This window comes from the organism of the source record quoted next, unplaced genomic scaffold (assembly GCF_019419815.1).
Source record: "Pyrus x bretschneideri cultivar Hongxiangsu unplaced genomic scaffold, Pyrus_bretschneideri_v1 Contig35, whole genome shotgun sequence".
NCBI classification, from domain to species: domain Eukaryota; kingdom Viridiplantae; phylum Streptophyta; class Magnoliopsida; order Rosales; family Rosaceae; genus Pyrus; species Pyrus x bretschneideri.
In genome coordinates, this window is record NW_025999668.1 from 3,398,628 (window position 1) to 3,470,716 (window position 72,089).

The following is a 72,089-nucleotide window of genomic DNA, read 5'->3' on the forward strand; positions in this document are numbered from 1 at the left end:
AAATGCTCTATTGGTGATACTTGCAATCCAAAATAATGTGGCGGCTAATCATGGGCCATTTGGGCATTTGATGGATAATACACGAAGGATCCTACAATCTTTCCAACTATGGAAATCAAACTTTATGCAAAGAGATGCAATATAGTGGCCCATCAGTTAGCTAGACTTAGTTTAACTTGGGAGCATCCCATCTCTTGGTTTGAAGAACCTCGTCATGTAATTTCTGATCTTATTTTGGAGGATAATTTTACTTATTAAGTTTGTTGGTGCAGGACACTCTTTTTCCTTTCAATCAGGTTGATTCCCGGGAAGGTTTTTATTGAGGCCTATTGTTAGCACTCTTTCATCTGATTGTACGTTGTTCCCGTTATGAAACGAATATCGTACTTGAATTTCTAAAAAAGTATACCTCAAAATAAGAGCCTAATAACAAAAACATTAGTACATTACTACAGAATACCAAATGTTCAAGGATATGCAAAATGAAGGGAGTTGTGTTTCATGAGATTTGGAGGGTTTTAAAAATCTAAACGACCATGTAACCATCATCTAAGCATAAGGCATGTAATTATTAGCGTTTATAAATTATATGTGATTTCACATTTTTCAAATTTGTACATTAATGGTTATTCATGAGTGTTTGTATGGTTTTAAATTACTTGATATTTTTATTTTTAATGTGTTTTATAATTTTTTTAATCTCAATCTGTGCCTATAGTATATTATATAAATAAATAAATGAAACTTAAATTTTTTAAATTTATATAGAATAATAATACATATTTAACATACAATACACACACACACACACACACACACACACACACACACACACACACACACACTATGATTATTGTATTTTATAATATGTTATTTTAGTATTTTAAAAAATTAAAATATATTGTTGTACTAAAAAAAATTAAAATCATCAAAATAACTTATTTCTTAACGTGTTGAAACGGGTTATCCACATGTCACTCTCGTGGTAACCTGTTAAGGACTTGTTATTAACTGGTTCTTAATGTATGACCTGATAACGACCTGATCAGTTATTGTGTTGACCTGAAATCTGTTATTTTCGTGTCATTTACGTGTCCTATTAATGGGTCGTGTAACAAATTGCCAAGTCTAAAACTTACATGCAAATTTTGTCTTTCAAAGAAATCTTCCATACTTCCAATGTCTTAATTTAAAGGATTGGAATTTGGATAGTCAAATGATATTCTGGTCAACTAGTAGGTTTTAACTTGTGAATAATGAATTTGATACTAAATTATTAGAGTAAATTGTAGCAATGGTCCCTTAACTTTAATCAAATTGGAGCAATGGTCCATCAACTAAAAATCTATTACCATTGGTCCCTTAACTCATCAAATGTGTAGCTATAATTATTTTCATCAACTTCATTAGAATTTTGTCAAAATAAGTTATGTTGGAAGGACCATTGCTACAATCGGGGTCCCTCAACTCATCAAAATATGTAGCTATGGTCATTTTCATCAACTTCGTCAGAATTTTGTCAAAATAAGTTAAGTTGGAAGGATCATTGCTACAATTGGGTTAAAGTTGAGGGACCATTGATTCAATTGGGTTAAAGTTGAGGACCATTTCTCCAGTTGGATTAAAGTTGACGAACCAATGGTAATGGATTTTAGTTGAGTAGGGGTGCAACTTGGGTTAGGCCAATCTGAACCCGTCCATGTCCAACCTGACTTTAAACCAGAACAAGCGGGGTATTTTTAGTTATAACCTACCTGAACCCAATCCAATTTCAACCCATTCATTGATTGAGTTGAGTTAGATTAATCATTTGCCCATCCATCCCCAACCCAACCTAACCCGACTAACCAAACCCAATCTCACCAGATTGTAACCCATATCAATTAATGCTCATACTACACCCAAGTGTGCCAAGTCCAAAAACCAACGCCCTTACTAATAATTTTTCAATAAATTACCCTTTATAATTACTTAAGCTATTAGGGAATAAAAGGCTTTGATTAGTCAGCCCATATTCGTAGTCTCTAAATCCTAAAGCTTTATAGTAGATTGATTTATGAAATTAGAGTTAGCTAGCTTTGATGCTACTTGGCGAGTTTTGATGAGTTTAGGGACAAATGATGATGAATTTTTATTTGAGAGACCATTATTCTAATTGAGTTAAAATTAAAGGATCATTGCCACAATTTACTCAAATTATTACGACGACGTGACTTACCTCAAATTCTGAACCTACAGATATATATATATATATATATGTTGTAAAACTGACGGTGTGTGCAGTGGAATAAATAAACAAGACACAAAATTTACAAGGTTCCTCTACAGTCAGTGTGACTGGAGTATGTCCTCGTGGCAACAGTGGTGTTTTCATTATAATCTAGAATAATAAGATTACAAAGATAATTCTTTCTATTATCTCCTCTCTTTTTCCTTTCTTCTTTCTTCCTCTACTTGCCGTATGTCTATCTGTGTATATTTGCTCTCCTTCTTCTCATCCATTTTATAGACATGGCTTTAGACAAAGTTGTGGTGGGATGAACAGTGGATTGGTAGTGGATTAGGTGGCCATCCACAATGAATGGCCTGTGAATTACAACACTCCCCCTTAGATGGCCACAAGTCTTCAATTGACTTGTTAAAATCTTGATCTGTTTTGGATGCTCCCCCTGATGAGTATCTCCTCCTGATTTCAAATTATTTAGGTTGATCATTGATTCTTCTGCTTTAGTCTCTTAGCGGGGAGAGTTGCTGAATGAGGTGTTTTACTTGTTGTTAACTTTCCACAAGATTTTTCTTGAACTGGGCTGTAGGACTTTTTGTTAGACTTGCACCAAAGGTCTGAATTTACTCCTTTTATCTTGAGCGAAATTTGATTCAAGGGTGGTGGACACTTGATCTTGAATAAGACTTGTGTTTTCTTCAAGATCCTTGGGACTTGTCCTTGAATGAAATGGAACCACGAGCAGCTCCACATGACAAGTGATCTTCGACTCAGTCGGGGATGAATCAGTTCATGTTTTGTTGTGTTTGTCTTCATATGTTTCAATGTATCATTTTCGTTTACCTTATCTATTCCCTTGCAAAAGTGGTATTTTCCTTATGCAGGTTTGGCATCTTCTCTAGCAGTATTTGTCCTCTAATGCAGAAGTGGGATGCAAACCTTGCATTTGAAAAGTCCTTCAAAACATCACTTCTTAGCGACTAATCATGCTTGGCAGCTCCAATCATCATATCAGCAGTTTGAAAATGAGTACTCGAGAGCAATGCTAGGTAAGCAATCAGGAAAGTTTCTAGGCAGTCAGTTCCTGACTGGAAATTTGATTTCAAGTTCCGACTGATTGCTTTCTTTCTCCTTAGTCCTCCAAGTGAGAATAAGGACAAAGAAAAGGACATGAAGATTGCATGATATGAGATACTTTTGCTCTCGTCCCTGATGATATGAGATATTTTTGCTCTGGTGTGACTTATTTGAAGAGGTATTCTCAGAGAGGAAGAAAATTGAGTATTTCGAGATACTTTGTTGAAGATGCATTCTCGGAGAGGAAGAAGAGTTAGATATTTTTGTAGGTCTGCCTTGTTATGAAAGATAGAGGTTGACATATATAGGGATTTCCCAATAACAGACAGTAGTGTTGTGCCTTTACTCTTGTCAGCAACTGTTGTGTAATTAGAACAGTAAGATTCACGTGTTTTCAACTTTATCAGAGATCTTTGACAAAGTTACACGTGATATCCAAAAGCTGAGATTGCGTCTGAGAAATGTTGACGAACTTTATCCTGAAAATCTGGCTTTTGAAATTCGGAGAGCGGTGCCTCTTCGATTTTTGAACAAGTGGCCCTGTTGCTTCTTCTTTTATAAAAGCATCAATTGTGCTCAAAATGTATGCCCGAAAAACTACTGCATGTAGAATTTTCCCTTTTTTGCACTTTTGAGATTTTATCTGACCTCCTTTTTCCTTCATCATTTCTGAAAAATGGCTTGCCCATCTAACATTTGCTTAGATTCAAGTCTTAAGAGTGGTACAAATGAGCCGCGTCAGGATAATATATGGCACCCGTCATTTTTATCTTCTAATGGTCCTTTTACGGTTGTGGACTCTGTGATGAAGAATGACCTAACCACTACAGTGGTAGCTAGGAATCTTCTCACTCCCAAGGATAACAGAATCCTTTCAAACCGGTCTGATAAGTCGACCGTTCAAGACTCATTGTCTCTTAGTATTCATGGTGCGGGCTCTGTTTCCAATATGGGCCAACGTCTACTTGCTCAAACTCACCAAGTTGAATCATTGATGGCTGAGGTGGCAAGTCTAAAACAAGAGATTAGAGGGCTCAAGCACGAGAATAAAGTGTTACACATGCATGCAAAAAATTACTCGACGAGCATGAAAAAAAAGCTTGACCAGCTACTGGAATCCAAAGGTCGGACTCAAAATGACAATCAGGGGTTCAAGTCTTTATTCCAAAGACACCCATTGTCTCAGCCGTCTGGAGTTTCACCAAGTACTGAGGCTCCAAATGATCAATCTCTAGTGTCTTCCCGTTCTGGGGTACTTCCGAGTAATGAGGCTTCACATGAGCAACCTTTGTGAAGGTTCCCCCCTATTTGTTGTTTTAACTCATGTGTATGTAATTTCTTGGAGATATTAATAGATAAGCTTTATTTCATTCAATGTATTGTGACAAATACAATAAAGCATATACTTCACTAAGATGTGGTACTTCTGGACCAAATATCAATTTATCTTTACCTTCACAAAGATAAATGATCATTCTTAGTGTCTAAATAATTTGAGTTATCAACTCATAATCTTCAATCCATATGATTCTTTATAAACATCATGGATAAGATTCGTGTTGGCATATTGTTCGATTCTGCAATTTGAGACAATATCTCTCTCAACACTTTATAAACTTTCTAGACTCTTCAGGAGTCTAAATCTAATATTATCGACTCTTGCAAGAAATTTTAGTATGTTACAACAATATCATAATGATAGTACTTACTAAGGTAATTTATACCATTCATTAGTGTTTAAGTACATATTTTATGCTTTACCCTTCCAGGGTTTTCTTCCAATCTGAATCATTTAGGGATTTTCTACACTTCATGACACATTTTCCTTTGGAATTTATAGAGAGCAACTTGCTTCCATGTATATTTGAGGGATTTACTTATAGAGATATGATGTGGGCGACTCATAACCGTTCGTATATAATTCTCCATTCATATGAACTTGTTTATAAGAGCATAATTTCAGGTTTCAATTACTAATCTTGTGTCATATTATGTGAGTGTAATTCACTGTATTATAAATGTCCATATGTAACCTCATTTGGTTCAACATTTTTTGGCTATTTGTATTATATACACACATATATATAGGTCCATTTTCCCACGTTCTTACAAGATTGTAATGGAATTGCCTTTCTCCATTTTTGGCAAATAATCTTTCCTTTCGTCGACGAACAAAAGAACGTGACTCTATATCAATACAGCTCATTGATGAATTTAGTAGCTACATGTAAAAACCAAAATTACCATTGGTTGTCATCAATCATTGATCCCATATTCTCATGTGCATGCACATGCATAAAAGCTTTTCATTTCTTTGGATATCCAATGCCTCTTCAAGGGCATTACACTACTTCTTCCAGGATGGTCACAATTTAGAAAATGCAGATCATAACCTCCTCTAGAGTGTTATAGAGCTGGGATTTTAATCTCCACTTCCAGGAGTTGAATCATTGGAACCTATATGTCTATCATGCTTCATGCATGAGACATCAACATTTCCATGTCCGTGGATTGTCCTTTTTGGGACATGTATCCATACGGTGGCTGTCATGCTTCCAGCATGCAACATTTATGCTTTGGGAATGCAATAGTTCAGTAGTGTCATATTCTTCTTCTTTTGAAGTACTTAACCTTTTGAATCCAAGGGTCTGCCATGCTTCAAGCATGTAACAGATTTGTTACCACATTATTTTGTCCAACAGGAACATCAATTGACTTAAGCACATTTGCAACAAGTATATGTGATTTTAGTACTTTCGTTGCATCATTAAATGCATCTGGCATTTGATTTGCATATCGTTGCATTATTCAATTATTCTCACTTCGTTTTTATATTGATTGCTTCATGAATCAAAATAAGACAAATTCTCTTCATTCTTCTAGAACAGTCTTTTCTCATCATTCTTCTAGAATGATATTTTCTCATCATTCTTTTGGAAAGATGTTATTTTCTCCCCCTAACGGTAGGAAAACAGTCTTATCAAAATCTTAGTCTGCAAGTCGTGCAGTAAACATATCCCCAGTCAAGGATTCCAAATGTTGAATGATAGATGGTGAATCAAATTCAACATAAATTTCCAGTTTGTCTTCAGGCCTCATTTTTACTACATTGTAGCAGTGCAATAGGCATATAGATAACATAATCAAAAAACTCGTACATGTGTAATGTTTGGTTGGTGCCCAAACACGAGTTGTACAAAGAAATATTGATGGTTGGTAACTGGTCTCAACCAAACTTAATAGTGAATTAAGCATAATGGCATGTCCACATGTAGAAAAACTTGCAATCTTGTTTTCATGAGTAGAGCGTGGGTAATCAATTTCATCTGCTTAATAAATGCTTCTGCTAAATCATTTTTAAGTATGAACATGAGGAACACGGTGTTCAACATCAATGCCTAATGACATGCAATAATCATCAAAACTTCGAGATGTAAACTCTCTAGCAAAATGTATCATACATCAAGGAACTTCTGGTCCTTATTTAATAGCCTATGAATTGGGACTCTCATAGCCTTTATTACAATTAAGTTGTGGCACCTTAACTCTTCAAACTTAAGGTACTTATCAAGAAACTTCATGTCCGATCTTGAGTATCTAGGGACTTCATTCTTGATCTTTTTGCATGATGGAACTTTGGGTCTAATCATTTTATGTGATGAGGATCAAGAAACTTTAGGTTCTTATCTGATCAAGGAACTTTGGGTCCAGTATGTACTCATCGTAACCAAAAAAAAAAAAAAAAGTACAATAAATAAATTAAAGCAATCGGCGGTAATTCCAACCATGGTAAATAAATTGCTTTAAATAAGTAGAACTTGTGATAGGGCTTTAAACCAACACCATGCACATAAATATGCCAAAACAGAAAATGCAATGATTAAGTCCTTATCTTTTACTTTTTTCTTTTTCTTGGTCTGCCATTTTCTTTTATTTCATCCCTTTTACTTTTATTATTATTTCACAGTTCGAAGTCATTTTAGTTATCCAGGAAATAATAGTAACACTAATTTCCAATTGGTGTTCCTCCTCTGGTGAGTTTCGAAAAAATCGTAACGGTTCCCATAAGTTTTGGAGTCAAGAGTGTCTGTAACTTATGAGAAGATCAAACTATTATATTTAATTCAAATTTTAGTATGATATGGATAAGAGGATACCAAACAACTTTCGTGAAGAAACAATTTTGATTTGAGCTACCGAAATGGAGTTTTGGTACTCATAAGGTGCCTGCCCAATTTTTTACGGAAATTGGAAACTGGTTTGGTATTTCAGGCATCTATGATGATCACCGTTGGAATTTTCTGAAAATTTGATATGTTGTAGGTACTGGGCGGACGAACAACTTTGAAGAAGAAAGTATTTCAATCCGAGGTCTGCAAGTTGGAGTTCTGAGGCTGTTTACACGGCTGTCAGATTCTTTACGAACAATGGCGTAGCCACCTACAAGGCTAAGGTGGGTTGTAGCCCAGGGAGGTTTTTTTTGTAAGGGTAGTGCTATCCATACACTCATTTTTACTTCTTACACATCTCTCTTAATTGCTGGTTGTTCGGATCGAATGAATTGAAAATGATCACTAACAAAGTATTAATAAGGTTGTGTTGGAAGTAAAATGGGTTTGTGAATAGATCTATTCTTTTGTAAACTCATGCTTATAGCCTACTCAATTTCAATACAGATTATTATTTAATGAATATTTAGTAGGGGAGAAGTAAATAATACGTTTTCTGCTAAAAATTATAAATTAGTTCTATCTCCAGTCCCCCTTTATTCTATTTTTTAAAGAAAAAGATCATTTACCCTATGTAATTTAGCTTCTGTGTTTCTTACTCAAGAAAAGATTAATAAAGTTCTTTAAATACACAATTAAATCCCTATCTCCACAATTCTTGACTTTCCGTAGCAATTTTCCAATGAATGTCACCTTTGGTACGTTCTTAATCTCTTTATTTACTTATTCTTGATTTAATTAGTAGGTTAGTTATTTATATGGTCCTTGAATTTATCGTTTAGGAATATGATTTTGAGAATAGTTTATATTATATTATTGTTCTTTTATATTGATTATTATATAATTTTATATAAGCAAAAAAATAAACATATAATTTTATGGTACTATTTTCAGCTAGCCCACCCAAGAAAAAAAATCATGGTTCCGCCCTTGTTTACGAATTTTGAGTCTGTACTCTTTAGCTTCTGTAAAGGATGATATACAGTCATACAACAACATATATATATTTGCTTAAGGGAAATCAGTAGTACAAAGATTTTATGATGAAATGAAAAGATTTTCTTATCTGTTAGATTCCAGGCAACATAGGTGAACATGACTTGTGGCTTTGTGCTTTCCACTGACACAAAAACTTCTCATGCTGATAGCATGTTGTAAAACTGACGGTGTGTGCAGTGGAATAAATAAACAAGACACAAAATTTATGAGGTTCCTCTACAGTCAGTGTGACTAGAGTACGTCCTCAGGGCAGCAGTGGTGCTTTCATTATAATATAGAATAATAAGATTACAAAGATAACTCTTTCTATTATCTCCTCTCTTCTTTCTTCCTCTAATAGCCGTATGTAGACCTGGCAATTTCTTACACGACCCGTTAACATGACACGAAAATAATAGGTTTCGGGTCAACACAATAACTAATCTGGTCATTATCGGGTCACACGATAATAACCCGTTAATAACGGGTCCTTAACAGGTTTATACGAAAGTGACATGCAGGTAACTTGTTTTGACACGATAAGAAAAATGCTATTTTGATGATTTTAATTTTTTAAACTACTAAAAAAAACTTACTATAAAATGCAATAGATATAATGAATATGTATATATTGTTTATTAATTATTATTCTATTATTATTCTATATAAATTTTAAAATTTATATTTTATTTATTTATTTATTTTTATAGTATATTATAGGCCAAGATTGAGAATAAAAATCATAAAACACATTAAAAATAAAAATATCAAGTAATTTAAAAATACCAAACACATAAAAAAAATTATAATAATTAATTTCCCGCCTAATATTTCAAGAGTTTCATCCATTTCCCGCCTAATGTTTGGGAAATTTTGCAGCCTATATCCATCCATTTCCCACCTAATATTTAACCCAAAAAAATAACCAGCTTTTTTTTTTGTGTTATCTCTTATAACATTTTAACTTGAATAAAATACGTAATAAAAAACATAAATGTAATTTTATTATTAATATCATCACATACTAATTGAAACATAGTCTAATTAGCACTTAAAATATATAAAATAATTAATATATTTATTCCAAATCATCAAAACGATAAAATTCACTAACACTTAAAGTTTATTTATACTTTCATTAAGTATAACATAAGATTCACTAGTGTAAATATTTTAAATTGAAGATCGAATTCATTCATTGTATTCATATAGGGTCAAGGAGTGTAGCTGTAAAAAATCATCGAAATCAGAGTTAAAATAATCGTTAAATCGTGATTTTTCGTTTATAACCGTTGAAAAGTTTTGTCCCATTACTTGATCTCTGAACTTTTTTTTTTTTTTTTTTTTTTGCAATTTTTGGCGTATGAGATCTCGAAGTATATACAAATATGTTTGAGAGTTGGATCATTGAAACTAGTTTTGTAGAATGTGTATCCCATCAAAACAATAGATTCACTAACACTTATGAGTTTATTCATACTTTCATTAAGTATAACATAAGATTTTTGTGGTATCCACTAGTGTAAATATTTTAAATTGAAGATCGAGCTCATTCATAGTATTCATATAAGGTCAAGGAGTGTAGCTATAAAAAAATCATAAAAAACGGAGTTAAAACAACCGTTAAATTGTGATTTTTCGTTTATAACTGTTAAAAAGTTTTGTCCCATTACTTGATCTCTGAATTTTTGTTTTTTGCAATTTTTGGCGTATGTGATCTCGAAGCATATACAAACAAGTTTGACGGTTGGATCGTTGAAATTAGTTCGTAGAATTCGCATCCCATCAAGTTCAATGGTGTGTGTGTGTGTGTATACACGCCAAACTTGTTTTGATGGGATACACATTCTACAAAACTAATTTCAATGATCCAATCGTCAAACTTGTTTATATATACTTCAAGATTGCATACGCCCAAAATCGCAAAAAACAAACATTGAGAGATCAAGTAACGAGACAAAACTTTTCTACAGTTATAAACAAAAAAGTACGATTTAACGGTTATTTTAACTCCGATTTTGATGATTTTTTACAGCTACACTCCTTAACCCTATATGAATACAATGAATGAATTTGATCTTCAATTTAAAATGTTTACACTAGTGGATACCACAAAATCTTATGTTATACTTGATGAAAGTATAAATAAACTCTTAAGTGTTAGTGAATTTATCGTTTTGATGGGATACGCATCCTACGAAACTAATTTCAACGATCCAACCGTCAAACTTGTTTATATATGCTTCGAGATCGCATATGCCAAAAATTGCAAAAAACAAACATTCATAGATCAAGTAATGAGACAAAACTTTTCGACGGTTATAAACGAAAATCCCAATTTAACGGTTATTTTAACTCCGATTTTGATGATTTTTTACAACTACACTCCTTGACCTTATATGAATACAATGAATGAATTCGATCTTCAATTTAAAATATTTACACTAATGGATACCACAAAATATTATGTTATACTTAATGAAAGTATAAATAAATTCTAAGTGTTAGTTAATGTATCATTTTGATGGGATACGCATCCTATGAAACTAATTTCAATGATCCAACCGTCAAACCTGTTTATATATGCTTCGAGATCGCATACACCAAAAATTGCAAAAAACAAACATTCAGAGATCAAGTAACGAGACAAAACTTTTCGACGGTTATAAACGAAAAATCACGATTTAACGGTTATTTTAACTCGAATTTTGATGATTTTTTTATAGCTACACTCCTTGATCCTATATGAATACAATGAACTAATTTGATCGTCAATTTAAAATATTTACAGAAGTGGATACCACAAAATCTTATGTCATGATGATCTATGAAAATTGAGGATTTTGTAAAAGGAATAACATGTAAGCTATGAGTTCCATTGGCAAGGTTTAAACTTTTGAGAAAGGCTTCACAACCTTGATAAAAAAAAAATAAAAAAAATAAAAAAAAAACTCTTTCATTTTGCATATCTTTGCACATTTAACATTTTGTAATATAGTAGTAGTGTATGTAGGCCTGGCAAACGGGTCGTGTCTATCGTGTTCGTGTCGTTTTCGTGTAACACCTGTTATCTTAACGGGTCGTGTCGTGTCACACCCGTTATCTTAACGGGTCCTTAACAGGTCGTGTCACTTTACCCAACGGGTAAAGTGACCCGACCCGTTATGACCCGTTAAGAAAAAAAAATATTTTTTTAAAATTTGCACATACCACACATTGCCACATAAATATTACTTCAAAACATTAAAACATTTCTCGTTCAAGTACTATATCTACACTCGAAAATAAAAGCCTAATAAAAAAAATAATACATACACTACTAATCTATTACAAATATTAAATGTGCAAGGATAAAGAGTTTTTGTTTTTAAGATTGTAAGTCTTTCTCAAAAGTTTACACCTCCATTTACAAAATCTTCAATTTACATCGATCATCATGAAATTGTATTGGAACTTTGGCTTGATCTATTGCCTTCAAGAGTTATGTTGAAGATGTTTTCAGTAAGCTTTTCCACGTCAGAACTCTCTTCCGCATAAACTAAGTATAGAAAAAGCAAACATTAAAAATCATTCAATTATGAAAAGTTAAACAAAATAATTATGAAAATAAATAAAATAATAATACTATACCATATAAAAATATATTACCTCCTTTTCCAAATAGCCAATCTCGTGTGCATAACAAAGCTATTTTTAAATTTAATCTCAGCCGATCCAATGGTCATCAATTTTTAATCTCAGCCGATACAATGGTCATCAATTTTTAAATTTAATTTAATATATATAATTATTATAGTTTTTACTTTTTAGGGATATAAAATTATTAAATTAATGTATATAATTATTAATATTATAGTTGATTCATACTTTTATTAAGTATATAAATTATAACATAAGATTTTGTGATATCCACATCCACTAGTGTACATATTTTAAATTGAAGATCAAATTCATTCTTTGTATTCATATAGGGTCAAGGAGTGTAGCTGTAAAAATTCATCAAAATCAGAGTTAAAATAACCGTTAAATCTTGATTTTTCATTTATAACCGTCGAAAAGTTTTGTCCCGTTACTTGATCTCTGAATGTTTTTTTTTGGTGATTTTTTGCTGATGTGATCTCCAAGCATATACAAACAATTTTGACGGTTTGGATCGTTGAAATTAGTTTTGGAGAATTCGTATCCCATCAAAACGATAGATTGACTAACACTTAGAGTTTATTTATACTTTCATTAAGTATAACATAAGATTTTGTGGTATCCACTTGTGTAAATATTTTAAATTAAAGATCGAATTCATTCATTGTATTCATATAGGATCAAGGAGTGTAGTTATAAAAAATCATCAAAATCGGAGTTAAAATAACCGTTAAATCGTGATTTTTTGTTTATAACCGTTGAAAAGCTTTGTCCCGTTACTTGATCTCTAAATGTCTTTTTTTTGTGATTTTTTGCTGATGTGATCTCCAAGCATATACAAACAATTTTGACGGTTTGGATCGTTGAAATTAGTTTTGGGATTCGTATCCCATCAAAACGATAGATTGACTAACACTTAGAGTTTATTTATACTTTCATTAAGTATAACATAAGATTTTGTGGTATCCACCTGTGTAAATATTTTAAATTGAAGATCGAATTCATTCATTGCATTCATATAGGGTCAAGGAGTGTAGTTATAAAAAATCATCAAAATCGGAGTTAAAATAACCGTTAAATCGTGATTTTTCGTTTATAACCGTTGAAAAGCTTTGTCCCGTTACTTGATCTCTGAATGGTTTTTTTTTGTGATTTTTTGCTGATATGATCTCCAAGCATATACAAACAATTTTGACAGTTTGGATCATTGAAATTAGTTTTGGAGAATTCATATCCCATCAAAACGATAGATTGACTAACACTTAGAGTTTATTTATACTTTCATTAAGTATAACATAAGATTTTGTAGTATCCACTTGTGTAAATATTTTAAATTGAAGATCGAATTCATTCATTGTATTCATATAGGGTCAAGGAGTGTAGTTATAAAAATCATCAAAATCGGAGTTAAAATAACAGTTAAATCGTGATTTTTCGTTTATAACTGTTGAAAAGCTTTGTCCCGTTACTTGATCTCTGAATGTTTTTTTTTTTTGTGATTTTTTGCTGATGTGATCTCTAAGCATATACAAACAATTTTGACGGTTTGGATCGTTGAAATTAGTTTTGGAGAATTCGTATCCCATCAAAACGATAGATTGACTAACACTTAGAGTTTATTTATACTTTCATTAAGTATAACATAAAATTTTGTGGTATCCACTTGTGTAAATATTTTAAATTGAAGATCGAATTCATTCATTGTATTCATATAGGGTCAAGGAGTGTAGTTATAAAAAATCATCAAAATCGGAGTTAAAATAACCGTTAAATCGTGATTTTTCGTTTATAACCGTTGAAAAGCTTTGTCCCGTTACTTGATCTCTGAATGTTTTTTTTTTGTGATTTTTTGCTGATGTGATCTCCAAGCATATACAAACAATTTTGACGGTTTGGATCATTGAAATTAGTTTTGGAGAATTCGTATCCCATCAAAACGATAGATTGACTAACACTTAGAGTTTATTTATACTTTCATTAAGTATAACATAAGATTTTGTGGTATCCACTTGTGTAAATATTTTAAATTGAAGATCGAATTCATTCATTGTATTCATATAGGGTCAAGGAGTGTAGTTATAAAAAATCATCAAAATCGGAGTTAAAATAACCGTTAAATCGTGATTTTTCGTTTATAACCGTTGAAAAACTTTGTCCCGTTACTTGATCTCTGAATGTTTGTTTTTTGTGATTTTTTGGTGATGTGATCTCAAAGCATATACAAACAAGTTTGACGGTTTGGATCGTTGAAATTAGTTTAAGAGAATTCGTATCCCATAAAAACAATAGATTAACTAACACTTCTTAAAGTTGATTTATACTTTCATCAAGTATAACATAAGATTTTGTGGTATCCACTTGTGTAAATATTTTAAATTGAAGATCGAATTCATTCATTGTATTCATATAGGGTCAAGGAGTGTAGATATAAAAAATCATCAAAATCAAAGTTAAAATAACCGTTAAGTTGTGATTTTTCGTTTATAACCGTTGAAAAGCTTTGTCACGTTACTTGATCTCTGAATGTTTATTTTTTATGATTTTTTGTTGATGTGATCTCAAAGCATATACAAACAAGTTTGATGGTTGGGATCGTTGAAATTAGTTTTGGAGAATTCGTATGCCATCAATCAAGTTCCGTGTGTGTGTGTGTATATATATATATATTTATTAAGTAGATTTAAATCTATTTATTTTGTACGTATAAATTATAATTGACTGGTATACGGAATAGTACATACATCACGTGTCACGTGTGTCATTAAAAAAATAGTGAGATATATCATGACAGTCATGTGTGTGATAAAAAGTTAATAACTTAAAAAAAAAATATTTCTCACCACTTCTATTAATTTTCATTTTTCCCTCTCTTTTTTGTTTCCTTTTCAACTTTTTCTTATCATTTTCACTTTTCCCTCCAACATCTTTCCCTAATTCCCTCACTTTTTTGTTTCATTTTCAACTTTTCTTAACATTTTCATTTTCCCTCCATTTTTTTTTTCAAAAAGGGCGGCAAGTTGGCAACGGCAAGAAATTGATTATTGAATGGAAAGAAATCACATCAATGGATGCAAAATCATGCATATTAAATTATTAATTAATAATTATTATAGTTTTTATAAAATTTAATATATATATATATATAATTATTATAGATAGACTTAATATTTTGGGGGTATAATTATTATAGTATATATAATTATTATAATTATTATAAATTTTATAGTTAATTTAATATATATATATATATATATTTATTATAATTTTTAGGGGTATAAAATTGTAAAATTAATGTATATAATTATTACAGTATTTTTTTAGGGTTATAAAATTATGAAAATAATATTCTGCTTATCGTGTATCGTGTTACCCACGTGTATACCCGAACCAACCCGTTATCTTAACAGGTGCTTATCGGGTTACCCGATAACGACCCGATTCGTTATCGTGTCGACCCAAACACCTGTTAATTTCGTGTCGTGTCGTGTCAGGTTATCGGGTCGTGTCAGAAATTGCCAGGCCTAAGTGTATGGATAGTTAGACGATGGTTACATGATCGTTTAGATTTTTAAAACCCTCCAAATCTCATGAAGAATGTTATTTATTTGAGTGAAAAATTAATAAAATTAATAATAATTATTATAGAAATGTGAAAAATGTAATCACTTGTAATGAAAAGCTTTACAACTTTCATGAAGGGGTCAACTCCGAAATTTAGTATGTATATACTAATTTAGTATTATATTTTACATTTTTTTGGGTCAAATTATGTTTTTCGTTTTCATTTTTATTGATTTAAAATATATTTTTCTTAACGGGTAATAGTTCGGGTCATATTATCTAATAATATTAACAGGTTGATTTCAGATCGGGTCATATTACCCGTTTACTTTAGCGGGTATGATTGTAATTTCTCAAACAGGAAGTAACCCCAAACCTTGTATTTTGTAGTTAGCTTTAAAATAAAATGCACTATTTTGTAGGTTTCTCCTCCAAGCCAGAAGGTTTTGAAGGATATATATGTAATACATATATTGTATATATTTGGAGTGTTGTTATTAGCACGCCAAAAATCTCATTGTGTACCACAAATACACTTATGAGGAGTTTACATTGAGATTTCGCAAACAGTTCTATTGCGGTGATGTATTGGTTCAAGTTTCTTTAATTTTTGTTAAATCTTGATATGATCGCAAAGTTAATGTCTAATTTCTGTTCTTTTTTAACTTGTCTTCTGATATGGCGAGCGTATAATTTTGGGGTATAATGTTGCTTGCAATATTGGGAAAGATTGGTTCTTGAAAAATGTGAGAGTAGATTTCTGCTTTTGGGTGTTTAATTTTTGATTGCTAGTTAATATCTCTCTCATTTCTCGATTGTTTTCTCTCTGCGTTGATATGGAGATGCATCTGTGTTGCTGTTTATACCATACTTGACCAATCCTGAAACTACTAAGCACCGGTCAATAGCATACCATCAAGGACCCACAAGACTTTTCCTCCAACCAGGAGGCCAATCACAACACGACACATGTCGGTATCAGAAGCCAATCGCAGCGCGACACGTGTCGATATCAGAGGCCAATCACAAAACGACATGTGTCAATGTTAGAACAAAGCTAGAAACTCTCTTCTATAAAAGGGGATCATTCTCCCACAATAATCCCTAATGTCATTTGTACTAAACTATTCACTAGAACTCACTAAAAGAGAGCTTGAACCTATGTATTTGTGTAAACCCTTCACAACTAATGAGAGTTCCTCGACTCCGTGGATGTAGCCAATCTGGGTGAACCACGTACATCTTGTGTTATATGCTTCCGTATCTCTATTCATTTACATACTTATCCACACTAATGATCAGAGCAATCTAGCGAAGGTCACAAACTTGACACTTTCTGTTGTACCAAAGTCCTCGCCGATTTTGTGCATCAACATTTGGCGCCGTCTGTGGGAATCGCACTAATTCCTACTCTCTCCAGCTTTGTCAAGCTGGTTTCCACCATTCGCACACTTTCCTTTGACCAGGCACCCCTCTCCAACATGGGGAGTGAAGGGAGCCACAACACGCAGAACGACACTCCCCTCGCACTTAGTGCAAAGCAGCGAAAGAAGGAATGAAAGAGGTTTGCTTTTCAGGCTAAAGTCGATGAGCTAGAGGCTCAGAACAACAAGATAGCGATAAAGAATGAGATCCTCCAGGAGCAGTATGAGAAGCTCTTCGGAATGCTTCATGAAGCTAGGCATACTCAAACACACGAACTCATTGCCCCCGGGGAAGTCAACCACCACCTGGTTGCCCCCCAACACGGGGGATTACCTGCCTTCAACATGCATATCCTTAATGGGGAGCGAGTTACTCATCAAGGTGTTGATCAACATGAGACCTCTCTCGACCCAGCTGCTTCAACTCGAAGCAGGAGAAGTGGAGGAAGACACATTTTTGCAAAAGGAGTGGAAGGATCAAAAGCCGTTTATCGCGACTGTCGGGACTTCCTGAGGCAACGTCGAGAGAACCCCATCCATATAAGCTTGAAAGTCAATGATCCAAAGGTTTCTGAAAGGTTCGGTCCTCTCCCATGCCTCAAGCCAATTGCCAATATAGGGAATGAACGACATGTCCTAGAGGAATATGAAAGTACGGGGGACTTGGGGGCGTTTCGACAGGCTCGCCCTGGAAGTCAGTACGGTAAATCTAAAGAAAAATCTCATACCTTTGACCAAGTTTTCCTATTTCCAAGAGGAGATGGAGACTTAAGGAAGAAGGATCCAGCAGTATGTGACTTCACTCAGGACCCCCTTGTCCTACAACTCTTTGAGAAAGTAAACAAGTTGAAGGCCGAACGTCAGGCCGAAATACCTGACTGGAACCAACCTAGGCCTGGCCCTCTTACAAGGAGGATCCTCGACACCCCCCTCCAAGCAAAGACAAAGCAGAAGCTTGGCTTACAACTTTACACTAGAAGGGAGGACCCGATTGAACACCTTAACCTCTTTGAGTCCACCATGGCATACCGAATGCACACTGATGAAGAACGATGTCTTTTCTTCCCCTCTACCCTCTCTGGCGAAGCTCTGCATTGGTATTGTCGTCTTCCACCTGACACAGTAGACTCATTTGAGGAACTGAGGAAACTATTTGTCTCTCAACACATCTTCCAGACAGATCGCTTACATTCCATAGATAACTTGTACACTATTCGCCAGAAGCCAGATGAGTCATTACGAAAGTTTGCCGGCCGCTTCAACCATGAGTATTCTCGCTACGCTGAGGCAGATGACAAGACCGCCCTTAAAGCCTTCATGGCAGGCCTACGCGACTGTTTCTTCAAGTACATGATTAATGCTAACACTTGGAAGACTTACTCTGAGGTAATGGCACAAGCTTATAACCATGCCTCCGCTGAGGCAAGGACATATCAAGGAAAACCCCCTACAGCCATCCCTTATCAGCAAATGGGGAGTGGAAGCTAAATCCAACCGAATGAGAAGACCTCAACCTTCCAAACAGCAGCGACATTTCCCTCTGCCTTACCTAATACCTCGCCAAGTCAACAGGCGTATCATTCTCAAGGCAAGAGGAAAGACTTCCATCCTCACTAGTCTCATTTTAATAAAAAGAGTAAGGGGCACTATCGCGATAACCAAAGGTATCACCACGATAATACCCGCCCCCAGGCGGTCAATGCAGTGGGTCAAACATGTGTCAAGAATGGTCCTACCCTGAGGTATGAGACATACACACCTTTGAACGCCACATGCACGGCCATTTACCCCAGTATAGCTCACTTAATACCAAAGCCAAGGCCAAGGGAGCCAGATTTCAAGTCCACGAAGAACACATGCATGTTTTGTGGTTACCACGAGTATAATGGCCATAACGGCGAGAAATGTATCACCCTCCGTGATCATATTGAAGCTTTAGAACGTGAAGGAAAAATTGACCAGCTCCTTCTTCACCCTCCAAGGGATAACCGCAACCAACGCCAAGTGAATGTGATATATTCCATAAGCGGTGGCACACCCATATCTGAATCTTCCAAGAGGGCCGTGAAAAATAATGAACGAACGTTGAAGCCTGGCCACCAAGTGTTTCACGCAGAAGACATCAAGGGAGGCAAGTATCAAAAGCCTAACTGGGATCCAATATGTTTCTACCTTGAGGAAGAAAGAGGTATCATCTATCCTCATAACGACCCACTGATTGTGGAGGCTCACATAGCCAACTTTGATGTACGACGAATCCTGGTAGACACAGGGGCGTCGGTCAATATCATGTTTGCTGAAGCTTTCAAAACACTTAATGTAGCTGAACACTTGCTCGATCACTCGATTTTTCCTTTGATAAGCTTCTCTGGTGATGTCGTACAACCTTTAGGGAGTGTACATTTACCCTTTACCATCGGTACAGGCCCGTACACAACCACCATCACCACTAACTTCTTGGTGGTTGATTGCCCAACGGCATACAATGTCATCTTTGGGCGCACAGGCATTAATGATCTCAAGGCCATGGTATCCACACATATGTTGTTGATGAAATTTCCAACCCCCTATGGCAATGGTTACATCAGAGGAGATCAACTTAGTGCACGGTCATGTTACAACACTTCAATTAAGCAACAACACTTGCATGTACCCAAAGAAACACTTTCTATACATGACCAAGTTATCAAGACCAGCTCGGACAAAGCCAACTTGAATATTCACGATGGTAAGAATCAACCTGACGATCCTCGAGATGACTCTTTCACCTAGCAAGCACAACCTGCTGAAGAGTTGGAGAAGATCTCTATCTCAAAAGATTATCCAGATCGCATAGTGAAGATTAGCACCACTTTGTCACCACCCATTCGGTTGGCATTGATCTCTTTTTTGCAAGAGAACACTTAAGTCTTCGCCTGGTCATACGAGGACATGCATGGCATCTCTCCCGATATCATCTGTCATCGCTTGAGTATTGATCCTAAGACCAAGTTGGTGAGACAGAAGTGAAGATCTTATGATGCTGAACGATATGAAGCAATGAAGGTAGAAGTTGAAAAACTCAAAAGCATAGGCTTCATCTATGAAGTCATTTATCCAACGTGGGTAGTAAATGTGGTCCTTATTAAGAAAAATCCGACCAAGGAAAGTCTCTTGCTTCAAAAGATCTTGTGGAGAATGTGTGTCGACTACACCGACTTAAACAAAGGATGCCCGAAGGATAGCTTTCCCCTTCTTCTCATTGATAGATTTGTAGACTCTACAACAGGGTGTGAACTTTTGAGCTTCATGGATGCTTACTCAGGGTACAATCAAATCCTCATGAACCCTTCACCACTGATAGAGGACTATATTGCTATAAAGTCATGCCATTCGACCTAAAGAATGCAGGGGCGACTTATCAAAGATTAGTTAATTCAATGTTCGCTGAACAGATTGGGAAAAACATGGAAGTTTATGTTGATGATATGTTAGTCAAAAGCAAACATGCTGACCAACACATTGCTAACTTGTCTGAAACCTTCTCCATCCTGAAGAAGTATCGAATGAGGTTGAACCCCAACAAATGCGCTTTTGGTGTGGGCTTTGGAAAATTCTTGGGCTTCATGATTAGCCAACGAGGCATTGAAGCTAACCCCGAGAAGATCAAAGCAATCATGGACATGAAAGAACCAGTAACCTCAAAAGATATCCAGAGCCTTACTGGCAAGGTGGCAGCCTTGACTAGGTTCATCTCTAAGGCCACAGACAAATGCGCTTCTTTTTTCAAAGCACTTAAAAGAAGTAAGAAGTACATTACGTGGACCGATGAATGTGCCAAAGCATTTAAGAACCTTAAAGAGTACATGAGTAAAGCCCTTCTGCTTTCTAAACCTGAAGTTGGGGACACCCTAATTGTCTATCTATCTGTCTCAGCTTCAACAGTCAGTTCCATCCTCATTCGTAGGGATGGTAGTATCGAACGACATGTCTACTATGCTAGAAATACTCTACAAAATACGGAGACACGATACTCCAACATTGAAAAATTAGCTCTAGCATTAGTCATGTCTGCTCGGAAACTTCGCCCCTACTTCCAAGCACACTCCATCATCGTGCTTACCAATCACCCCCTCCGACAAATACTTCAGAGTCCTGACACTTCGGGGCGAATGATCAAATGGGCCATAGCACTGGGAGAGTTTGACATCTCCTACCACCCAAAGCTAGCTGAAAAGGGCCAAGTAGTTGCAGATTTCATTGCCGAATTCACTTATCCCGTTGACATTTCTCCTACACCTGAGGCAGCGGCTTCATCACCCCTGGAAACCCGGAAGGTAGAACCAACACTTCTAGTATGGACTCTATATATTGATGGCTCATCCAACCAACATGATTGTGGAGCAAGACTAGTCCTGACTACCCCCGACAAAGTGGCAATGGAGTATGTTCTCCGCTTCAAATTCAAGGCATCAAACAATGAAGCCGAGTATGAGACCCTTTTAGCAGGCTTACGTTTGGCCAAACACCTTGGAGTTAAACAAATTAATATCTTCAGTGACTCCCAATTCGTGGTTAACCAGGTCACGAACAACTTTGACGCTAAGGATAACTCCATGGCAGCGTATCTTGCGCAAACGCAGCTTTTGCTCAAGCACTTCCACTACCAAATCACCCAAGTCCCTCGAGCGGCAAACAGTCATGCAGACACTTTGGCTCGCCTCGCCTCAGCAGTGGAAGACAAGATTGGGAAAAAAATTCATGTGGAATTGTTGGCAACACCAAGCACCATGGTCACAGAAGTGTGCAACTTGCAACAGGGGGATAGCTGGATCACCACAATTTATAAATTCCTTGTTCATGGCACTCTCCCAAATGATAAAGTCCAAGCTAAACAGATTTAATACAAGTCTACCCGCTACCTGATCATTAATGACTAACTCTACAAGTGATGTTTTAACCTACCATACTTACGCTGCCTCACACCTGCAGAAGCGGAAATTGACTTTCGAGAAATACATGAAAGAGTCTGCGGAGATCATGCGGGATCTCGATCCCTAGCACACAAGGCTTTTTGCCAAGGATATTACTGGCCAACACTCCACCAAGATGCCATCAGAATATCCCGCTCATGTGATAAATGTCAACGCTATGCAACTATTCACCACTCCCCTCCCAAACCTTTTACTCCTATGATCAGCCCTTGGCCCTTCGCCCGATGGGGACTTGATTTGATCGGCCCAATGCTTGTAGGAAAGGGCAAGGTCCGCTATGCAATCGTTGCAGTTGACTACTTCACAAAGTGGGCTGAAGTAGAACCCTTGGCAACCATTACTGAGGCAAAAATAGAAGACTTCGTATGGAAGAACATCCTTTGCAGATTTGGCATTCCTAATGCGATAGTCACGGACAATGGGCAACAGTTCGACAACAAGAAGTTCAAGATGTTTTGTTCTAAGTTTAACATCAACTTATGTTTTGCCTCCCCAGCTCATCCTCAGTCTAACGGACAAGTTGAGGCTATCAACAAAATAATCAAGCGCACTTTGAAAACCAGCTTGGACAAGGCTAAAGGTTGTTGGCCAAAATTTGTACCCCAAGTTCTTTGGTCATACCGCACTTCATATCGGACTTCAACAGGAGAAACTCCATTCTCACTTACCTTTGGTACAGAGGTTGTTGTCCCAGTTGAGATTGAGCAAGCAACGTTTCGAGTCCAGAACTACATGCAAAGTGAAAATGACAAATAACTCACCCTCAACTTGGATCTATTCGAGGAACACAGAAACCAGGCTCACTTGAGGAGTGTCGCCTACAAGCAGCGCATCTCCAACTACTATGACTCAAAAGTAAAACCTCGCTCTTTCAAAGTGGGGGACTGGTATTGAAGAAAAGACTACTCTACGACAAAGTCCCGAGTGAATGCACGCTTAGCCCAAATTGGGATGGACTGTTTGAAGTTATTGGCATTAGTCGCCCTGATTCTTACAAGCTCAGGAGCTCCGATGGCAAGACCCTTGGCCACCCATGGAACGCTGATCACTTGAAGTACTATTACAAGTAGACTCACATTGTACAAGTGTTGAGCTACGGCCATTTGGCATCCTATGTGATGAAGGCCATTTGGCATCAATTCAATAAAAAGGTGATTTAGACAACTTGGTCCTAACTCCCTTACATCCCTATCACTGAAACGCTCAGGTTCAAAGCTTCAACACGAATGCTTACAACATAAAATAAAGTCTAAGTATATGTCAACATGACTTATATCCAAACAAGGGATCCCTTCATGCATAGCAAAACATTTGCAAGCATCATTCATGTCAATCAACATAAACATCATACATTCCAACACATTCATACATAAACATCATCAATTCCAACACATCCATACATAAGCCAACTGTGCTTCGAAAGGGTTCAACACACTTTGTGTCATTCGACACTTGCTACAATGTGCCTCGACACCTTGCCCGTATTCTCACCAACCAAGTGATGAAATGTGAAGAAAGAACTCATCTTCATGCCACCAACGAGGTGATGAAATGTACAACCTGTACTCTTCTTCATGCCACCAACCAGGTGATAAAATATACAACCTGTACTCTAATATCATTTGGCAACTTACCACTCATGCCAAAAACCAAGTGAAGAAGGAACTCATCTTCGTGCCACCAACCAGGTGATGAAATGTGATGAAAGGTGATAAAGGAACTCACATTCGTACCACTAACCAAATGATGAAAGCAACTCACCATTCATTACACCAACCAGAAGACGAGTGGTACAAAATGTACATGTGAACTCCTAGTATTCACAAATAATCAAAAACCCTCAAGCTTTACAACTCAACTAGGGGAGCACTTATGCCTAACAAGAGTTATAGTCACCAACAAAGTCTTATTGCAAGCCAACAAAGGCTTCAATGCATGGTATACGAAGATCAAGCTCTTCAGCCCTCTTACATCAGCTTCAAACATTTCTCCTCTGTAACAATGCAAATACTACAACTCGTAGAAAGCTTCACACACTCTTGATCAAGATGGTTCGAAGCAAATTCAATTTATATAATTCATCCAAACCTTCGACTACTACAAGGTGCGGCTTGCATCACAATCTCTTACTCAACAATGTGGAAGCAAAATTGGTATATGTTGTCTCTCCCACATTTTCAAATTTCTAATTTTCCAAAAAAAAAAAAAAAAAAAAAAAGAAGAAGAAGAAAAGAAATTGGGAAATTCTACTTCAACAAATGTCAAAAGCTTCACACACTCTTGATCAAGATAGTGTGAAGCAAAATCAATTTATAGTGCCCAACAAAGCTTCAACATAAAAGCTTCACCTACAAAGTTTCAACATCAAACAAAGATTCATCAATGGAGAGCAACTACAATTCTCAAAAGCTTCACACACTCTTGATCAAGATAGTGTGAAGCAAAATCAATTTATGGTGCCCAACAAAGCTTCAACACAAAAGCTTCACCTACAAAGTTTCAACATCAAACAAAGCTTCATCAATGGAGAGCAACTACAATTCTCAAAAGCTTCACACACTCTTGATCAAGATAGTGTGAATCAAAATCAGTTTATGGTGCCCAACAAAGCTTCAACACAAAAGCTTCACCTACAAAGTTTCAACATCAAACAAAGCTTCATCAATGGAGAGCAACTACAATTCTCAAAAGTTTCACACACTCTTGATCAAGATAGTGTGAAGCAAAATCAATTTATGGTGCCCAACAAAGCTTCAACACAAAAGCTTCACCTACAAAGCTTCAACAAAAAAGCTTCACCTACACAGCTTCAACACAAAAGCTTCAACACCAAAGTTTCACTTACAAAGGTTCAACTTTCAACTACAAAGCTTCAACACAAAAGCTTCAACACCAAAAACTTCACCTACAAAGGTTCAACTCTCAACTACAAAGCTTCAACACCAAAACACCACCTACAAAACTTCAACATCAAAGCTTCACCCAAAAAAAAACAAAAAAAAAAAAGAAAAAGAGCCTAGGCCTCCCCTTCTTTGGGCCTAACAACTTTCATACCAAATATATATGAATGAGGAGTTTTAGGCAACCACTTAGAAAGGAAAATGGTGAAGTTTTGTTTGGAAAATTGCCTACTAGCAAGACACCTCCCTCGTCAACTCCCTCAACCGGAGACTTGGGGGACTCCTACAATATACCACTACACCTTGGTACTCAGAAATTTCATGACTACTCAGTGCCTTGGATTTCTCAAGTCCCCAACCGAGAAGTTTTCCTCACTCAAGAAATTAAGGGAGCACTACTTCAACCTACAGGGTCCACCCACGAAGTTTCAACATGCAAACTTCAACAAAATAAAAAATTCAAAGAACTTAGTGAAGGATACCTTAGTGTATTTAACACAACACATTGAATGAAGTAAAGCTTATTTATTGATATCTTCGATAAATTACAAATACGTGCATACACATGAATCAAAACAAACAAACAGGAGCGCGCCTTCACAAAGGCTGCTCAGGAGAAGTCTCAACACTCGGCAAAGTCCCAAACATAGGAGGCACTGGAGGGTAATTATTTGGAGCCTCAGTATTAGGCAGAACCCCAGAAAGAGGAGGCACCAGAGGTTGATCATTTGAAGCTTCAGTATGTGGTACAGCCCCAGAGGACGAAGGCAACAAATGCCTTTCGAACAAACTCACAAACCTCTGATGATTATTTAAAATATGACCATCGGATTCCTGTAACTAGTCAAGCTTTCTCTTTATGGTTGTAGCATAGCTATATGCGAGCATGTGTAACTGTCTATTCTCGTGCTTAAGCCCTCTGATCTCCTGTTTGAGACTTATCACTTCAGCCGCCAACGATTCAACATTGGCGAGTTCGAGCAAATAGACGTTGGGCCATATTAGACACAGAACATGCACATTGAACACTGAAAGCCAGAGAATCCTTAACAGCCAACTCATCGGATCATTTGGAAAGTAGTCTGTTGTCTTTGGGAGTAAGAAGATTCTTGGCCACCACCGCAACGGTTATATCATTCTTCATCACCGAGTCCCCAATAGTAAAGGGACCAGTAGGAGATAAGAAGGATGGGCGCCATATGTTATCTTGAGGAGACATGGCTACCTCTTCTACAGCATTCAAGTCCAAACGACGGTCGACGAGCCAGACATTCTCAGAAAGGATGAAGAAAAAAAAATGAAGTACAGTAAGTCTCAGAAGTACGAAAATAAGGGAAAAATTCCTATAAGCAATAACTTTCAGAATGGACTCCTTGAACTTAATTGGTGCTCCTATAAAAGAAAGAGTCAGATCTTCAATAGGGCTGCTTGTTCAAAAATCGAAGAGGCACCACTCTCCAAATTTTGAGAAGCAGATTTCCTGGGTTAAAATTTATTAGCAATCTTCACACGCGACATCAGTTCCTCAGATACCAAGGACAACTTTGCCAAAGAACTCTGACAAAGTTAAGACAGGTAAATGTTGAAGGCCCAGTTACCCTACTATTACCCACAAGGATAAAGGAACAGCATCACTGCTTGATTATTGGAAAATCCTTATGTGTGTCAACCTCTATACTCCGTGGCAAAGCAGACTTGCAAAAATGCCCAACCTTTCTTCACATCTGAGAAAACACTCCCAACAAGATTGCTTGCCCAAAAATCGAAGAGGCACCGCTCTCCGAATCTCGAGAACCATATCCCCAACAAGATTGCCCGCTTAGAAATCGAAGAGGCACCGCTCCCCTGAACTTCGAGAAGTCGGATTTCATTGGATAAAATTTGTTCACAATCCTCACACGCAATATTAGCTTTCTAGATACCACAGACCATTTTTTCAAAGTGCTCTGACAAAGTTAAAACACGTGAACCTTGCAGCGACCACTACATTGCTTTGACCGAGAAGGGTAAAGGAACAGCATTACCACTCGCTGTTGGGACAATTCCTATATATGTCAACCTTCATCCTCCACAACCAGGCAAACCTGCCAAATAAAAAAAAAATATGCTCAACCCTTCCTCACATCCAAAATGGCACTCCCAATCTAGCCTCTCGAAATACTCCGTTTTCTTCTCCTTTGATAATACCCATGCCAACCAGCCATATCAGAGCAAGAATATCTCATATCATCAGGGTTGAAAGCAAAAGTATCCCATATCATGTTTTTTCCCTGTCTTTTCCTTTGCCCTTGCTCTTACCTGCAAGACAAGGAGAAGGAATGCAATCAGTCGGAACCTGAAATCAAATTTCAGATCTAGAACTGATTGCCCGGAACCTTTGCCTGGTCGCTTGCCTAGCATTGCTCTCGAGTACTCATCCTCAACTGTTGTCAAGGTCATGAATTCATTCGGAAAATACCTCAGAACAGTTGGTACGATATTGGCTCTTTACACTGAAGCTGCCAAGCATGGATGAGTCACTGAGAAGTAATGCTCTGAAGGACCATTTAAATGCAAAGGTTGCGCACCATTTCTACTATACAAAAGATTGAAGCAGAAGGTTCAATGGCGAGCTAGAACAGATCACTACAGCACAACGCCCTTCTTGTGGAACTGCACAATCCAAACGGAAGAGTCTAAGTCAAATCCAAGCTCGGCATCAATGCTCTAATTAAAGAAATCGAGAAGCCTCAACAGCCTTTTGCTAGCACCGTCGTCGAAGAACAAAGCTTCACCATACCACATCTACTACTTTGTCAAACAGTAAAAGTATCCCATATCATCAGGATCGAACATACTCCAGGTCTGACGGACTTGTTTTGACCCTCAAATTCTAGAGTCGGCTCGCTCCTTTGGAGGAAACCAGAAAACCCTCCAGCTTAGTTCAAGAATACACATGTGGAAAGTCAAGTACAACAAAGCACGTGTCGATTCGTCTGTCTTCTCCAAAAACAAGAGTACCTCATATCATCTCTTTTCCCTGTTTCTTCTCATTATCCTTATTGCTGAATGAGAGACAGGGAGAATGAGTACAATCAGCCGGAATCCAAGATCAACCTACCGATCTGAGACTGATTGCTTGGAACCTTGATTGCTTACCTTGTCTGTCACCTCCTTCGGCAGATCTCTTCGCTTAGAGACTTGGGGGACTCCTACTATATAGTTTGTATCGCACTTGACCAAATTAAAACTACAAGTAAGCTTCAAATGAAAATGATACATTACCTTGTGCGTCAACGCCAACCAAAAATACCACTCCTGGATGAAGAAAAAGTACTTCCAAGAGAAGATGCCACACCTACTTACAGGACAAAGAAGGCAAATGAAGGCGACACTACACTTCGGTACTTGGAAGTTTCATGATTACTCAATGGCTTGGATCTTGCAAGTCCCCAACCGAGGAGCTTCCCTCACTCGGGAACTTAGGGAAGCACTATTTGTACCATACTTGACCAATCCCGAAACTACTAAGCACCGGTCAACAGTATACCATCAAGGACACACAAGACTTTTCCTCCAACCAGGAGGCCAATCACAACACGACACATGTCGGTATCAAAAGCCAATCACAGCGCGACACGTGTCGATATCAAAGGCCAATCACAACACGACACGTGTCAATGTCAGAACAAAGCTAGAAACTCTCTTCTATAAAAGGGGATCATTCTCCCACAATAATCCCTAATGTCATTTGGACTAAACTATTCACTAGAACTCACTAAAAGAGAGTTTGAACCTATGTATTTGTGTAAACCCTTCACAACTAATGAGAACTCCTCTACTCCGTGGACATAGCCAATCTGGGTGAACCACGTACATCTTATGTTATTTGCTTCCCTATCTTTATTCATTTAAATACTTATCCACACTAATGACCAGAGCAATCTAGTGAAGGTCACAAACTTGACACTTTCTGTTGTACCAAAGTCCTCGCGGATTTTGTGCATCAACATTAATATTTTGTAATGTTATATTATATGTATTTCTGCTCCCTGCAGCTCCTATTTTGTTAGTGTTATTATGATTGAGTTTACTCTTCAGCTCTCTCTGATATGCATAAATGGTAGGAGGTGGATTGTCTGCCCTGCCATTTCCAGTTAAGCTACTGTCAACATTTTATATTAATTTTTTATAGAAATAATACAACATAAAGTAATAGAAATATAAAATGTTGACGTGGTTTAACCGTAATCACACAAATAGAAGGGCATGGGAGAGTATGGAAATGAGAGGGCAAACAATCCACCTCACAAATGGTATGTGATCTAACTAGCGAATCAATATGTGGTGGCTGCGTCTTCTGATACTGGTACGGTACCAGTAGACCAAGAAGAAAAGATTTCGAGGATTGACTGTTTATTGAGTAAATCTCGAAATAAATCCCCTTGTCATCATGGTTTCTTGGAATTGGAAGGGTTTGAGCCGTCACTATAGTATCCCATTATGCACGATGATGATGATGTCTCGTTTTCGAGGCACAATCTCTAAAGATTAGTGTTTCAGCGTCTACGCACTTCGGGCGTGGAACGCATGAGACCGGCGAAGACGGACAAACGCCGTCGAAACTCGACGCGTGGTGTTTTGTGGTAGTCGAGTCCATTAAATGGTCAAGTTCATGGGTCTTGACTAACTCAGAATGATTGGCTAGGTGTCCTTGGCCGAATGGTGTTTCACTTCTTCAAAACCTCTTAGCCGAAGGTTCTTGGCCTAAGGTTTTAGAAGCGAGTGGACAATGTATGAACCCAAAATAATGGATTTGAGCTGAGTAAGATAATGGGCTTAGCCTAAAGTTAAATAGGAGTTCCAATTTGTTTAAATAGAAGCCTATCCCAAAATGGTTTGGCCGAGTTTGAATTAATGATGGACTTCTTGAGAATATCGGCTAAATCTTAATTTAGTCAAGAGTCTTTAAAGATCAAGATGGCATAGTAAGATTCGTAATATTCTAAGGATGTGATTAGAACAAGAAGTGAATTGATTACCAAGGAAAGACTAGGTTCAGAATCACAAGTCTAGTAGGAGTGACCGAATTTGATCCAGATGGGAAGATGATTTGTTATTGGACCAAGATATAACGAGGAAATGCAATCCAAGTAGGATTGTACTTCAGCACCAGGAGACCTTCAATGCAACACACAAATCTGTCTTGCGCAAACTCTTGCTCTACGTAAAAACCTCTCATCTTTGAGAAAACACTGACCTTCATAACTTCGTCAAGCATACCTTGCAATTTGTAGAAATAGCTCTGGAGCTGTGGAATCAAGTGATCGAGGAGTACCTTGCAATTTGTAGGAATAGCTCTACTCCAAGTTCGGTTGACTATCCATCCAAGTTTCCATCAGCAAAAAGCCTTTGAGTCCCTACTGGAAGGTGTCAACACATTAGCTTCTCGGCGAAGTGAGATGTTACCAAGTTGCCCCGTTCAGCACAATGAAAGCCAAACTTTTATTGAACTTCATAGAAACTACCAACAACTTCATAGAAACTACCAACCTTGTCTTCAAGCTCGAGAACCCAAAGGCCGAGACAAGTTCCTTCCTCGGCTGCAATTGCAAGATAAGAAGTCAGCAGTGCGTCCAACACCGCCACCGCATTCATTTACTCACCGATCGAGCTCGGTCGTTGAGTTGGCACGCCCTGCATTCATCTAAAGGACGCAGTTAGTTCATTAGCTATTGGCCTACGCGCCACGTAGGCTATGTAATTTTTAGGGTCAACACAATCCTAATAAAGTTTGCCAATTCCTCGGCATTCATTTTGTTGGTTTGAAGCAGACCGTGGTTTTATGTAACCTTTAGATGTTGAGGTTAACTATATTTAGTAATTCCATATGTCATTAGTAGCTAGATTTCTTCTACTAAGTTATCACTCATCAAACTAAATATATTATGTGATAAACCTAAAAATCAAACAAAAAATTTTCTCGTTGAAAGTTAATCCAATCCGAAATAGAACTGTTTGCGAAATCAGCATTCAGTGTTGCAAATTTGCTGTCATGAATTCTGAATTTAGGGCTTATACTGTGGGTTGGTAGAGCTGAATGATGATAGATTTCTTTAGGCACCTGTGGAAAATGTGGGTGAGATTCAAATAGTGACAGAAAACATAAAACAAACCAAAAGTAACATTTGATTTGAATGCTAACGTAACCCCAAAATCCAGAATCTACATAGGATGAAATTTCATCTCTCCATAAACATTTTTTAATTATTATCGGTTTACAACCTGTAAAATTTTGGATATTGCAGCAGAATTTTCTTGTTCGTACATCAAATTAAACCAATAAAATATGCCGCATTTTATAGTTTAAAAGAAAAAAAAATTGTGTTGATAATTACTCTGATACTTAAGTTTCTCTTTATTGTTTGCAGAAATTAAAAATATAAATAATTGTCTGGCATGTTCAAAGCATATAAGCTCCCAAGCAAGAAGAAATCAAAGCCAGATTTACAAATTTGGCAGCACATGTTGAAGCACGCCTCACATTGGTCATATAAGATTTTTGAGAGACGGGTAAACCTGTTAACACTAATCTTAACGCCGATACTGATATTGTCTCATAATATGCATCGTACCATATGTAAAAGTATGGAAAGGTGGTTCAAAAGTGGACCTCAAGTGCAAAAGCAAATGCTCTTAACCAACTGAGTTAGAATCCACTTATAATAAGTTGAGGTTTATTCGAAGGCCTTGATCAAATTATCAGTAGACCTATTCAATACGAGAGGAAGTTTAACTTCATAAAATTTCCGATGTGATACGTGACCCCATACTATTTAAATTTCTCTATGAGTCCTAGGCGCATAGTATATTCTATATCGGCCGGCTGCTGCATGTTTTATAGACTCAAAATATAGTTTATCAGGCCATGAAGATATCGTTTTTCTTCGTTAAATTCATGGAAACCTCTTCGGAATCTCCTTCATAAAAAACGAAAACGGAAACTCCAATTCTCGCAATCATCATATTGTCATCCGATACGAAACAATTGAAGTTGCAGAGGCAGCTCTGCCGCACAATGCCAAGCCCGTCAATCATCTCCCGCTCTTCGTCCTTCCCACGGCTCAAAAAAGCATGGCCTTCGCAGTACACTCTCCCGGAAAACCTCCCTCCTGCGAACCACTCTGCATGCACAGCTCCTGCGTCGAAGATCACTTCTGCCAAGCTTTCCTGGAGAAGGAAGTTCAGAAAACTTATCAGGAAGAGACAGAATTCGAACTTCACAGAACAAAGCCTCGAGGCTCACAATAACGCGCACATTGTGAAAGATGTGAACAAGCTTCACAAGAGAGTAGAGCAAGTTAGTCTTCAAGACTATTGTAACTTTGAGATTGATGAGGAAAGAAGCTCAAAATATAGTCCCTATTACATTAGGGGACTCACGTATCCGAACTTCGTTGTCCCTAAGCATCCAATTAGTACTCCCGAGCGTGAAAGCCATACCTCTCATGGTTCTTGGAACTCAATCTCCACCTTCTTTTCGGGTTTCAAAATGCGAGAGTGGAGCTCTTGCATTGGTTCAAAAAGCAAGAGCAACAAGCTTAGGCCGGAAATGTACACCGCAATGAAACCCCCCAAACCACCTGTAGTTAACTCCTCATCATCGACAATTACAGAGCTTTCTTTGGTGGAGAAGGAGAGCAGAGAGAGGAAGAAGGTCAGGACAAGTAGCAATGAATCTAACAAAGAGAAGCCATTGAGGGAAAGAGTGCGATCAGGAGGAGCAGCAGCAGCTGATGTTGATGCGCCGAGAAATGATCAAATTAAGGTGATGAGTGAAGCCGAGAAGGAGTATGCATGGGCAGACAGGTACCAGCCTCTGTGCTTAGAAGATTTCATATGCAATAGAGACAAAGCAACTCAGCTGCAGGCTTGGTATGCATGTACATCAGCAACTCTTCTTTTTTTATTTTATGCACTTCTTTTATCTTATCAACTACTCAAATTAATTTGTGCATTGAAATTAAAAATACAGGCCAAAGAAGGAGGATGTGGACATTTCATATTTGAAGGACCGCCAGGAGTGGGGAAGAGAACGATGATCTGGGCTATGCTTCGAGAGGTTTTTGGACGCGACACAATACATGTATGTAGATATGATTCACTATGTTTCACGTTGATTTATTTGCAGCTTTTATTCATGTCAATCTTTTAATTTTTTTTCTTTGAAATATATTATCAGGCCAGAGAAGAGTTCAAGGCGTTCAACCTCAAGGTAATTTACTTTATCCTCAATATTTACTTGATCAATTAATTTCACCAACACTTATATTAGTACATATAACATTCTTGTGTGGATTTAGGGGTTCATAATCACAAATGACAATTAGTCTGTAGTTAATCGCTCTGTGCTGCATGATATAACAAAACATCAACCTTTTACTCGATTTTTCTTCTTTGTATCTTTCTTCTCATAGGGTGAAATGGTAGGTAGTATAGAAGTACATGTAAAGCAATCTCCTCAACATGTAGAAGTGAATCTCTCTGAACTGAAGGGCTACGAAAAGCATGTGATTGTCGAACTCATGAAGGAAACACGGGACAATATGCTGAACAAATCTATGCCGAACAAATCTATGCCGTGCAGCCTTGACAACTGCCGAGGTATATATATATTTAGATTAAAATCAGTACAAATTGATTTACTCTGAAACTAAGCTGAGTAAATAAGTGCAGGAATAAAGCCTTTGCCTATTTTTATACATATATACATGTTTGCGCAGCAATAATATTATACGAGGCAGACAAGCTATCAACCGATGCCCTGCTGTATATAAAGTGGCTTTTAGAAAGGTATAAAGGGTGTAATAAGATCTTCTTCTGCTGCTCTGATGCCTCAAAGCTTCAGGCAATCAAATCGCTTTGCACAGTCTTCGAGCTTTCACCTCCTTCGAAGAATGAGGTGGGAAACTAGTAAATCGTAACAAGGGGTACATAATTATGTGTTTCCTGAATTTAATATGTTTCGGTTTGCTGTTTTCCAAAGAGTTTGATCATGTAGTTTACTTTCTGCATTTTCAGATTGTTGAAGTTCTAAAATTCATATCTAAAAACGAAGGCATAGATTTGCCACATGAATTGGCTGAAAGGTTAGCCCAAAATTCTAAGAATAATATCCGTCTAGCCATTCGTTCATTCGAGGCTACTTGGAAGAAAAGGTAATCAATAAGGAAAAAAAATAGTTTCCGTCAACTGTTTTTGCCACTCATATTAATTTACGTGTTCTTGGTGTGCTCTGAAACGGTGTACATGCAGCTATCCTTTTAAAGAAGATCAAGTAATTTTGACAGGTTGGGAAGATAATATTGCAGATATTGCCAAAAATATGATTGAAGAGCAAAGCCCAAAACAGTACGCTCCCTTGAATTGTTGGCTATATATTTTGTTCTTAGTACAAGTTATTGTGTAGTAAGAGTACACTATACAATATGTGCCTCGGAAAACTCAGTTTGCCTTGTTCTCAAATTTCCGAGACATATATTATTGTATGAGCCGGTTATATACAAGTTTATAACCTCCCCCTCACGATATTTAGTGAATCTCACTTCCTGTGTTGTGAGATGGCGGTACAAAAGTTCTTTGGTGCGAATGGAGCTTAGCCCAGTTTAATTGGAGAATAGATTAGAATTAAGATAAACTTTGCAACTTCTGCAAATGAAATGATCTGCATCTTTTGGCAGGCTATATATAATCCGCGGAGAGCTTCAGAATCTTATAGTTCATGGCGTATCTCCTGAATTCATTTTCAAAGTAAGCACATTGTCGCCCTTATATTAGATGTCCGTAATTTAAGTAATAATACTATGAAGCAAATTTGTTCTAATTCTTATGCAGTCCCTAGTAGCAGAGCTGAAGAAGTATGTGGACGGCTGCCTGCAGGATCGAGTTGACAGCATGTACGACGAATACAATGTACGAAACTTACAAACCTTACAGGCCAAATTGTTTTGATAGGTGTTAAATAATGAACTACTAATGTCACCAAAATATGGTTTTCTCTTGAATCATGCAGAGGAACGACGAATATATGTTTGAGAGTGACAAAGCACTGGCACTCAGTCGGCACGATCACGGGGAAACGGGTAAAAGGCCCGCCGAACAATCTGTAAGGCACGTTCAGCAGTTCTTGAGAATTGAAGGTAAAACAACTGTTGGAAAGTTAATATAATCTCATGAGCTGGTTTGATTTGTGTTATATATGTAGATTGACGGAAATGTTATATTGTCATACTGCGTGGCAACAAAAGATGCTTATATTACTAGATTATGAATCTGGATCATTGTTTGGGTTGATTCAGATTTGAATGTGTAGTTCAGATTCACATTCTGACAACATAAGTCTGGCAAGAGAACGTTGCCCTCTAAGCGCATTATGTGTATATAACACAAGCATTGCAATGTCCATCACTATTGCAATCTAAAGATTTGCCACTTCTTATACATAAGTTTGTTTTCATTCTCTCCCAGAGTTTATAGCTAAGTTCCTGAGCAGCTACAAGGGTTGCTTAGATTCCAAATCTTACCCAGTCAAGATCCAACATAAGGAGACTTCTTATCGTCAGCCAAACAACTCGCGAAGGAATTATGTACCCTAAAATTTCCGTTGGGGGAGCTTCCTTTTTTTTTTTCTTTTTTTTTTTTTTTTTTTACTTGTTACATATGATCTTAGTGCTGCTGCAGCTGGAAACCATTGGTTTTCTTGTAAACTTGAGATCATGGCTTAAACTATTATGGAGTAGTGTGGAAATCAATAAGGTGTTCGATTCATTTTCATTGTAACACGAAAATAACATTAAATTTTGCTTTGGCCATGCATCAAGGATGATAAGGGTCACTCAATGTCAAAATTTGTACAACACTTAAAATCGTTACATAATTGGCAATGCCATACACAACACTTGGCCAAACCAACGTGACGTAGAAATTCCGGCTCAACGTTATTGATCAGTTCCATAACAAATACCGGCACACCACTTTGTCGCGGCAGGCATGGATCTGAGAAAAAGAGGAGCTGTTCGTAGAGGGAATTGAATTCCCGATGCGTTCGGAGAAACCGTTGATAATTGGTTTTACAACAAGGTATTGCATTTGATCAAATACATATGAATTATCATGAGAATAGAAGCATAACAAGCTTCCGTATATTATAGAGCCCAAACCAAATCAAAATTTAAATTAATTCGTATGCCTTACTGTACAAGCAATTGAGAAAACAAATGCTACAAAACTGCAGGATACCTTCTTGTGTATCATTGAACTGCTAATCTCTGGAGATGATCCAAGAAGACCTCAAAACTGACATCGTCGGTAAAGATCACATCCCCTCCGGAAGTGGAGCTTCGTTGTTATAAGTCGCAGAAGGATTCAACTTTGCCAAAAGAAAACGGGCCTGTGTAATTACATAAAGGAAGGGGGATCAGTGACGCCAAATGAGTATCTAGTGAAAAACAGGTTCGTTCTTATTTTCCTATTGACTCGTGCCAAAACAAGGAATGATGACAACGGATTCAAACCAAGAATACCCTGGAATAACGTATCAAAATATCAATGCCAGAAATATAGTTCCTCTCTATAAATCATCAAAGAAAAAGAGGCATGGTCCGTAAAAAAATAACACAATGACAATACCTGGGCCAACTCATACGTAAGACGATTGTAATGCCAAGGCATTTTTACCACAGAAATACAGGTTTTTTTGTTTAACGTCCATACTACAAGATAGCATCAGAATTACCTGAGAACCATGCTGATCGCAAATCACCAGGCGGGGTACTGGAAATCTTTCCTTGATAATTTGATCTCCATCATCACGAGGAGCTTGTAACAATTGAGCAAATGCCTGGAAGCATAGATCTGCTTTAGTGGACGTAATATTTTGAAGAAGTTTTCTAGCATTGAACCTTCAACTTATATCAGAATTAAAAGCAACAGTTTCCTTCAAGGATCTTTATTTGTTTGAACTTTGGAGGAAAAGAAACAGAACAAAATAAAAACTGAATCCAGTCGCAACTCGTCATTTTATCGATTAAAACGAATAAGGGCCATATACAAGGACAATGGATAACAATGGATAAGCCATTGAGCCAAAGGCAAATTTTGAATCCGATATAGGATTGGCCTATGCAAATATGAGTTACTTATGAGACTCAGTGAGGCAGATGAGTAGGTCTGATTGTCCATGATAAGCACCATGATAAGCACCAAAACTTGATAGTTGATCATGGAGTTTTCGCTTTTACCGCAGAAAGACGTAACAAATTATAGTATTACTTTGCACAATTAAGTAGTCATAAGTCAAAGGCAGTTAAAAAAATTGTTCCAAAGCAAAACAGATGGAAAATTCCACATTATGCCATAAATAATCAAGAGCTTTTAGTGCTAATACTTACACATATACAGATCAGTCTGCTATCTCAAGGCAGGGTCATCTCTAACCCAAGGGAGTGGCTTTAGTAACAAGTTGCAATGTTTTACTCTGTTTTCATCCAGTATAGTTCTTTATATAAAATTAATCAGGAATCATGCAAAGAGGACAATGCATCTAATGTTTGATCTGCTGGATGTCTAGATGCAGCCGTCATTATATTTTATATCACGATAAAGGTGAACTTAGTCGTGAAGGAAATGATCTTTAGATTCACTTTTTTAGACTTGAAACATAGATGCAAGGCAAAGACAAGCTGTTCAGATCAACTTTAACTAGAAGACAGGCAAAACATTACCTGATGTTCTGGGAGATCCTGATATCCAGCTTTCCGCCATTGAGCAATGGTTGAACCATGAAAAATAACAACAGTAAAGTAGGCGTCTAAAAGCAGAATCCTATCTGCTGCAATGGCAGCGACGTCAAGAAGTGCTGGTTCTGGGCCTGAATGAAATGAATATGAAATCAACGAAGGCTGAAGCATCACAACTGAGTTGGTAACATTTTCTCGGTTGAGGATCATTCTGAAGTATGCTGTTTCATCTGGGCTGTTGTTAAAAACCTGCAACACAAGTTCAATTGACGTTAATCACAATATCTATACAATAGATAACAACGATAAGAACAATGCTGAAATTAGAAGTAATGTGACATACACAGAGGTATATACCTGCACAAATTGAGAACGTCGTAAATGAAACATAAATTGAGGGAAGATTGAAAACCGTGGAGATAAACTGAAAGAAGAGGGACTGTCCTTTTGGTAATCTCCAAACCGAGAACACATGTGTATCAATGATTTATCCAACCATCTTATAGGGTCAAACTCTGCCTGGATATTTCATGAAATGACAAAAGATTAGTGAAGCAATCAGTCATATTTTACAAAATAATACACACACATGTTATAAAACATCAAGAGTGCTGAAAATCACTTCTCACGAAAGCAACCCAAAACATATTGATTAAAAGGATACGACTCTTTTGCGATTTTACCACATCAAAAATGCAAAACAAATAAAGTACTATATAGCATGGTTGTATTGGGAACTGATGTATGTCTCTGTTCATTTCCATTGCCAGTTACCTTGTCACACTAGAGTTTGGATAGAGTTTGGAGAACAACTATTCAAAAGCTCAAATGGAAAAGATTACATTAAGGAAAATTATCATGTGATGTATGTTTTCTTTTGGTTTTCTTATATAGAGTATTCTTTATATGAGAATGATTCTTCTGGATAATAGACGTATAGCAATTGTCTATGTTAACTTCACACAGAAATTTGACATCGCCACAAGTCATCAGCACAATAATCCATTACAATTAGGACTACGAGGTGATGAGCTAAAAATTCCATTATTTGTTGCATCTTCCACCGTATGTTTTTGGTCTTTACATTGACACAACATTTTACCATTCAGCTACAGCCATTGGATTTAAAAATAAAAATGATACTGAAACTAAGAGTGAAAATGTCTATGGTTCATTGTTGTTTTTTTTTTCTGCTGAGAGTCAGCATCCCAATCTCTAAATCTAGACCTTGTCAGCATGAGTGATCGCTGTTTCATTTCCTTTGCATGTCATGCACATGTACACGCAGCATATCATATAGGCTTTAATAAATTACGCTTTTTGAAACTTCAATATCTATTGATTAATAAATAACAGAGATAAATGAAAGCTTCATTTAAATGTCCTGTGATGAATTATCTTAAAACTAAAGAAACTCCTTCAAAGAAGAATAAAGTGATGAATTGATGTATTCTTTATGGGATTGGAACTCCATCTGTAGTTTCAACCTTCCCAGGATGACGGCAGACTTGAAAAACAACCTATAGGAACTTTAACCCAAAAGGAAATAAATTTTCTTGCATAAACATTTCTCAGCCCTGTATAAGTTCAAAGAAATATGCCTAGGAGACTTTCAGGTTTCAGAGCGAGAACAGACAAGAATTTTGTTCTTCAACATTCAAATAAGCTCCATTACCCATGAATCATGTTCAAATTTTCTTCTTTCTCTAACTTTAGTACTTGCGCATATTCGGTTTTACCCTTGTTTTGTTTGTTGGAGTGTCTGTCAGTGAGCCATATATATATGAGAGAAACAGATAAAGGGGAGATGGAAAAATGGAAGCGGCAATTCAAATTTTTTTGGGGGTCAATATCATCATTTCCAATTAGAAAATTTACAAAAGACAATCTAATAAGATTTGTTATCAACAAATTTGGGTTTCAACACCTGAGACAAGTGTATAGAACCATGTAATAATAAAGATTACCTCAGTTTCCATTTTGAAGAAACTAGGCGTGCCATGACTACAGCAGCTGCTTCTTGGTCAAATCCAGCAATCAACTCCTATTGTATAAACCAGTAGCTTCATATTACAATTTAAAAGAAAAGAAAATGATACTTGAGGAAGTAAAATCAAATTCATGAAGCTGCAATAACTAGTATGTAATCCCCCATGGCATCAAAACTATTCCAAATCTATAACAAACTATTATCTTCCCCTCATAATCAATGAAAAGTCAAAAACTAAAGTCATGAAACTAAAAGGAGCGAGAGAGAGAGAGAGTTGCATATATTGTTTTTGAAGCAGTTTAACAATGAAAGAAGAATTTCCTCTAAATTATGAGAAGGAGCAAAACACCCGTACGTCCAACCCCATAGTCTCTTTTGAATCAAAGGTTTTACTTATCAAAGAAATATGGACATCAAATTCAAATAGAATATACTTAAACATTGCAATTTGAAAGCGGTTGTGAAGGTTCAGTAAAAGCAAAGTTTTCCATGATGAAATACCTTCATTATATCAGACACATTATTTAATATTTTTCATTGCAAAAGATAATGCATCATATATTGAGGACAGGGAGTACAGAAAACTTGCCTGAAGGCTTCCAGGTCCAGCAACCCATCTTCTCGATAGGGTCGTAACACGGAGTCTCATTTGACCACTACTATGCTGATAACTGTAGCAAAATATCTACAATCAGTAAACATATTTCCTTCTATACTAGGCACAAACAAAAATAATAGCTCAAAGTCTGTAAGCAAGGAGTTCATACTAAGTAAGAAACTGGAAGTAAAACTGATTGCTAGTCGGGTTGAACAGTAGCATCTGGCATTTCCTTCTTAACAATTTCAAATATTAGACATAAAGATGTCGCTTTGTCAAGGCCACACATCTTCCATGCACTAGTGCTCCCCTGACCAACAACCAGTGTCCGAGCACAAAGGACCTTTCTGCACAAGGTCACCAGTATAAGGTTTAAGAACATGACCAGCTAAAAAGAGAGATCAACAAAATACTGTTGATTATACCTTCTCAAGAGATGCACAAGGACCAATAATGCCCTGAACTTTGACATCTTTTGAGCAGTTTATCTCAAATATACCACTGCATCAAAGATAAAAAATAAGAATGCCAGTAGAGATTTGTCACAAATTTAAACATCTACATAACATAGAAACAACGAAAATTATTTTCAGTGTTATGTCCACCGCACCTTGGCACAATATAAGCCACTCTTTTAAGGAGCAAATTATATGAAAAATTACTGGAGTTAATGCCACGTTATCAACAAATTTGTTATAACTAAAACTAATTCATTTTCTTTTCAGAACAATAAAAACATCTAACCTTGTCACAAATAAAAGAAAAAACTAAACTGCAAAAGCAAATCTTATATTCCTAAATTATTGATCATGAAACTATGCTCAACAACAAAGTCACCACACTAGACTAGAAAGTACCTGACAAAATAGTATCTGTACCATTCCACTGATATATAAGCAAATTATTAATAGTAAAACAAACAGGTGAAGATACATTTAGCAGCTGTGCAAGATGTACAGAAAAAGAAGACATCATGTTGCAAGTCATATACACAGCATCATATATTACATTCTAAGAAAGCATAGGTACAAAGAAACCACAAAAAACTTCAATAAGAAAAAATTATCATGGATAAGTTTGCTTCGCAACTGCAAAAAATGTTTTGGGAATACAAAGGCCCCAATTGGGGTTGTGAAAGTTCTAATACACCTTTAGTATCACAGTGACCTTTGAACTACACCTCTGGTTTTGTTCTTTTGTTAAAAACTCCTTTTTTTTTCCAGGTGAATGAAACTTACTTCCTAAAAGACTTACAAAAAAGAAGAGTATGTTTTCAATTTTCACAAATAAATAACATAACATATACATGTCAAGAAAGCCAAAGCAGAACATAAACACAAACGACATTCCAAAAGTTTACAAGCAAGAAGCGCAAGTTTTCTAAATCTACTGGGAAATGTTCATAATGAAATTTGAAAATAAACAGCAGCAATTTCCCATTTTGAGATTGACCAAGGAAACCATACTTTGATGATAAACCAAGCTCATAATCACCCGACTTAAAAACACGTCTGAGTGAGTCCTTAAACACCGAATGGCCAAAACTTTCAGCAAGTACAACTAGTCCTCCAGTTCTTTCAACTGCAATTTTAAGTTCTGCGATCCCCACCTGAAAGGGGAAACAGCATGCAAAAGAAACAAGAAATAATTTTAAATGAACATAAAACACCAACAAATAAGACAGCTTCAATTTAATCTGTGGAATCCAAGTGTACAAGCTCAAGAAGCTTAATAAATTGTTTAACAGCAATTCTTTTGGGATTAGGATTCCCCTACATATCAATTAACAACAACATATTACCTACCCCATCCGAAAAGAAAAAGTAACATAAATAGATGTCCTATGCATGTTAAACATTTTCTGTTACATATTATTGTATTGCAATAAAGATTTATAACAGGCAAATTAAATGTCCGAACACCAAAGATTACTATAGTTGGCAAAGATTAAAAAGAAAAACATTTAGTAACATTGGAGGTTCTATCTTGTTCCTGAGATAGGGTAGTTGGAGGATAGACAACTTGGATAAATGAAATGTTGCCATCTTTCGTAAGTTATAGTGGAGATTCCTATTAAAAGAATTCTCTTGGGGATAGTTTTCTTAAAAGAAAATATCTACTTAGTGGAACTCTAATATTATGGTTAAAGGGTCTAGTCAAGGACATTGGAAACATATTTCAAAGGGTACCTTTCCCCTCACCATTATCTTCGTGCAATGATGGGGAGTGTAGAAGATTAGTGAGACTGGTGGTAGGAGAGCCTCTTTTCTATGCATCCTATCCGCATCTTTACGGGCTGTCTAACTCTCATAACATATCAATGGAAAATGTATGCTTCTTCTCTTATCCAATAAGTTTGAAATTTCATTTTGTAGGATTTGAAAGACTTTGAGGTTAGCGAGCTTTAATCTTTACTCTTCTTTTATTAAAGTAGTTCATTACAAGTTGTTAAACCATATAGAATATGTTGGAAACTTGAATCCTTGGGGCTTTTCGTGCAATTCTTCTTTTTTAGAATTGGTATGAATACATAAAAATACAGAAATGTATGGACAGATTCAAGATGAAGGAAAAGAAACAAAGTACTTGGATAATCATCGCTACAAAAAAAGTAGAGACAAACTTGAAAATCACCTGGTCAAGGGCACTAGCAAAAAGATCAAGAACATGTCCTTGGTTTACAAGCTGCCTTGATAGTCCCTCATAGAACTTCACTGCTTTATGGAAGTGTGTGGCAGAATCTTTATCTAGGTCCTTGTGAGAACGAATGGGTTCAGATAGGTTTTTTGACACAATCTACAAAAGATCGCAAGCAGAAAAATCAGTGTAACAATTAGTAATTAAAAAGGTAAAGTATAATTGCCATCATGCTATGGCAAAAGAAACATCACGCACTACATGGTTAAACTACCTAATAATTACCATCTCAACCATTTAAATTAAAACTTGGAGGAAAATAATTAAAAATCAAGAAACTTTGAAAACAAAGCATATAGAAGAGGCATCCCATATATGAATAAATTGTCAACAGTTATGGTCGTGGCATACTGGCCATAGGTTTAAAAACTATCACATGGTACTTTTAGACCATATCCATGAAAGAAAGGGGAGGGCAAGGGTGAGCGGTTGGAAAACGCAAGTCAAGGTAGTTCCACTTGAAGTCAAGCAAAGAACGTTCACAGGACTAAATGTGAAAAAGATAAGGACACCCTTAACCCCACTTTCATTGGCCGTGTATGTTGAGCAAAACAGCCAATTACATAAGCCAAAATGCGATATTACACACATATTACTGAAAAAGCTTTACAATTTTCCATCCAACCCTAAGCACTTGAACGTACATAGAGAAAAACAACCATTTGCATAAGCCAAAATGTCAGAAAACACATATAGCCAAAAAGGAATTATAAACTGCCAATGTTCAATAACTAAGCATTTGCATTAGCCCGTTTTGTTTGTCATTTCATTCTCTAATCTCTTAATCGCAGTGACCCCTTTAAGGAAAGCAGTAAAAAAGTAACAACACCGAAGGACCAAAAAGCGAGATAAGAAAACAAAGAAACAATTTAGGTAAAATAGGTCCCTTATAATGAATTCTAGTGATCCCAAGTAGCAGTACCGCTGCCAAAGAAGTTCCTTAGGAAGCAAACCATATAAAATCGACCACAACCTTCCAACCAACTACCAACCAGGGATAAAATTTCTATCTTCTAAGTTTTGGTAAACTTACCAATTCTCGTTAACAGTGATCTTTGTAGCAAAAAACATTTTAGTATCAATCAAGAAGACTCTATTATCTTAAGTTTCGGTGCCAACAAAAATAAATAGTTAAGAATCCTTACAGCACCCATGCCTTCTGTGGAAGGCCCGCCAATAAATGCCATAATCCGAGCCCCAGAACCGGGCACGCAAGCTCCCAACAAGCTGGCCGCAACGCTAAGGGCAGTGCTGGTGCATCGGGTGGCCCTCTGATCCGCGGGCACTGGCCAAGGGTCCTTCTGCAACTCCTCCAACACCGAATTAAGTGCAAACTCACAATCCGAAGCGGGCAGCAAAAATCTGGCAATGCTCTCGGTGCTCAACCCGTCACGGTGCCCAGCAATGACCCCAGTAGCCGGTTTCGGCTTCTTGAGAAAGAAACTCATCTGTTCAAGCAACTGCTCCTTGTTGACGTCCTTGGATCCTTTGAAAATGTAAGTTTTGGGGACACCGGAGAAACCCAATTCGTGGACATGAACGAAGGTCCCGAAAGTGATGAGCCCCACGAGAGAGTAGTCCGGGAGTAGACCCAGAGCCTGAGACAGAGCGGACTTGAGGAACGAGAGCTCCTCCTCGATCATGCAGGTGTCGACGACGAAAATGAAGACCGGAGGTGAGGTGGGTTTCTCGAGCGACGAGTCGTATTCGATGGTGGTGTACTGGGGGAAGAGCTCGGCCGGGAGGTTCTCATCAGAGATGGAGGCGTAGTGGGGAGGGAAGTGGTTGCGGGTGAAGCAGAAAGGGCAGATCCAGATCTTGGCGGCGTAATCGACGGTGGAGAATGGGTTGAGGACTGAGCGGCAGGTACGGCAGCGGAGGGCAGCGTAGGGGAGGACGGGCATGGAGGGGAATGGCTTGATCGGAGTGTAAATGGCGGAGACTGGGACTACGCTGTTGGTGGACTCTTGCTTCGTGCCTGGGATTACGTTCCATGGCATTCGAACCCCGTCTTGGGATTCGAGGTCCAGAAATTCACTCATTGTTTTCTGCAATTCAGGATTTGCAGGTGGATTGCAGGGAGTGTGAGAGTGGAATTCTGGGTTCGTTTTGTCTGTGGAGGGAGAGGACCTAATGAGAGTGCGTCTGTTGACGGGGAGGGAGAGAGGGAGAAGAATGGATGGGCCAATGTTTAGAGGATCATGAAGCCCGTTGGTCTTTTTGGACTTGACTTCCCGTTTGGACTGACAAATATAATAAGCCCAATTTGTTCGGCTTAAATTATTTCATTTCCATACTAAACAAAACTCACTTTGTCTTCTAGAGCTGAAAAAACGTTACATAACTTCTTAGGGTGTGTTTGTTGTATTGATTATTTAGGACTACACTAGCTTTTGGGATTAAGTTGGACTGGCTTATAATAGATTAACTTAGACCAACTTAGCGAAGCATTTGATATAGTGTCGAACCAAAAAGCAAGATGTAAACAAACTATAATATTATATATTATTTAGCACATATCTAATAATATTTTATTATTTTATCTAATAATATTAATTGAAACCTTTTCTTTTTTTTTTTTTATGTTAGGACTTGTCCTTAATTTTACTGTATTTTATTTCCAAAAGAATTAGTTGACCCATTCTTTTGCCGTATTTGTGTAGTACTCACTGTTACGAACGCATAAACGCAAGCACAACTAAATTCGGAACTATAACGAAGATTTTACGAATTTTGATACGTCGAGGGTAATTCAGTAATTTCATATTTCGAGAGATATTTTATGATTCGTCTTTAGTGGTCTTATTTTGTGAGCCACTAGGGCCCACATATATTTCCTTGTTCCCCAGATCCCCTTTTCCCTATGACTCTCTTTCTTCCTTAGCTCTCTCTCTTAAACTCTATTTTCTCTCTTAACTCCCTCATCTCTCTTTGTAACTCTCTCCCTCTCAGAGAGCACAGCCAATATACAACAACGACATCACCTTCACTATCACCGGCTCGCACTCCAGCAAACACCACCACCCTCAGAACCTTCACATCACAAACCCAGACTAGGCCGAGGTCCCTCATTCCCCTTCTCTCGCTGCACAGTGACACCCCCATTGTTCAAGGTTTCTCGAGGTGAGTTCTTGTTGTTCTCGGCGAAGGTAAGCCTCAAAAACTATCTAGAACTTCTTAGATCATGTTTTAGAGTACGATTAGTGTAGTTTTAAGAGCCTTGGTGATGTTTGAACACATGAATAACTTGGGAAGCCATTTCCCAGTTTTTCAGCGAAGTCTGCGAGTTTGCAGGCTATCGAGAAAGGTATATCTATTTGATGAGTTAAGTGTTCTTCCCTTATGTGCCTTTTGGAAGTGTTCTTGTTTTCCTTCTATGCGGTTGACTTGGGAAACGACCTCCTTCTAAAATACTCGATCGAGGGTAACCTTTAGGTTCTTTGCAGCTTTCCATGGTGTGCTTTAGGGACGAGTTCTTGGGTCAGCATGCTTAGACCTTGACCGATCGTATTTGAGGTTGCTTAGATGGTTGGATTTTCAAAACAGGTGACGACATCTTCGATATTTTTAATCCTCTCATCTAGCTTGGAGAGTCATGCCTACTCCTTAGTTTGCAGAGCTTTCTGAAGATCTTTCACTGACGCACGTACTTTCAACACATCATCCCAGACTTGATCCATGAAAGAGGTATCTTCATTATATGGGTTTGTGGCTTGACCATAGAGTGACCGTTAGGGTAAAGTTTCTATAAGGTTGAGTGGTCTGGCCTAGAGGAATTAGAGTTCACTCTCAATAAAAACACCAACAATTGGAATGTGTTTCAATAAGTGTGGAGCAAAAGTTTTCTCATGGGTTTAATGTTTAATTCCTGGTGGTACCATGGTAATGTGGTATCCCGGATATCACGATGAAAATACTTTATGAATGCTAAGTTTGGGAGGTAATGTTTTTCCGAATCAACGTTGCCAATGGAGCTTTCGAGCTCTATCCTGGGCCCACAAAACTATCCGTCACTTATTTCTCCTATAAAGTTCATCTACTTTAGAGAAGTTTATCAATTAGGACTTTTCCATAAATGAAGAAAAAACAAAAAAGAAAATGTATTACAATGAAAAACAAAGCTTGAATCATGGAAAAGACATGCCTCAATCCTTACCAAAAAACTTTAAGGCTAGTCTCTTTTTGCGACTTCTTTTCTCTTGCCAGTAGTTAAGGACTCTCCGAGTGCATCGGGCACTGGGCCTTATGTTGATAAGGGTAGATATCAAAGCTTTATGGGGAGATTAATTTATTTATCTCATACTTGTCCTAATAGTGCATATGTTGTGAGTGTTGTAAGTTAGTTTATGCACTCACTAAGTTAAGATCACATGACTAGGGTAATGCGAATTTGGGAATATCTGAAGTCTGCACCCAGTAAAGGTATAATTTATGGAAAACATGGGCATCTAAAGGTTGAGAAGTTTATAGATGCAGATTGAGTTGACAATGTTACAGACAGACGATCTACATCTAAACATTTTACTTTTGTTGGAGGTAATTTAGTTAAGTGGCGTAGTAAGAAGCAGAAGGTGGTGTCAAGGTCGTCTGCTTAAGCTAAGTATAGGGGTGTGTCACACGGAATATGTGAACTCCTTTGGTTATGTAAACTTTTGAGATGCCTTATTTTTTAACCAAAGGAGGCAATGAAGTATATTGTGACAATAGTCTGCAAGAGATCACAGATAATTTAGTACGACATGATCGAACAAAGCATGCCGAGGCTGATTAACACTTTGTCTGATTAACACTTTGTCAAGGAAAATCTTAAAATGAAGATTGTGTCTATACCGTTTATGAATTCAGAAGAGCGGTTGGTTGATGTTCTTACTCATGTTGAAGACTCAATTATCGAGTTGGGTACATATGATATCTATGCACCAACTTGAGGAGGAGTGTTAATCTGAGTTTTAATTTGTAAATATTCTAGGAGTCTTATTTTAGTTAGGATTAGGATTTATAATTTGATTGTAATCCTTGTAATTATATTTTTTGTAGATTAAGACATATGTGCCTATATGTTGTAAACCCTAGAGAGATGGATAAAATAACAGAATATTTTTGATGTATTTTTTGTGATCTACAAAATATGGTTCAAATAGAAAGTATCTCTAGCATCACCCAACGGAAAATGTTAGTTCATACAAAGTGGAAATGTCTCCGTTGTTTAACCTTTGTTTTTTCTTACCAAATCTGGCCTCTAGGGCTTTCCACACTCACGTGTCTTTATTTGTTCTTTTTTCTCTTAATTGTGTATCACTTGGACTTATATTGGTAGAAAATTAAACAAACAATTGCTTCAGTTAGATTAGTGTAATTTTGTTGTTGTTGGATATCGTTCTCTTCCCCTTGAAACATCTGTAAACTTCTCGACCGAACGACTTAAGCATTTGCATGCGAGAAAAATGGTGAACCAAAGACACTTATCAGTTGACATGTACAAATGCCAAGTAAATTAATATGTTCAGCTTTTTTTCTTATTTGTACCTTCATATACGCATATACAAATGTACATACACGAATGGATGCATATACATATACACATACGTACATAGATATATATATATTATATATCACAAATATTCTGAAAAAAAAAAGTTTACGACAAGATAATTTTCTTAACCCAGTTGGAAACAAGATAAAATATCTAAAAATAAAGAGAAAAAGTGGGAATGCATTTTAGTTTTTGGAGTATAAATAGAAGGAAGCGTTCATACCGGATCAAAATTATGTAAAGTTGGTATTGTTCTTAAAGTCGTAAACGGTCATTGTTAAATTCAGATAGAAGACGTTTACGGCTTTAGAACAACAACGATCAGGTCACGCCTTGCTCGTAAGCAACTTTGGTGCCTCTCTTGGTTTCACAAGCCAGAAGCCAGGTTTCTCTTATCCCTCCTCTTGTTCATAAACTTTCCATTTGATCGTTTTATGTTTTATGCATGTTATAGTTCAAATGGCTATAATCATGTATATGATCATTCAGAATCTTATCCACGATAATATGACCTTCACATACGAATAAGATTTCTTAAATTAATTATACAATTTTCCCAGTAAGTATTGTATTATATTTTGGCTCAATTTATAGGAAATTGAGTAAAATGATTAATAAAATCTTTACGTCGTATTGTATGGACATATAATACCAACATTTTTTTTTTTATTATTGTTAGATGGAGAATGAGAAATGGGATTTGAGATTACGGGTTCGAATCCACCCAACATAACAAACTAGATAATAATACTGAATTATCCAATTCTCTGCTGGAAAATATAGTGCGTTTTAATGATTAAGGAAATACATATTATGGTGATATCAAACAGTTTATTTTGTGTCAAGAATATATGTTATTTACGATAATACGTGTTCTTTTTTTCTATACTTTAATTTTGATTGAGATTCTTAATGGTGGTATTTGTTTTGTTTTCATTAGCACGTGCACATGATTTGACGCGGCGATTTAGGCTTTGAAATTTATAATACGAGGATAAGCAAGCTTTAGACATTAATCAAATAATGTTAAGCCATGTAAAGCATTCAATTGGAGAGTTGATATTGTTTTACTTTCCTATTTCAATTAAACATTACACGAAATCGTGACTTTCCTCCATAAGGATTCAATTTGCTCTCTGGTTCCAATTACACTTTTTATTATATCTAAACATGTGATAATTCCAAAACGAAACACTAACAGACTACCTACTTTCAAAATACAATTTTGACTTAACTTCAAGACAACATGGGCATATACATCACCCGTGTCTTGAATTTCCTTATTTATATATTTTACTCAGTGATTGGCTTAAGTAGGCAATAATTTTTAGACCTGGTATTCGTATCGTGTTTCTTGTATTTGTGTCATTTTCGTGTCATACCCGATAACTTAATGGGTCGTGTCATGTAATACCCATTAAAGGAAATGGGTAATATGACCCGACCCGAAATCAACCCATTAATATTATCAGATAATATGACTTAATCCGTTACCTGTTAAGAAAAATATATTTTAAATCAATAAAAATGAAAATGAAAAACATAATGTGACCCAAAAAAATGTAAAACATAATACTAAATTAGTATATACATACTAAATTTAAGAGTTGACCCCTTCATGAAAGTTGTAAAGCTTTTCATTACAAGTGATTACATTTTTCACACTTCTACAATAATTATGATTAATTTTATTAATTTTTCACTCAAATAAAAAACATTGTTCATGAGATTTGGAGGGTTTTAAAAATCTAAACGATAATGTAACCATCGTCTAAGCGTTGATGTTGCAATTATAAACATTTATTATGCTTTCACATATTTCAGACTTATACATTAATGATTACGAATTTTGTTTATTTTGAACTCCCTTAAAAATACTATTCATGAGAGTTTGTATGGTTTTAAAAATTCAAACGTTCATATACCCATCCTCAAAGCGTAGAGGAAGCGACTACGAGCGTTTGCATATTTTTTCATATTTTTCGCACATGTAAATTAATTATTATAATTTTTTTAATGTGTTTGGTATTTTTAAATTACTTGATATTTTTATTTTTAATGTATTTTATGATTTTTAATCTCAATCTTTGCCTATAATATACTATAAAAATAAATAAATAAATAAAACTTAAATTTTAAAATTTATATAGAATAATAATTAATAAACAATGTATACATATTTATTATATCTATTGTATTTTATAATAAGTTTTTTTTAGTAGTTAAAAAAATTAAAATCATCAAAATAACTTTTTTCTTATCGTGTCGAAATAGGTTACATGTGTGTCACTCTCGTGTAAACCTGTTAATGACCCGTTATTAACGGGCTATTATCGTGTGACCCGATAATGACCCGATGGTTATCGTGTTGACCTGAAACCCGTTATTTTCAAGTCGTTTACGTGTCGTGTTAACAGGTCGTGTAAGAAATTACCAGGTCTAATAATTTTAATGTGAACTTATGGAATCTCATTTATTTCTTAACAAGTAGGACTCTAACATGTGTACAGACTCATTATTCGCGAACAAACTTGGTGAAAAAAAAAGTTGGTGTTCGTGACTTCACAACCAAAGTCGTAATTAAGATTTTTTTTTTTTTGAAATAATAAAATATTTTCACTAAAGGGTGGTGCAAATAAAATGGTTTTCATCTACTCACCTATGAAACTTAAACTTAAAACATTTCACTTACAAGTGAATGTTGTTTAAAACCATTAGAGTTAGCAAGGTGGGTAGAGTGATAGATAGAAATTACTGCAATTTAATCCGATTAAATCCCATAAAATTTGATATTGTATTCAACAATCTTTTTGCGTACATTTTGAAGTGTGAGAAGGACAAATAAAAAAATTTCACATTTTTGGTGCAATATTACAAATTCAAATTTTCCATGCCGATTCTCTTGCCATAAAAATGTTTGTCCATACATGCTAACTCACAACAAATTGATTGTGAAAACGTAGGAGAGGAGACTCTCAGAAAATACAGAACAAGAAGAAAGAAGAAGAAGAAGAAGAGAAGGTCCCAGAAAGAAAAAAATAAAATAAAATAAAAGGGTAAAAATGGCTGGTGGTGGAGAAGGTCCAACGCTACAGTTCACGCCAACATGGGTGGTGGCGGCGGTGTGCACGCTGATCGTGGCTATCTCTCTCGCTATGGAGCGTGCACTACACTCCGGCGGCAAGTACTTGAAGAAGAAGAAGCAGAAGCCACTGTACGAGGCTTTGCTCAAGGTGAAGGAGGAGCTGATGCTGCTGGGGTTCATCTCTCTCCTCCTCACTGTTTTTCAGAAGAGGATCACCAAAATTTGCGTGAGCCCTCGGATTATGGTCAAGTGGCTGCCATGCAAACTCAATCACTATGACGATCATCTGAACGGCGAAAAAACTGCCCATTACTCTGCCAACTCCGTGTTTGGTGGCATTCTTGGACCTACCAGGAGGCTGCTAGCTGCCGGGGGTGAGGCTCAACGAGGTTACTGTGGCAAAAAGGTATCTTCAACATAACCCAAAACCCTCTTTAGTTTTTATTTTTATTTTTTTTAGTTTTTTATTTTTTATATATTTTGTGCTCCTATATATGATGATCTTATCAATGTTTACTGTCGGATGATTGGCTATACCGAGTATCGATCAGTTTACGGTACCTAGTGCATTTTTGTTATTTATCAACATTTGAGCAAATATCAACACGATATTGATAAGAATTTTGGTATCTGGTGTCAAAGAAGTTTGCTCTTATTTCAATTTATTTGCTACAGTGGTTGGGATTTTTTTAAAGTTTGCTTTAATTTTTGAAATTTTCTGTGTAACTTGTCTGATTTATTCATGTGTTTTGATATTCGTCAAATGGAGACTAATGAACTTGTAGTACTGGTTCAGGAGTGTGCCAAATTGGAACCCATTTGACTGAGTTCGAAGGGGTTTTGGTTGTAAAATTGAAGCCTCTTTGATTTAGATTGAAAGAGTTTTGATTCTAGAATCAAGGAATGGTTCACACCTGAAACACTTTTGAGAACTGCAAAATGAATCCGTTTTTTTATATCACGATTTAATGAACTGAGTAGTTGAGAACAAGTTAACAAATAAATGATCTATTTTATTGAAGCCATGCTGTCTATGATAATCTTCAGGGAGATAAGACCAAATGATAGATAGATAGACATACCCAAAAGAGATACAGCTACAATGCAAGTTGATAGACATAATTTTGGAAGTTCATTTTCCAGAATAGGAATAGAGGACCTCATCGGGCATTCCATGAATGATTTCTTTATGTTTTTATGGATTTCAAAAAAAAAAATTAATGTTTCATTTTCATTGTATATGCACAGATACATAAAAATTATTCGTTATGACTTTTCATTTTTTTTTTTCTCCCGCAGAATAAGGTGCCATTGCTATCAGTTGAGGCATTCCATCACTTGCACATCTTTATCTTTGTCCTAGCCATTGTCCATGTGACCTTCTGTGCTCTGACTATTGTCTTCGGAAGTTTAAAGGTGAGCTTAGACTACTGATTATCTTTCTTAAACCTTTACTTTGACATTTTACTGTCGGGGTTTTAAACGCAGCCCTTTTCTTAACACCCTAGATTTTGTTACCATGATTCAGATACGTCAATGGAAAAAATGGGAGGATGAAAATGCAAAAGAGATTAGTGAAGTAGATGAAGGTATGAATTCTTGCTGTGTTTTCTTTTGATATTTGTTATTGACTATGGGATTTATGTGATGTCCCAATTGCATGTTTATGTGTTCAACATCACAACTAGTAGGTTTAATTCCATTAGAAAATGCACTGCGAGTCTTCAGATGAGCAGTCTGACTGACTTGCAGAACTACATTCGCATTTGGAAAGGCTTTGCGCCATTGATCTTCTTGTTGCTTGTGTATTTTCCAATTCGGGATTTGTGTTGGTGCAGCTCAAACAAAGATTACCCATGTTCAGGAGCATGACTTTGTCAAGGATCACTTTTGGGGTATCGGTAAAAATTATGTTTTCATGGGATGGCTGGTAAGTTATTTCTGTTTACAATTAAATCTATCTACATATATAATTCTAACTAAGGCTAGAACTTACACTAGAACTTACAAATGATAAAATAATGGTTGAGTTTAGTGCATTTCTTTTACTTCTACGATAAGAAAAGAAACGTTGCTTATTTTTGTTTTCCCAATTGCCCATGATACCCAACAATTTTGGTGAGTCTTACACATTTATGGGATAAGAACTGTCGAGGCATCTAAGGCATTATACTTCAGATTAATTTAAAATTAGAACGATTTTTATTGTTTTTCCAACAGAAATACTATAATGCTAACAAAGCGTTTTGTTTGTTTGTTCTTTCTGCATATGTCCAGCATTCTTTTCTCAACCAACTTTATGGATCAGTGTGCAGATCAGATTACTTGACTTTGCGATTGGGTTTCATCTCGGTAAGTACCTTACAAGAGGTTGATGAGTTCTAATGTAAGTATGTTTACTGTCTCGGTCGGCTTCTAACCTATGTTATATTTTTCATCTTCATTATTTCTACTACAGACCCATTGCAGGGGAAACCCTAAGTTTAATTTCTACACATACATGGTACGCGCACTTGAAGATGATTTTAAAAGAGTCGTCGGTATCAGGCAAGTTTTATATGACATATTTTTGCCATATTGAAGTTCCTTGTGTATTAATTTGGTTAATTTTCGAGAAGTTTAATATTTATGACCAATCCGTCCTTTAAAATGGTTTTGATTCGTTTTGATTCACCATATGGTTTTCATTGGCTGCAGTTGGTATTTGTGGATATTTGTCGTCCTCTTCATGCTTCTGAATGTTGATGGTATGATTCTTGTTTCAAACGAAACGACCTCCCTTTGACTTTTTCATGCAGTTTTTGCAGTTGTGGCATAGATCGCATTGCCCGCCTTCAAGTTCAACACCATCGCGATAAATAATGACATTCTATTCTTTTTCTTGTGCAGGATGGCATGCATACTTCTGGATTGCTTTTGTTCCTTTCTTTGTAAGTAGTCTTGACGTAACCTTGCTCTCAGGTTTTGTGGCTCATTCACATGTGCATCATTTGCATGTAAACTGCTATACTTGCAGATTCAAGCATTTCATCTAACTTCAATTACATACCAGAGTGACATAATGTAACTTTAGCTATTAGCAGGTAGCTAAATAAGCAGACGAACGTTTCCATTACAATTCAGTCACCGCGCCATTTGAGTTGTGCATAATGAAGAAAACTAATTGCTTCTCTTATCATCATTCATCTGATTTCAGTTCCTTATTATGTACTCAATCTTTTCTTTCCTATTTCTCCAGCTTCTACTTGCTGTCGGAACTAAGCTGCAACACGTAATCACCCAGTTGGCTCACGAGGTTGCTGAAAAACATATCGCCATAGAAGGGGAACTAATAGTTCAGCCATCAGACAAGCACTTTTGGTTTGGCAAGCCCAAGTTTGTTCTCTTCTTGATCCATTTCATCCTCTTCCAAAATGCTTTCGAAATGGCATTCTTTTTCTGGATATGGGTAAATGCAGATTCTATGATCCACAACACACCGTATGACTACAACTAAATTTGTAATCGAGATTGAGTTAATCAATCTGCTTATATTCTTTTGCAGGTTCAATATGGTTTTACATCTTGCATAATGGGAAAAGTAAGATACATTGTTCCCAGGCTTGTTATTGGGTAAAAATCCAAAGACCTTTCCCTTCGTTCTTATAAATTTTCATTCGAAAACATTCGAAGAACATTTATTTAACATTTCTTACTGCTAATCTATCGCCTTTGAATTCTCTTTTTCATTAGGGTGTTCATTCAGGTGCTCTGTAGTTATAGTACTCTACCACTTTATGCGATTATCACGCAGGTGTGTCGAGTTTAAAACTAACAACCGTTCCTTCTTTTTTTCTGGAAGATGAGGGTTTGGCAAATTTAGTCAAAATTTGATGTTGATGGATGAAAACTCCCCTTACTCGAAGCTTGCCCGTAAGCCTCTTCAAGGAAGACTCAAAGCGGGTTTGATTACGCTTAGAAGAGTCGATACTCAAAGGGGCTTTAAGATAATACTTAAGGGAGTGTGTTTTATCAACAATCATCAAATTTTGGCAAACTCACCCTAAGAGAAATAGCCATTTTAAACAGATTGTCATGAGTTTTGGCCACTATTCTGAACATGGCTATTTTTCATCAGGGTGACTAAATTTTGTCTATTTTTCGAGGTGATTGTTAAAGTTCCTCATTCTTTTTCAAAATGTTGATTATATAAAATTCTGTTTCTGCAATGCAATGCAGATGGGAACCAATTTCAAGAAAGCAATGTTCGATGAGAATATACGCTCAGGACTTGTTGGCTGGGCTCAAAAGGCAAAGAGAAGGAAGGCGAGCATCGACGCATCTTAATCTAGCACTGGTTCCGTTGCGGGAGTTTAGCTTGGCAAACTTGATCAAAAGACAACTACGAAGGGCTATACATCTCTTCCTCACATGATAAATATTTTTTGTAGAGTCAAATATAGCTATAGTTTTCTCAAAAAAATATAACTATAGTTGTTCGATGTATGTGTTCCTCGCACAACTTCCCTTGCGTGAATGATGAACCCTTGTGTTAATTTTGAAAGGTGCCTTAGTTGAGCCTTTGTTAGTCTCTCAAGCTCTCTTGTTAAGTGCTCCTAGCTCTCTTGCAAAGTTAATAGAGTGTCGGGCATGCCACTGTTGGCCAAGACCAACAAATTGTAGATTGATTTGAGTGTTTGTAAGTCATTTGCTTGTGCCACCAGTTAACTGAGCTTCTTGTTCAAAGGATTGTTATAGAGGGGGTTGAAGTGTATAATAAGTCATTTTCTATGCCCTGAAGATAAAGACTTTTAATTCATGTTAAATGCCAAGTTATTATAAATTAGCCAGCAGTAGTGTAAATTACTTCATAAGTGTTAGCCGGAAGAAATAAGACAGAAGGGAAATATAAACAAACATTGAATAGATATTTAGGATAAAAAATTTACAGGAATCCATAAAATGTTGATGAAAATAACAGCAACATCCATGAAAAGATGATAACTAAAACATTAGATATCAAATACAAGTATTTAAACATAGTTTAAACCTATTCGGGCAAGATCAGCTGCATGTTGGGGCAAACTCTTTGCAGCCACAAGGTACAAGCTTTAATGAGGGAAAAGGAAAGTAACAACAAGGAAATTGATACTAAAAATGGGAAACTAGCAGGGTTAAAACTATAAATATAGTGGCTGAAACTACAAAAAAGAATGTAAGGAATGTGATAGAGCCTTTAAGAGCCTTTTCTAAAGGTTGAGTTGAGTGTCATTTTCTTCTTGTTCTTCTGTTGCTTTTATAGAGCTTTCTTCCCTGTAAATTATGCTTTTCTGGATCCGGTACGTCCCCATTTCTGCCAAGTGGCTGATGTAATTGTTGGCAGAGGATGAGTTCCCACTTGAACAACCGTTCTTTGATCTCTTTGAATTTACGAACTTTGCCATCAAAAGGCACTTTCCAGCAAAATTCCCTTTGAGTCTGATCAGGAGTAGGCTTGCCGCCAAAAATTGCCACGTCACAAGTATTTTTTAAATATTGGGCTAATTATTGTTGAAACTAGCAAGACTGCCCGCGCGATGCTGCGACGCTACGTCTTGCTCCTGTACAACCCTATCTACAATACGGAACAATGAACAGTGTTGAATTTAATTCCATCATCAATGCCTTGAACTTGTAGGATCTAAATTTAAAAAATAAAAAATAAATATTAACATAGACCCTCAAATTTCTATCATGGAGAAAAATATTAACATTGGGAAAAGGCAAAGAGAGGAATTCTGAAAAGGAAACTGAGAGTATGGATCACATTGAATGGAAATCACAAATAGCAACCACATCAAAAATGAAGAATAACAATTGAAAAGGAAAATAATAATCGAACCATAATTGAAAAGGCCATCTGGTTTTGAATATTACATTATGAAGCAACTCTTATATGATGAGTGAGTCGAACTTACAACACAGTTAGGAGTGTTCCATCTCGCTATTAATTTGCTAAACCAAGATCATCTATACCAAATGACAACATTTTAATCCTTCAAACTACTCCTTAAAAAAAAAAGTAAATTAAATGCGGGGATCTATACCTTAAGACAATGGAAAAAGTAGATTAAAGCTGGAAGGTATCAAACTTTACAACTTTCTCCAAAAGCATATAACACTACAAAAGTACCAATTTTTCGCATTAATCAGAAACTATGCAATATTATTTCATATTTTCTAATGAATTTGAAACCCTGAAATTGTCATATTTAGACGTTCTTTACTCGAAATTTATTCAAGAAGCAGTTGTCAAATGTTTGACAAAATTTGGGAATTCAAACAAAATCGACACAATGCAGTGATCACAATCGTCGAGACCAACATTTGAAAAATGTAGATAAATTCACTGATAAGGCGTATCATAAAAACCCATTGAGATTGAGATTACATTAAATTGAAAACATTCTCATTAAAATAGCGTAAGTCACAAAACGCACAATCAAAACAACAACAAAGATTACTTTAAACTTGCAGAGACTCCAAAGGAATACCGAACTCATTCTGCTACATGATTTAAAAAAAAAAAATTGAATAATGGTAAAAAAAAGGATCCATCAGGACTTAAAATTCTCACATGAAATTTAATCAATAGATGAAATTCTGAAGTTACCCAATTAGACCAAGCAAGAAGAACTACTTGTTAATCGAGAATTCACCAAATAAAACAATGCAAGAATTGACCAAATAAATGATGAAAAACTGATTGCAACAATTGGAACAAAGTAACAAACAAAGGGTAGGATTTGCGGCCCCACTGCAACAGATCTAGCATTTATGCAAAGGAAATTCGATTACGGATTAAAAAAAAAAAAAAAAAAAGTCTGAGAGAGAGAGAGAGAGAGAGAGAGAGAGGAACCTTCCACTGTGTGTAAGCCAATGGAGAACTCGAGCTACATTGTTAATTCCAGGTTATCTACAAAGTTAGCATCTTAATTAAAATTTAATTAGTATTTTATGCATTAATAAAAGCAAAGTCCTTCCATATAAATCAAACCCATCAAATTAAATGTACAATTAAATCCAATCCAGACTTGAAAATCCAAACTTTATATCAAATTGAGAAATTTTTTTTAAGCTCACCAGTCGGCAGTTTTTGCATGCCTAGAACCTCAAAAGTGGAAGCTAAATGCATCCATTTGTACTTCTTTTTGTCTCCTCGTCTTCCTATTTGTAAAGTCCAAAAAGCTGAAATCAGAATTGCTTCAAATAATTTGCCAGATTTTACAATTCGAAGGGACACGTTTTCAAACTAACATACCAAGAAATCAGTAGTGGACACAAATGATTAACATTAGTAATAAAAAACTGAAATCAAAGCAAGAAAATAAAAATTGAAGATTGATAGGACTTACAAACAATAGTTTGTTTGGAGACTTAAGGAAAAGTAAACAGAGAATAAGCAATAACGGAGTAAAAGAAAATTAAAACCTTTATTTATGCTTCGAGATGGTATGAAGTTATGTCTACCAATTTTATGATAAATGGGTGAAATCGTAGTGATGAAATTTTAATGTTTAGGTTTCAATTTGTTGGTAGAAGCAGGAGAAGCAATGGTGAATGTCTATTCTTGTTATTCGATAACTGCAGCAAAGATGAGAAGAGTTAAAATCTCAATCCTCTAGCGAATAAGAGTTAATATATCAATGACTTGGTGAATGGAATGTAATACTTGTAACTCCTAGCTTTTAGCACTAAATCTTCAACAAAATAAGAGGTAATAGATCAATGACTTGTTCATTGGAATGAAATACTTTTATAAATGTTTAAAACCAAAATGCTATCAAACTAATTCCAAGTTCAGGAAGGCAATGGAAAAGGTAATTATCAAAATGAGAAGAGTTAAACTAAATTAGGCATTGTTCTCAACACTGTTAGCACACCTATGACTGGTAGGAAAAAGAAGTAGTGCTAACCTAAATAGAAAAAGTTTATTCTCAGTGTGTTGTGCCTCTCCGCGTATTTTTTTTTCCAATAAATATGCAAACAAACCTATGCTATGAACTATTTATCCAACTCACTACACAAAAATCCAATTAAAAACCAAGAAGCATTATCAAAATAGGTAAAATCATAGACATTGGTCATATGTAGAGTAAAGCACAATTTGTTCCACCAACTTCTCCAACACAAAAATACAGATATTTGAGCTTTTACCTCATGGAAATGGAAAGGGGAACAATTTGTAGTAGAATGAATTATGCTCCCACTTATTTCAAAAGGCCACGAAGTTTGAACATCACACTGCAGTTTGGCATTCACTTCAAAGGAAATCTGATCAAAAGACAATTATGCACTTGATAATCACAAATGAGGTCATAAGGTAAAAAAATTCACCCCTCAAATTTCAGTGAGTAAAACTAAGCATTGATGCAGGAAATCATTTAGAAGCTTGAGATAAACAAAAAAAATAAACTAATTGACCAACAAAATCGGAGCCATTCCCCTAATTTTAACAACATCCAAATATCCAAATTTGCACGGAAAATTCATTTCCACATCCGAATTTACAGTTCTAGAAATCATAATATATTACGAAAAATAACAATGAACTCGTGAAGTAGAGCATGAGTGGGATTTACCTGGACGCTGATGCAGAGGTTTTGGAGGGGCCTTCCTGGTGGTTGCCCATGCGACTTTGTGAGGGTTAGGGATGGTCTATTGCTTGCTAGTTTGGAGTTGGGTTGTTGACCCATTATTCAAATGTGCAGGAGTACTCTATTACCTTGTGTATTATCTTCACCTGCAGAATCAAAGAACTACCTGTCCATTTTTTAAAAACTTAAATGAAATCCAATATGCAATACTTGAATATTTGTCATGGGAGTAAGAGGAATCGTTTACCGATAGTAGCGAGGTCTAGTTCTCTGGTCATCGGCCGGAATCGCCTTGTTGGAAAATCAGGCATATGAACATATAAACAAAAGCAACCAAAATTTGAAAAAAAAAAAAAAAAAAAGCCAAAATTTAAACAGAAGTTGTATCTATAGACCAAAGGCCACCCAAAAAAAATTTCTTAAACAAAAGACACAAAAGGAAAAACAAAAATTGTATACACTCAGCACAAAGGGCTACCAACGCTACACACAAAAGCTCTAAAATTTTATGACCAGTGTTTCCTGAAAGAAAATGCCGTCAAATTAAACAACCATATGCAAGATCAAGGCACACAGAGATAACCTTGAAATCACAGGAAAAAAAATCCAAACACAAAATGCACCTGCAAATCAAAAACCACAAAAAATAAATTAAATTAGGCACACTAAAAAAGACCTAAAACTCACCGGAAGACGCTAGATCACGCGAGGAAAAAAATGAATTTCGATCAAATCGAAACGGCAAAAACTTGTAGCCACCCAAGGCTTTCAAACCAAAGAAATTCGCAGGAGCAAAAGACTATTCCAGCAATAAAAACGGCGGTGGATGATCGCGCCGAGACAAAGACGGAAACAGTAGACATCAAGAAAAGGGGCAGTGCAAGAGAGGAAGAAAACCAAGTTCGAAACAAAGAAAAATGCTATGGGAAAGACAAAGAAACATGGAAGAAAAGGTAAAGAAGAAATCGAAGCAGAGCCTTCAACGATGATCAACGCGTGTAGCCTAAAAGGGAAACGATGAGCAACACGTGTATAAGAGGATAAAACCAAAAAGAAGATGGAACCAAAAAGCACACAGATGACAAACGCGTGGGCTAGAAAGGCAAAGGCGTCTTTTAACTGTGTGAAGCAGCATCATAACGACTAAGCAAACAAATAATCAGGGGCATTTCCGCCATTTCATTATTGCTGAACAATGTCAGGCTCAACTGGCTTTTAGTATATATAATGTGTAAGAGTTATATATCCATCAAGCAGTGAGCTGCTTTCGAGGGAATTCGGCCATGGCATTAGATCGGGCAGTTTTTGACATGACACGAAAATAATACAAAAATAACGGGTTTCAGGTCAACACGATAATTAATCGTGTCATTATCGGGTGACCCGTTAATAATAGGTTCTTCACAGGTATTTATGTGGGTAACACGTAGGTAACTCATTTCAACCCGTTAAGAAAAAACATTTTTTTGATAATTTTAAAGTTTAATTACTAAAAGATTATAAAATACAATAGCCATATTAATATATACAATATATTTTATATTAAATATATAGTTTTGTATTATTATTCTATATAAGTTATAAAAAAAAGTTTTAGTCATTATTTATTTTTATTATGAGAGTTCCTTATTATCATTACTAGGATAAACTTTACTGAACATGTTGTTGTCCAAACCAGTATAGTATTTCTATAGGCAAGAACTAAGAAGACATACATACAAGTATGAAAAATGTGAAAGAATATATAAACACTCCTGATTCATCATTATTCCCCCACGAGTAGATAATGGTTACACTTACATTATTGTTTAGATTTTTAAAATCCTCCAAACCCTCATGAATAATGTTTTTTATTTGAGAGAAAAATTAATAAAATTAATAATAATTATTGTAAAAGTGTGAAAAATGTAAAAAAAAAAAAAAAAAAAAAATATATATATATATATATATATATATACACAATCACTCATAGTTGTCACATCCCGGCCCGGGGGAAACCACTTCCCGGGCCCGCTCCACCACCGTAGCACGATATTGTCCGCTTTGGGCCCCGACCACACCCTCACGGTTTTGTTTTTGGGAACTCACACGAGAACTTCCCGATGGGTCACCCATCCTGGAAATGCTCTCGCGCGCTACTCGCTTAACTTCAGAGTTCCAAAGGAACACGAAGCCAGTGAGCTCCCAAAAGGCGTCGTGCTAGGTAGGGATGAGAATATACATTTAAGGATCACTCCCCTGAGCGATGTGGGATGTCACAATCCACCCCCCTTAGGGGCCCGACGTCCTCGTCGGCACACTTCCGGCTAGGGATTGGCTCTGATACCAAATTGTCACATCCCGGCCTGGGGGGAACCACTTCCCGGGCCCACTCCACCACCGTAGCACGATATTGTCCGCTTTGGGCCCCGACCACGCCCTCACGGTTTTGTTTTTAGGAACTCACACGAGAACTTCCCGATGGGTCACCCATCCTGGAAATGCTCTCGCGCGCTACTCGCTTAACTTCGGAGTTCCAAAGGAACCCGAAGCCAGTAAGCTCCCAAAATGCCTCGTGCTAGGTAGGGATGAGAATATACATTTAAGGATCACTCCCCTGGGTGATGTGGGATGTCACATAGTGACAAGCTTTACAACTTTCATGAAGGGGTCAACTTCGAAATCCAACACTATAATCCATAAACCTTAAATTTATATTTAATCGTCGATTGTCACTTACGCTTTATTCTTCTTACTGAATTTCATTTTTAAAATTTTCTTTTTTGAAAACATGATCATCTGGCGGATGTAAGAAGATGAACGGTTTAAATCTTTGATATCACATTTCGATATTTACGATTAACTGAAATATGAGTCAATGTCATATAGTTTGTAGAAACTTTATAAACGTCAAGCAATATTTTCACTAACCGTAAAACTCTGAACTTCATTTTTTAAATTTTCTTTTTTGAAAAACATGATCATCTAGCGGATGTAAGAAGATGAACAGTTTAAATCTTTGATATCACATTTCGATATTTACGGTTAACTGAAATATGAGTCAATGTCATATAGTTTGTAGAAACTTTATAAACGTCAAACAATATTTTCACTAACCGTAAAACTCTGAAAATAATATCAATGATCTAAACCGTTCATCTTCCTGCATCCTCCAATAGATCATGTTTTCAAAAAAAGAAAATCCAAAAAAAAACAAAATTTGATGAGAAAAATGAAGCGAAAATGTAAACAACAATCAACGGTTAAATTTTGATCTATGATTTATATGATTATAGTGGTGAATTTCGAAGTTAAGTTCTTCATGAAAGTTGTAAAGCTTGTCATTATGAGTGTTTATATATATTTTTCTATATTTTTTACTGACACACCCCGACCTAAATCAGGGCGTGCTGGCCGTCACATGAGAGTGACGTAACCATGTGCACAATGCGGAAGCAAAATGATATTGGAAAATACAAATAAACAAAAACTAAGCTACTAAAAGTACTGCCTAAAATAAGGTGTTAGTGCGAGATTAAGTGTGAAATACACAATCAGAGCATAAATAGCCTAAGTGCAGTCTAACTGGACAAGTACTAATAAAACAACACCCAAAGGTGATCCTACATTTGTGAAATCTGTTAGAACCACCACTGGAATCCTCGTATGCCACCAACAATAACTCCTACCTAGAACCTGGAGGGGCGCAAAGAAGAAAGTGTGAGTGGGCAAAAACAAAACTTTTCAAAATCATTTCATTTCTCAAAAGTTGTAACCCCTAGCCGTAAAACCTGTATAATTTCCCAGAAAATAGAATATATATATATATATATATATATATATATATCACAACCATGCTCAGAATAGCAAAATTCACTAATATGCCATGTCAAATTGTGAACACGAAAGTTCCTTGAAACAAGAAACAAGAATAACGTGTACAAAATAATATTTTGTGTTTAATGATTTTGGGGTTATGATCTTTCTCAAATTGGGTGTAGGTTTGTGGATGAGTTGTTGATCCAAAGGGCCGTCGGGGCTTGATCTAAGGATGAACAGTTGATGAACGGATGAACACTTTCTTCAAGGACCGTCGGGGCTTGATCTTGAATAATGGTTGTGTGGATTTCTTCAAGGGCTTTTGGGCTTGATCTTGAAGGTTGATGGATGAGCGGATCTTCAAGGGCCGTTGGGGCTTAATCTTGAAGAACGATTGGATGTGTGGATTTGTTGAGGTTGTTGATCCAAAGGGCCGTTAGGGGCTTATGCTTAGGATGAACGGATGAACACTTTCTTCAAGGGCCGTCGGGGCTTAATCTTGAAAGAAGATTTAACGAAGAACGAAGAGAGCTTTCTTGATCCTTCGGAATTCTTGGGAATTTGGATGGTTGGAAGCTTTGGAGTTTCAAAGCTTCAAGGATTTAGGGAATTCCTCTTCTAATTTTGGAGTAGAGAAATGTATTTGTGAATTCCTTGATGCTTGATACCTTGATGAAGAAGCCTATTTATAGGCTTTGAGAATGAATCACCACCACAAAAATATTTTTTCCTTTCCAAGCACCATTGCCTAATTTTCCCACTTAATGCAATATTGAAATTGAAGTGGTGTAACTTATGGCCTAATTTCCCACTTAATACCATTTTAAACTTGAAGTGGTCTAACTTATGGCCTAATTTCCCACTTAACATCATTTTAAACTTGAAATGTGTATGCTTTGTCATTGCCCAAATGAGAAAAACTTGCTTTGATCCGTAATGGATTGAAGTGTGCTTGCCTTGTCATTGCCCAACATGAGAAGAAAAACTTGTTTTGATCCTCAATGGATTGAAATGTACTTGCCTTGTCATTGCCCAAAATGAGAAGAAAAACTTGTTTAATCCTTCAAGGGTATTTCTTCCTATTTTGTTGAGTCACACGCTATGTGTACAATTTGTACAACACGTGGCGTATGCCATGTATGCCTTGACACGTCAAAACTTTAATGCATTGGTGAACATTTGTTTTACTGAAATTTCGATGTCTACAAATGCCCCCACTTCAAGGCGCGTCGTAGACATGTGCTTGACACGTGTAGAAGATGCGTTTTGAAGTCCCTTAATGTAGATGTCAACCCAAGGGCCGTCGAGGCTTGATCTTGAATTGGGCTGGAAATTTCTTCAAGGGCCATTGAGGCTTGATCTTGAGTTCGACTGGAAGATTTTCTGGTTTCCTCCAATCGTTGATTTTCCACAGGCTTAGTCTTGAACTGGGCTGGAGGATTCTTTTGGTCTCCCCCGAAGGCCTGAACTTACTCCTTTTATCTGGAGTTGAATTTGATTCAAGGGTGGTGAACACTTGATTTTGAATCGGACTTGTGATTTCTTCAAGGGCCATCGAGGCTTGATCTTGAGTTAAAATAGGACTATGAGTGGTTTTAGGATTCAGACACATGGCAGGCAAGCATGAGGTGGAGGTGATGACCTGTTTCTTTGTTCAATCTTTCCAATTCATATTGAAGAGGGTTAGAGGATGACTCAGTATATGTAGTTGTTGCGTTTGCTGACGATCCACAAGATCGATGTTTCATTGTCACTCGTCTTAGCTGTTCTTCAAGCAGATGTGGTCCCTTCTCTGGAAGTGTATCAACCGTTGAAGATGACTACTCGAGAGCAACGCTAGGTAAGCAACCAAGGAATAGATTCTAGGTAGTCGGTTCCAGATCGGAAGACTGACTCCAAGTGCTGGCTAATTGCTCTTTTTCACTTTGCCATGCGAGTAAGAACAAGGACAAAGGAAAGGACATGGAGAAAGCATGATATGAGATACTTTTGCTTTTGAAGAAGCAGCGAACGAATCAACACATATATTTGTTGTGCTTGTCTCCACATGCTTCGATGTATCATTTTTCACTTGCCTTACTTGCTCCCCTTGCAGAAGTGGTATTTCCTTATGCAGGTTTGGCATCTTCTCTTGTAGTATTTGTCCTTTGATACAGGAGTGGAATGCAAACCTTGCATTTGAATGGACCATCACTTCTTGGTGGCAGCGCAAGTTTGAGTAGAGGTTCCGACATATTGCTTTCTCTGTCCTTGTCTTGGCAGGTGAGAACAAGGGCAAAGGAAAAAACAGGGAAAAAGCATGATATGAGATACCTTTGCTTTCGCCCTTGATGATATGAGATACTTTTGCTTTTGAAGAAGCAGCGAACGAATCAACACATATATTTGTTGTGCTTGTCTCCACATGCTTCGATCTACCGTTTCCTCCTGCCTCATCTGTACTCCAGGCATCTGGTATCTTCTTTGGGGGTACATCAATAGTTGAAGATGAGTACTTGAGAGCAGGGCTGGGAGTGCGCCCTCAGAGGTGAGGAAGAGTTGGGCATTTTTTTTTTTTTCAATGAACATGCTTTATTTTATTCAGTATATTGTGCTAAATACAGATAAAACATATACATCACCAAGATGTGTTATTTCCCTCCTTTTTTTTTATTTTATTTTATTTTGATGATGTGACTGTACTTGAAGTTTTGAAGTTTCAAGTTGCCTATGTACCCTTGGTTGAGGAGGGATCAAGTCATGACGTAGTTCAAATGAGTGATGGTTTTTTTTTTTTTTGATGATTTTGCCGTACACAGTTTATGCTCTTGCGGGCCAGGAGCGTGGTGCGTTTGCTTTAGGGGTAGTAGCGCTTCAAAAATCTGCCGTTGATGGGGCCGATCTTCAACCCGTCTTCTGCCATGATTAAGTAGGCGCCATTGGTGTAGATCTCTTGTATTACGTAGGGTCCATCCCACTTTGATGTGAACTTGCTTTTTGTCTTATGAGTTGTAATGATAGGCCTACGCAATGCCAGCACGAGATCTCCGGCTTGGAAAGACCTTGGGCGGACTTTCTTGTTGAATGCCTTGGATAACCGTGCTTGGTAGCATTCCAAGTGTTGTTGAGCTTCGAGCCTTCTCTCATCCAGCGCTTCCAACTCCTGAAGGCGCAACTTTGCATTTTCTTCATTAGTCAAGCCTTCTTGTATAGCCATCCTTAGTGAGGGAATTTGACTTTCGAGCGGTAGAACAGCTTCTACGCCATATACGAGAGAATAAGGTGTAGCTTGGGTAGGAGTCCTATGTGTAGTCCTATATGCCCAAAGTGCTTCACTTATTCTTTCATGCCAATCTCTCTTTGTTCGGCCGATTACCTTTTTTAGGAGATTGCACAACGTCTTGTTGAATGCTTCCGCGAGGCCGTTGACCGGAGCATGATACATGGAAGACTTGTGCTGCTTGAACTTGTATTTGTCGCAAAGCTCGTCCACGAGTCGGTTGGAGAACTGCTTTCCGTTGTCAGTGATAATGTAGCGAGGCACCCCATATCGGTGGATGATATGCTCCTTGATGAAACGAACAACAGTTTCCTTTTTTACTTCCCTTAAAGGGATGGCTTCAGCCCACTTGGAGAAGTAATCTGTTGCAGCTAGGATGTAAGCTTCCCCTGCAGATGACTTTGGCGTAATTGGTCCTACAACGTCCAATCCCCATGCGTCGAACGGCCATGAAGCAACTGTAGGGTGTAATGGTTCAGGCGGTTGATGTATGAAGTTGGCGTGGAATTGGCAGGCTTGGCACCTTTTGGCGTGTTCCAGGCAGTCCTTCACCATGCTCGGCCAGTAGTAACCCATTCTTTTAAGCCGGAAATGTAGCTTTGGTCCAGACTGATGTGCCCCACACACACCTGAATGTGCTTCTTCCATGGCTAGATTAACTTCTTCCTCACCTAGGCATCTCAGGAGCACTCCTTCAAAAGAGCGTCGATAGTGTGTTCCTTTGTAGTAAAGGAAGCGAGGTGCTCGTTGACGTATTTCGGAACGGTGTCTGAGATCATCTGGAAGCTTTTTGTGCTCTAAGTAGTCGATCAGCGGCTCTCTCCACTCTTCAGCATCGACTGGAAGTACTGAGATGACATTTGTATCATCTAGTGACATTTCATTAACGAGCGGAATCACCCATCTTTGGCAAACTGGCACGTCTGCAACTTCATCTTTTCCTAGTGTCATACTCGAGGCTAGATTGGCGAGAGCGTCTGCCATTTGATTTTCCTTTCTTGGCACATGTTCCAGTGTCATAGCTTCAAACTTTTGTAGCAGTTGGGTCGCTAGCCGGAAGTATGGGACGAGATCATCTTTCCTCACCTCATATTCAGTTAAGAGTTGATTGATTATGAGCTTGGAATCGCCATATACCTCAAGAGCTGTGATTTCCATGTTGATCGTCATTTGGAGCCCGATGATCAATACTTGGTACTCAGCAACATTGTTGGAGCATAGCTCATTCAGTTGGAAGGAGTAAGGTAGTATTTGCCTTTGTGGCGACATGAATACTACTCCTACCCCCGCTCCGTCTGCTCGTGCGGATCCGTCGAAGAACATCATCCATGTTGGGAAGATGTCGATGTAGAACACCTCCTCGTCAGGCAAGTCGTCTGAGATTTTCCAATCAGCCGGGATTGGATGATCGGCAAGGAAGTCTACTAGCGCTTGTCCCTTGACGGCTTTAACTGGGACGTAGATGATCTCATATTGATTAAGAAGCAAAGCCCATTTAGCGAGTCGCCCTGTCAAGACTGGCTTAGTCATAACGTATTTGACAGGGTCGGCTTTAGCAACCAAGTGGATGGTGTAAGCATGCATGTAATGTCTGAGTTTCTGAATGGCAAACACCAAAGCGAGGCACATCTTTTCTATTGGGGAATAGTTCAACTCAGCGCCGGTGAGAGTTTGACTGAGGTAGTAAAGTGCTCCTTCTTTTTGGGATTCATTCTTTTACGCCAAGAGTGCTCCGATTGAACTTTCCTGAGCAGCAATATACAATATGAGTGGTTTCCCGGGCACAGGTGCCCCCAGGACAGGTGGATTTGACAAATATTTCTTTATGCTTTCAAAAGCATTATGGCATGCTTTGTCCCATACGAATGGAACATCTTTCTTCATAAGGCGACTAAACGGTTGACAACGCCCTACGAGGTTGGAGATGAAGCGTCTGATGAAGGCTAGCCGTCCTTGTAGACTTTTCAGCTCGTGCAGGTTTCTTGGCTCGGGCATGCTTTGAATGGCCTTGATCTTTGATTGGTCTACTTCAATACCACGGTGCTTGACGATGAAGCCGAGGAATTTTCCAGAGGTGACGCCAAACGCACATTTTAACGGGTTCATCTTGAGGTTGTATTTTCGCAACCTTTCGAACACTATTCGCAGATCCTTCAAGTGGTCTGATCTTTTCTTCGTCTTAACCACCACATCATCTACATAACATTCTACGTTTTTGTGTAGCATGTCATTGAAGATTTTCTGCATTGCGCGTTGATACGTAGCTCCAGCGTTCTTTAGACCAAAGGGCATCACCTTGTAGCAGTAGATACCTTTTGGAGTACGAAAGGCTGTTAGTTCCTCGTCTTCGAGGGCCATGCGAATTTGATTGTACCCAGAAGAGCCATCCATGAATGATAATGCCTCATGGCCAGTGGTTGCATCCACCATGATTTCAATGATTGGCAAGGGGAAGTCGTCCTTTGGGCAAGCATCGTTGAGGTCCCGGAAGTCTACGCAAACACGTATTTGTCCTGATTTCTTAAGGACAATGATGATGTTGGAGATCCATTTGGGGTATTGCACTTCTCGAATAAAGCCTGCTTCGATTAGCTTGTCGATCTCGACCTCGATTTGTGGGATAAGCTCAGATCGATAGCGTCTTTGAGTTTGCTTTATCGGTCATGTTCCAGGCCTGACCGCAAGATGATGAACAGCGATGATAGGGTCCAGGCCGGGCATTTCTTTGTAGGTCCAGGCAAAGACGTCTTTGTACTCTAACAACAGCTAATAATACTCCTCTATCTCATCTGTACTTAATAATGCACTTACGAAGATAGGCTTTGGTTCCTTGCCTGTACCTAAGTTGAGTTCCTTGAGATCATCGACCGTGGCTTGCCCCCCATCTTCGAGCTGTGGTGGTGCAGCAGTGACATCGTCCTCGGGGATTTCGTCTTCTTTACCTTCTTGAACCGTGATGTGGAAAACATCTTGGATCTCCTCTTCAGTGCTATCTTCTCGGGCTTGTCGGCATAAGGATTGTCTGGTGTTCTGGGAGAGGCGTTCCTCGCAATCTTCATAGGAAGGAGCCTTGACCGAATAATTGAAGAAGTCTTCTGGGAAGAGGTCGCACATTGTGATGGGGATGGACGATCTTTGTGTCGAAATTTCATTATCTCCAACACTTTCACATTGTTCTGGAGGTTGACAAGAGCTGTTTTGCCCTATTTTCGACTGATAAACTTGTGGATAAGATGGTTGCTGCTTGTCTAATTTCTTCGAAGCTATCTTCGAACTGCATTCCTCACAATCTTCATAGCAAGGAGCCTTGATCGAGTAATTGAAGACGTCTTCGAGGAAGAAAAGATCCCGCATGAACGATCTTTGTGTTGTAATTTCATCATCCTCAACATTTTCATGTAGCTTTGAAGGTTGACGGTAGCTGCTTTGCCCCCTTTCCGATTGGTGCACTTGTGGAGAAGACATATGTTTCTCGTGCAGTTTCTTCGGAGTGACATGAGTCCATCCTTCAATTTCACTTGACTTGGAGCATGCCCCCAACAGTCGAGGTGAAGACTTTGAGTCGAAAGAGCCAGAAGTGACATCTTTCTTAGGGATTTCATCTTCAGTGCCATCCTCTTGGGTTTGTTGGCATGAAGATTTGCCAGTGTGGACGATGATGCACCTCCTTACCTTCAGTGGTCCTTTTGTGTCGACCTCTAGGATTGCTTGGCGCTTCATCCTTGAAGGAATCAAGCTTCGAACGTCGCATTTTTCTGCTAACCCATCAAACTTTTCTTCCTTTGGTGTTGTTTTCCTCTTTCCAAAAGGCTTCTCATTATCTTCAAATCTTTCCGAAGCTGATCGTCGCAGAGGAGAGACAGCTGTGTTGCTTTGTTTCTTAGGCTTTAACAACCTTTCAAAAACAGAGCTTTGGGATGTTGGCGCGCTAAGCCTCTTGAAGACAGAGGTTCGGTCTTGACTACCAATGCGATTAAGCACTGAAATTCTGGAGCTTGAATGGCTTATCCTATCGAAGACCGACGTCCGAGGGGCGGGTTTAGACTCTTTTTGGTCTTGTTCAATGCTCACGTTGATGTATTGAGCGCTAGCTTTCTTCACTTTTCTTGAAATCTTCACGGGTGCATTTGGTGTGAAGCCAAGTCCGGCTTTGTTGTTGTCAACTCCGTAACCATGCTCCTTCAACTTCTTTTGAGTTTTGGTGAGGTTACGTTCTTTGTCATTGACAGTGTTTGAAACCTTCTTTCCAGCCGCCTCAGAAGAAGCGAAGTCGTACCCGGCTTTTGACATGAGTTTGTAGGCGTTTGGGTCGAAACCTTCCTCGGTCCTCTTGGTTGGAAGAAAGCTTGATTCCACCTTCTTTGGTAGAGCTTTTATGAAGCCTTGTGGTAGTCTTGCGGCCTTAGCACCCCCTAGCTGTGTCAGAGGCAAAACTGCATTCGTCTTGAGCAACTTTACATTATCCGTGTGCCACTGTGTATCAGCTTTTCTTGTTCCAATTTCGAATGGAGATTGACCATTCTTTCTTCTTGACATCGGGATATACCGGAATATGGGTGCGTTCGGTCTTTCTGATGGCATCCTACTCCCTATGGTTGTTGCAGGTTTAGTAAACTCATCGCCGTCTTTGCTTGAAGATGGCACGGCCTGCTCTTTTTTCTTTTTAGGCATGGCTTGCCACTCCTGCTTTTTAGGTGTTGCTTTGCCCGTGGATTTGATCTCTTCCGGAAGAG

At 37.3% G+C, this 72,089-nt stretch overlaps 2 protein-coding genes and 1 pseudogene across 2 annotated transcripts; 2 read left to right on the forward strand and 1 right to left on the reverse strand.

Moving 5' to 3' along the window:
* The first annotated feature begins 32,062 nt into the window (after positions 1-32,062).
* Positions 32,063-35,314, forward strand: LOC103965033 (annotated as a pseudogene).
* Positions 35,315-36,151: 837 nt separating this feature from the next.
* LOC103965016 (protein transport protein SEC23) lies at positions 36,152-45,108 on the reverse strand. Its single transcript, XM_009378035.3, is given in 15 exon segments — positions 36,152-36,379; positions 36,382-36,433; positions 36,779-36,883; positions 37,767-38,030; positions 38,139-38,300; positions 39,749-39,765; positions 39,768-39,825; positions 40,361-40,442; positions 40,539-40,579; positions 40,581-40,691; positions 40,693-40,716; positions 40,795-40,870; positions 41,836-41,978; positions 43,004-43,165; positions 44,212-45,108. Coding segments are annotated over 15 exon segments (2,280 nt in total). The 3' UTR covers positions 36,152-36,293.
* Positions 45,109-51,200: 6,092 nt separating this feature from the next.
* Positions 51,201-56,267, forward strand: LOC103965015 (MLO-like protein 1). Its single transcript, XM_009378034.3, has 12 exons — positions 51,201-52,090; positions 52,984-53,100; positions 53,213-53,273; positions 53,523-53,614; positions 53,962-54,036; positions 54,143-54,231; positions 54,382-54,431; positions 54,574-54,614; positions 54,923-55,132; positions 55,229-55,296; positions 55,417-55,477; positions 55,903-56,267. The coding sequence occupies exons 1-12, from the start codon at positions 51,662-51,664 to the stop codon at positions 56,008-56,010; spliced, it is 1,401 nt and encodes a 466-aa protein (XP_009376309.1). The 5' UTR covers positions 51,201-51,661; the 3' UTR covers positions 56,011-56,267.
* The last annotated feature ends 15,822 nt before the right edge of the window (positions 56,268-72,089 follow it).

Coding starts and splice junctions, on each gene's coding strand:
- LOC103965015 (XM_009378034.3), top strand. CDS start 51,662: ATGGCTGGTGGTGGAGAAGGTCCAACGCTACAGTTCACGCCAACATGG. Junction 54,432..54,573: donor CATGCTTCTGAATGTTGATG/GTATGATTCTTG, acceptor TTTCTTGTGCAG/GATGGCATGCATACTTCTGG. Junction 55,133..55,228: donor CATTCTTTTTCTGGATATGG/GTAAATGCAGAT, acceptor ATTCTTTTGCAG/GTTCAATATGGTTTTACATC.